Genomic DNA, 72,089 nt, shown 5'->3' on the forward strand with positions numbered 1-72,089 from the left:
TTACTACTGTGGCAACATGGTGGTCAAATTTTACATTGCTATCAACCTGTGTGCCCAAGTCTCTCACCACTGACACTAATGCTTAGGGCATTGCCATTGGTGTGGTATCTATCAGGAACATTATTCTTGCCAAAACAGGATTTGTTTGTGTCTTTTGGCTTTTCCCGGTTAAGGGTCGCCAAAGCGGAACTCCGGTCCACTAATGATTGGCAGTAGAGTTTTACATGCTGGCTTGCCGGGCCTAATGCACAACCTTCAACGAAGGAATGCCCATTCACACATGCCGCCACACAGAAGACGCTCTAACTGAGAATCGAACGGGCAACGTCTAACTGTGAGGCGGCAACGCTACCGCAGCACCACCACCGCAGAAAATACTTGCCAAAACAGGATAATGATACATTTTTAGCATTGAATTTGAGGCCATATTTCTGGCCCCACTCATTTGTTAGGGTGAGATCCTCTTGCAGGATGTTTACATCATTTGGGGAATCCAAGACAGACCCAAATTTGCAGTCATCTGCAAACTTTCTCAGCCACAGACCTTTAGTTTTTGTCTGCACCTCAGCAAAGTAGATTCCAAATAGCAGGGGTCCCAGGACTGATCCCTGTGGTACACCACTAGTTATGGGTCTACTGTTGGATTGTTATTATCCTACTTTGACTGTGTGGGTTCTATCAGTAAGCCAGTTTGCTACCCACCTAATGAGGTAAGGGTTGATGCCTAGCTGGCTAAGTTTGTCAATGACGCCTGAGTGGAGAATGGTGTCAAATGCCTTGGCTAAATCCGGGTAGGCAGTATGCAAAGATTTCCCCTCATCCAGGGCCTTAGTGACTGTTTCAAAGAAGCTCACCAGGTTCAGCAGTATGATTTCCCTTTGACAAATCCAAACTGGGTAGGGCCAAGTATTTGGAGACTGCCAGTGTCCTTGTTTATGAGGCCCATGGTGATATTTTCCATGGCCTTGTAGATTAGGCTAGTCAAGCTAATGGATCTATAGTTCCCGGGGTCTGTGGAGGCACTACCTTTGTGTAATGGCATAACAGTGGCTGGGACAAAGCCTGTGCTTAGAATATGATTGAATAGAGTACCCAGTGGTGTTGCTAGTTCATGCTGGAGCCCACATAGAATGCAGCCTGGGATGTTATCTGGTCCCATAGACACAGTCTTTTTGGCCTTAGCAAAGGTGCTTATGACCTGCTTGTTAGAGATATGGGTTGGAGACAGGTGTTTGGGATGTCCTGGTTAACTCTTGGGGGGGAGGGGGGGGGGTTTCACTGAACCTATCTGCCAGCAGGTTTGCTATGTCATCAGTGTTGGTGTGTGTGGTATCATTAACCACCAGTTTGGTACAAATCTCGGCTTTTCCTTTGAGGTTGCAGATGTAAGTAAAGAAGGCCTTATCGTTGGCTTTTGTTGAGGAAGCTAATTTGGACTCATAGTTTGCTTTGGAGGATTTCACAAGTAGTCTTATTTACTTGTTTATGCTGAGGAGGGATTATTTCCAGTTTGTGACCTACTTCTTCTTATTCCTAGACAGTAGTTTCTTCCTCTTATTGTAAAGTCTGTTAATTGCAAATGTGAATCAGACAGGTTTGTTCTTCCTAGAGGAGCTTGTTTTGTTCCTTTCTGGTATTGCCAAATCCATGCAGCTATACAGGTGCTTGTATAGAGCCTTACTGTCGAATTTCACATAGTTGGCTGTTCCATCAGATGAGGGAGGTGCTTTGAAGCTGTTTATTCCAGCCTGTAGGAAGTTATAATCTGCTTTAGAGACATTTCTCTGTCTAGTTACTGGTTAATAGGTTGGTACTAGGCTATCAGCCCTAGGTCCTATACAAGCCTAGCCATAACAATTCCCTGGCTATTTCTTCCCACACTATTGACTTCCCTGGACCCTTGTCTAGCAGGGCAACTGACGTGATCCCCGGGGTGAATTTCCTTTCTCCCATCCAATCATCAAGGTTCCTTTTGAAGAGGGCCAAAGAGGCACTCTGCATGACATATATGGGCAGTCTATTCCAGAGTCTGGGGAGTCTCTGGGTCAGGAACCTATCCCTCCAGCATGTTTTTTTTTATTGTGATGACAAGATTTAGATCCCTGGAGGGTGTGGCTCTGAGGGATTGGGATTTATTTAAGTGTAGCATGTCCAACAGCTCTGGGTTTGATATGGCTTGTATGTTAAGCAGAGATTGCCTCTGAGTAGATGATATGTGACAGAGTATAGCTGGAATTTTTTAAGGTGGTCAGCGTAGGGCATCTGCTTTAGGCTTGTGGTTCTTTTAGTGAGGTATTTTTGTGGCCTTTCCAGTTATTGCAGATGTCTTGAGAGGTACATACCAAACGGAGCATTGTATTCTATAATGGGTCTAATGAGGGATGAGTACAGTGGGACAATGACCTCCTTTTTTCTGGACAAAAAGTGGTTAGTGATGAGGTGTTCCACATAGAAGGATTTCCTGACTGTTGTGGTGATGTGGTTATCGAAGGTGAGACCACTGTCCACCTGTGTCCCTATGTCTCTTATCACACTTTCAGTGTTTAGTGTACTGCCACCTATGTGGTAATTCATGGGTACATGTTTTTCCCAAAGGGGATAACTATACATTTCTTGGCACTGAGCTTGAGCCCATGGCTCTGGCACCAAGCATCTGTTTCTGTAAGGCCCTTTTGTAGACTATCCACATCATTTGGGGATTCAATAATGGCTCCCAGTTTGCAGTCATCTGCGAATTTTGTTAGCCAGAGTCCCTTAGTGTTGGCCTGAACTTCAGAGAAGTAGATGCCAAACAAGAGCGGTCTCAGGACTGAACCCTGAGGAACTCCACTTGTCACTTGTCTGGAGCTGGATTTGGAGTCGGCTACTTTTACAGTGCAGGTTCTGTCAATAAGCCAGTTGGCAACCCATCGAGTGACATAGGGATCAATGCCCAGCTTAGTAAGTCTATCTATGATTCCAGAGTGGGGGATGGTGTCAAAGGCCTTGGTGAGGTCCAGATAGGCTGTGCGGACCACCTAACCCTCATCCATGGCTCTGGAGACTGATTTGAAGAAGTCAATCAGGTTCAGGAGACAAGATCGGCCCTTCACAAATCCAAACTGGGTGGTGTCCTCTGTTTGAAGGTTGCCAATGTCTTTGTTTATAAGTTCCATGATAATACGTTCCATGGCCTTGCAGATCAGGCTCATCAGACTGATGGGGCAGTAGTTCCCAGGATCCAAGGTGGATCCCCCTTGTGGAGTGGGATAACTGTAGTTATGTGCCACTCACTGGGCATGAAGGCTAAGGTGAGGGTATGATTAAGCATGACACTTAGGTGAGGTGCCAGTTCATTTTGTAGTTCATGTAGTGCACAGCCCGGGATGTCATCTGGTCCCATGGATGCTGTATTCTTAGCTTTGGAGAGTGCATCTTTTACATGTGTGGCCATTATTACTGGAATTTGGCAATCTTCCGGTATTGATATGGGCCGTTTAGGGTGTGAGATGGGGGTGAAGCTGACACTGAATTGATCTGCCAAGATATTGGCAATATCCTTGGGATCAGTATATCTAATGCCATTCTGTTGTAGCTCAGAGCAGATCTGAGCATTGCCATTTAGATTCTTGACATAGTTATAGAATGCCTTATGATTGTCTTTGGAATCTTTGGCAATTTTATTTTCATGGGGGGTGTGGAGTGATGGTAACTTCAAAAGAGACTGACTTGTGGTCAGATTTCACCATAGAGGATGACTCTACAGGGGTGCTGCCTCCCATGTTTGTAAGTACTATGTCCAGGATGTTTTCACCCCTTGTGGGGGTGCCAACCAGCTGATCTGAGGCGTTTGAGTTGACGAAGTCGAGGAATCTTTGGCCAAGTGTGTTTGAGCACAAGTAGTTTAACCAGTCTATGGTAGATTAGTTAAAGTCATCCAGTACCTAGGTGTGTGGTTATATCTTGATAGACTTGAGTAGATCCAAATAGGCAAAATGGGTATCCTGATTCATGGATGGGGACCTATAGTTGGCTATGAATTGAATAGCTGGCTTGTCAACAGTTAGTTGCAACTGAAGTCCCTCCTGTGCATCATATTTTTGATCATGCTGGAGGTTTGCTTATCTTTAATCTATATTGAAACACCACCTCCTTCCATCTTTGCAACTTCAATTGGAGGTCTGAACGTATGGAATGAGGTATAACCTGGTAAGACTGGGGTGATTTCCAGAGTTTTGAAACAGGTCTCTGTGACTGTACAAATGTCTGCATCTTCTAAGGTTAATTGTGCTTCTAATGAGTGTAGTTTCGTGTTGAGATTCCTAGCATTTAGCAGCATGACCATTAGTTTGCATTTTGATGAATTTTTTTACATTGGAAATTTTGTCATCATGATATTGCCTAAAAAAGGTACTATGGGGGTGGCAAGTGCCTTAGCCAGTAGCCAGAAACCCAGCGGGGACAGGTGAAGGCCATCTCTGGCAAATCATCAAGGCCTATCAATCATGTCATTCAAGGCTGTCAGGTACTGGATCCCCTAAGAATGACACTAGAAACTAAGCCAATTGTTGAAGTCAATCATTTTCTGTTTGTATTGAGGCATCATTCTAGGTGATGGGAGAGGCTGCTTAAGGCTGGGGACATACCTGCCTGAGACACATACTCAGTGAGCTTGATCATGTCTCTCTTCATATAGTCCAAGGAGATACATTTCAAGTCATTTACACCAACATGGACTATGAGTGAGTCATAACAGTACCTGCTGTTGAGAGACTTGAGTGCATATGTGATATGGCAGATTCTGGCACCTGACAGGCAACTCATCATGACTTTCTCCTTATCCAGCCTGGTGACGGTTCATAGGATGTTACTAGGCTATTGATCCAAGGGTCTTTACAAACCCAGCCATTAAATTCCAATATAATACTAAATGACAGATATCGTCTATGCCCAAGATTTTTCTAGCAAGGACTACCCGTGTCCAGGAGAGAAGCATGGGCAATCCCCAGCAGAAATTTAGTTTCCCATCCAGTTGTCCAGGTTGCTCTTAAACAAGATCATGGAGGTGCTCTGCTTGACATGGATTGGAAGCCTATTCCAGGGGAGTGGTAACCTCTGAGAGATGTATCTGTCTCCCCAGCAAGTCCTGTTTATGTTGCAGACTAGATTGAGGTCCCTGGAATGGGTGACTCTAGCCCCATTTGACTTATGGATGTGTAGCATTTTCATTAGATTTGGGTCAGAGATAGCCCTGTAAGCCAGACATAAGTCACTTCTAAGTAGTCTATACACTACTGAGTACAGTGACAGGGACTTCAGTCTGTCCATAAAAGGCATGTGCTGGAGACCCTAGTCAGAAATCTCTCAGGTTTCTCAAGTTGCTGCAGGTGTCTGGTACAGTACAATCTAAAGGGAGTATTATATTCAAAAATAGGTCTGATGAGGGATAAGTACAGGGGGGTTATAACCTCTTTTTCTCTTGAAGCAATGTCTTTGCTAATCAGGTGAGTGATGTAGAATGTTTTCCTCACCACAGTAGACACATGGTGGTCTGAGGTCACAGTCAATTTGTGTCAACAACCTCTCACTAGTGAATTGGTACTTAGAGTATTATTGTTTGTTTTATAATCAGCAGGGACATTGTTTTTACCAAAGAGAATGATGATGCATTTTTTAACATTTAGTTTAAGACCATGGCTTTGGCACCAGTCAATGGTCTGTGTAAGCCCCTTTTGAAGTATGCTGACATTGCTAGGGGATTCAATGATAGCAACTAATTTAAAGTCATCCGCAAACATGGTTAGCCACAGCCCCTCTGTTTTGGCCTGAATGTCTGAGAAGTATATGCCAAACAAGATGGAGCCCAGCACTGACCATTGTGGGACCCCACTGGCAATAGGTCTGCTGGTAGAAGTAAAGTCTCCCACTTTGACTGAGTGTTGTTGATCTGTGAGCCAGTTTGCAATCCACCTGACAACATAGGAGTTGATATTCAACTGTGTTAGTTTGTCAATGATGCCCGAAGATGGGATAGTGTCAAAGGCCTTGGCCAAGTCAAGATAAGCTGTGTGCAAGGTTATGCCCTCATCTATGGCTCTGCTCACATTCTTGAAGAAGTCCACTAGGTTTAGCAGGCATAACCTGCCTTTGACAAAACTGAACTAGGACAGAACCAGGGTTTGGAGGTCACCTATAGCCTCACAGATGTGGCTGGTTAAACTTATGGGTCTCCCCAATTCTGTTGCCAAGCCACGCTTGCGGAGGGGGATAACAGTCGCTGTCTTCCATTCAGTGGGGTCAAAGCCTATACTCAGGCTGTGGTTGAATAATGGAGTAGCTAGCTCTTATTTTAGAACATTAAGAATGCAGCCCGGAATGCCTTGGAGACAGCATTGATGGCTTGCTCTTTGGAGATGCAGGGAGGAGAAGATGAGACATGTTGTGGCATGCTTGGAAGGGAATAGGGGTGAAATTTTAACCAAACCTGTCTGCTAGCAGGTTTGCAATTTCTGCAGGGTCAGTGTGCATGATGCCATGCACAATGAATTCAGCACAAACCTGAGTCCTACATTTTAGGTTGTGGACTTAGCTGAAGAAAGCCTTATAGTTATCCTTGACTAAAGGTTGCTAAATTTTTCTCATTGTTGCTCTTTCAGGATTTTATGTGTTGTCTTACTTGCTTGTTTAGGCCAAGGAGGGTGCTCTTCCAGTTCTGGGATCTCACTTTTGTATTTTTAGACAGCAGCTTTTTTCACTTATTGTATAATTTATTAATTCTAGGCATCCACCTGGATGTTTTTTTTTTCTTGAGGATCTTGTTTTAATCCTATCAGGCACAGCTGTGTCTATACATTTGTGTAGATGTTTATACACGGCATCAGTGTATACCTTAGTATAGTCGTCAATGCCATCTGTGGAAACTGGAGCTTGGAAGTTGATTATACCTTCCCTTAGGATAGTATAGTTAGCTTTGCGAAGTTTTTTAGCCTGACTTCTCCTTTGGGGAATTCTGGTGCTATTGTAACTTCAAAAATGACTGATTTATGGTTGGATTTAACCAGTGCAGGCCCTACACTTGAGATATTGCATCAATCACTCATATTGGTGAGGACTATGTCTAGAATATTTGAGCCCCTTGTGGGGTGGTGCACTATTTGTTCCAGGGCATTTGAGTTAATAAAGTCCAGGAACATTTGTATGAGTGAGTTTGGGCTCATATAAGTTTCCCAATTAATGGAACAATAGTTAAAGTCACCCAATGCTAGGGTGTTAAGTTGTACTTTAATTGTCCCAGGTAGGTGCACTATCTCACATCACCACATCTCTCCCCACTTTGAAGACTCAAGCTAGTTTTCAATGACCCTGGAGGAACATTGCTTGAGAGGAATCAGCCTGTCTGGGAACACATTAATCCATATCCTGTCTTGACAGCCCATCTGCATTGGCATTGCTGAACTCACTACAGGATAGTGTCAAAGGCCTTGGCCAAGTCAAGATAAGCTGTGTGCAAGGTAAGTTGGCATTTTGCTGGCTGGCTTGATGTAGCTATGTTAAGGGATTGTGGTCTGCAACCACAGTGAATTTCTTTCACTACAGATAGGGCTGAAGCTTTTGCAGTGCCCATACTATGAATAGACATTCTTCTTCTACAGCTGCATAACATTCCTCCATGGGTTGTAGTTTAGAGCTAAGATATACAACAGGGTGTTCTTGTCCCTCTGAGGAAACCTGGATGAGAACAGCCTCCACCCCGTGGCTTGAAGCATCCAACTGCACAACAAATTATTTTCTGTAATCTGGACTTGCTAGCACAGGGGGTCCTCCCAAAGCCCCTTTAAGCTTTTGTAATGCCTGCTCTCAGGCTGGGGTCCACACAAAGTTATCTGGCCTGTTGTTCCTTGTCATGTCTGTGAGGGGAGCAGCTATTGTACTGTAATTGGGAAAAAACTTTCTGTAGTACCCCACTATCCCTAAGAATGCACTCACCTGCATTTTAGTAACAGGGGCAGGCTATGCCTGAATAGCTTCCACTTTGGAAGTTTCTGGCCTGATGTCACTCTATGTCCCAGGTAGGAGTTCTCTGCTATACCCACCTGACACTTACTGGGCTTAATGGTCACTCCCCCCTTTGCAGTCTGCCCAGGACTTCCCTGACATGCTGAATGTGCTCTTGATAGGAATTACTGTAGATGGCAATATCATCCAGGTAAATAAGGGCATAATCTCCTGCTCCTGCAAGGATACGGTCTACCAAGCTCTGGAGCATTGTTGGGGCATTTCTCATCCCAAAGGGTATCTTTGTGAACTCGTATAAACTGAAAGGAGTCACAAAGGCTGACCTCCCTCTAGTGGTGGGAGTCAAGGGCACCTGCCAGTAGCTGTTTCTCAGATCAATAGTAGTCAGATACTTAGCCCCACTCAGCTGCTCTAAGGCTTCATCTGTCTTAGGTATGGGTAAGCATCTGACTCTGTGTGATTGCTTAGTTTTCTGTAGTCCACACAGAACCTGGTGCTGCCATCCTTCTTTGATACCAGCACCACTGGGGAGGCCCAGGGACTGCTAGACTGTTGGATTAATCCCAATTCCAATATTTCCTGTATCTCCTCCTTCAGAGTCTGTCTGACTCACTCAGGCAACCGGTAAGAGGCCTGCTTGATAGGTCTTTGGGGTCCTGTATACACATGGTGCTGCACCAGGTGGGTGCAACCAAGTTTCCAAGTGAACATGTCCCCAAACTCCTGCAACACTGCTTAGATTTCTTGAACCTAGGTAGGGGATAGCAGCTGGGACATTGCTACCCCTTCCACTAAGGTATCAGTCCAAGCCCCACTGAGGAGATCAGTCACCAGATCCCCCTCAGACTCCTCCTGCCACCCACTGCAAATACTCTCACAAGGGTCTCACTATCATGGTAAGGCTTCATTATGTTAACATGGTTCAGTTTGTGCCCTGCCTCCTGCCTTGAAGTTTTACCATGTATTTAACATCACTAACCTTCCTTGCCACTTTGAAGGGTGCTTTCCAAGCTGTCTGTATTGTGTCTGACAGGAATGAGCACCATAACTGGCTGTCCCACAGCATACTCTCAGGCTCAAGCATTCCTATCATACCAGACCTTTTTCTGCTAATGGGCTCCTGCTAGGTTCTCCTGGGCCAAGCCCATGAGCTCCCAAAGCCTTGCCCTGAGGTTTAGGATATATGCCACAACAGACCCCTTGTGGGATCACACTCACCCTCCCACTCATTACAAATCAAAGTCAAGGGGCTCCTCACCCTATGCCTCTACAGCAACTCAAAGGGTAAAAACATGTGGATTCCTGGGGTACTTGTCTGTATGCAAACAGCAGATGTGGAAAATATTTGTCCCACTCTCTTAAACTGGTCTACAAATGCCCTTACCATGCTCTTCAATGTAGATTTTAACCTCTCCACAAGACCATTAGTCTGGGGGTGGGAGGGGGTGGTCTTTAGGTGCTTCATTCCACAATGCTCTGACAGACAAGCCAGCACATCTGACATGAAATTAGCATCTCTGTCAGTCAGTATTTTTCTCAGGAAACCTACCCTGCTGAAAATATCTAACAAGGTATTTGCCACCATCTCTGCCTCGATGGAGGATGAGCCACAGGCTCAGGGTATCTAGTAACATAATCTACTAGCACTAGGATATATTTCTTCCCTGTGGAACTTGGGGTACTCAGAAGCCCCACGGTATTCATAGCTACCTTCTGAAATGGCTCCTCAATCATAGACAAAGGCATCAAAGGAGCTTTGGCCTTGTCTCCTGCCCTGCCTACTTTTTGGCACTGCTCACAGGTCCTGCAGTACCCTGTTACATCCCTTGCAATCTCAGACCAATAAAGTTCTGCATAATATGTCTCTTGGTACACTTTATGTCCATATCACCTGCAAAAGGAATGTCATGGGCTATGGCTAGAAGTGCCAGATTACCTCACACTCTAGCCCTCCCTCAGGGGTCCACTCTCTATACAGTAGCCCTTTTTTCCAGTATACAGACTCCCATTTTCCTTGAGAATTAGGTGCCTCCTTAGCTACCTCTCTCAAGCCTTGTAATGTAGGGTCTGAGAGGTAAGCCTGTCTCATCTCTACCTTTGTGATCCTTCCCAGCTCTCCTTCCATAGGAAGTCTGGTGTCTTCTGATATCAGTTCCTCACTGTCAGCCTGGGTACTACTACTCAACTCTGGCCTTGCAGTCACCCTGTCCAAGGGAACATCAGTACCTATCAGCAGCTGTGGCTCACCTTCAGGCTCACTGTTACAGGGTATCTCCCTCCCTGAAATAGCCACATCATTAGCCCTGGCTTCAGGTGTGGGGTTTGTCTGGCTGTCCCCCAGGCTGCCAGACCCACATGCCTGTCTCCAAGCCTGACTGCAAGCAACTACAGTGCATGCATACAAGATGTCACACATCTGTTGTCTTCAACTAAGATGCTGAGGCACTGTGATGGGTTCAAGTTGTTTATTGTACATAAACACATCAGGGGTTGTAACTAGAACATATATTTAAGCCAACTGACTGGCTCATTACTTCAAACACACTCACATGTGCATCTCCATTCATGCCTGCATTCACTCTAAATGATGATACAAAATGGCACTGATCTTGCAGACATCCTGGGGCTGTAGGTATTGGCTTTTTTAGAATTGTCACTAGAGGCTGGTGATCAGTCTCTATTTGAATAAGTTTTCCATAAATATAATCACTGAACTTTGAACGTGCACACTACTGCCAAAAGCTCTTTTTCAATTTGTGCATATGGCATTTCAGTTTGGGTTAAAGTTCTGGATGCATAGGCTACTGGTATGCCTTCTTGAAGACATCCTGCACAATAACCATATTTTGAAGCATCACACGAAAGAGTTACAGGTTTGTGAACATCATAATATCTCAATGCAGGTGGGCTGGCAATTTTCTGTTTCAGAGCATCAAATGCTTTTTGATGTTGTTCCAACCAGGGCCAGTTTACATTTTTTTTTTGTGTTAACTCATGTAACAGTGCTGAAAGCTCACTCGGATCTGGGATGAACTTTCCTAAATAGTTGACCATACCAAGAAAGCATTGTAAAGATGTAACATTCTCTGGAACTGGCATCTCAAGAATTGTTGCTTACTTAGATGGATCTGATTGTAAGCCAGAACTGGTAAACAAATGACCCGCATAAGTAACTTTTTCAGTTTGAATTTACACTTCTGATGATTCAGTTTAAGACTGACTTCGCTGCCACGGTCTAGAACTTTCCTGAGATTTCTATCATGTTCGTCTTCACCATTGGCCCCTACAATAATGTCATCTACTATGATAGCACACAGATGACCAGAAAAAATTTGTTCCATCCACATTGAAATATTTCACTGGCAGAATTTATCCCAAATGACATTCTCAAGAATATGACTTGTAAACTATGCACCATTCTTCCAAATGGTGTACTAAAAGTGGTTAACGATGAAGATTTGTGATCTAGTGAAATGTGCTAAAATTAACTTTTTGCATCTAAGACTGAAAAAAACAGTGGTATTTGGCATAAGAGAGGTTATTTCTTCTACTGTGCAAATCAGATGATTGAGGACATTTAAGCACTTTGTTTAAGTCACTCGGATCAATTTTGAATATTATCTGAGCTTTTCTTATGAGCTACGACCATGGAGGATACCCATTCAGTTGGTTCTTTTACTGGAGTTATTACACCCAAATTCACCATTTTGTCATATTCTGCTTTTACTTTGCTCTGCGTTGCTACCAGAACCTTCCTTGCTGGTTTGACAACTGGGCCTACTTCATTATTTAACTTCATGGAATATGTGACTGGAAGTTTGCCAAGTTCGTCTTTGAAAATATCTGCATATTCAGTAAAAATATTCTGTGTAAAACTATCTCTGTTGTTGCTCAGACTTATATGGTGGACCCCTTTATTAAATGAAATCAATCCCATTCTCAAACCATCTTTAAGGCCTAACGATGACTGCACATGTCTTTTACTAGGTAAAACTGCAAGTCATAGCTGGTCCCAGCAGAATGGCATGTGAGAACTATTGCTCCATCAGTTTAAATCTCTTCACCACCATAAGCAACTAGTTTTGCGCACTTTGCCAAATCAAGTTTCTCACCAATTTTTACTTTGGCAAACATTTGTGCTGATATAACATTGTACTTGGATCCAGTGGCTACTTTAACCTCTACAGGTTTCCCATTAATCCGAACAGTACAAAATATTTCACTCTTTGCTATCAACTGATAATCTACTGTGTTAACTGTTTTATCAATCACTGAGACACCATCAACATAGAAAGTTTGCTGGCAGCTCTATATCTGATCTACTTGTTTCTTCAGATGCTCTCTTTTCATAAAAGTATGTGCCACTTTAGGCTTGCAAAGCCTATTGAAATGATTCCACTTTTTACATTTGTGACATTGCTAATCAAAAGCTAAGCACTTCTTCCATTTAGGTTCATGACTGCCTCCACAATTATGATAATTTAAAATAAGGTTATTTGTTGTGGCCCCATTCAGTTTGTAGTTAGGATTAGAAGCTGCCACACCCTTCGGTTTTTATTTCTGTTTCATCTTAGCTTTATGTTGTACACTATCAATATTCACACTGGCAGACACTGCATGCACATTTTTCTCATTCGTAAGCGTATTCATATGCTTTTCTGTAAGCTCATATATCTGACAAATCTCAATGGCTTTGCCCAACGTTAAATCACTGTCTGGAAGCAAAATCTTTCTCACTGCATCATTATTAACACCACACACAAGCATATATTTTTATCAACTCATCTCTTAGATCACTAAATCTGCACATTTTTGCTTTATTTCTTAAGTCTGTAATATATGCTGCTTTAGTTTCACCAGGCTTTTGATTTCTTGTGTAAAACATGTGCCTTTCCATTCTAATATTTGTTTGAGGGCCCCACATTTCTCTAAATTTACAGTTTAAGCACTCAGGGTCTTCCCACGGGTCAGACTGTATTACAATATGGCGGTTCTCCCCCTCCTCCTGTATATATGTCAGGTACATACACAAATGAACGTTCTCCCTCAATGGCTTCTGAGTCAGGTAAATTAAGAAGTATAAATGCTCTTGTATGTTCATCTTTATCAGAAAATGCAGCTTCTATGAAAATATCATATTCTTGCTCAAACACTCTCCAACTCACAGCAATATTATTATCAAACACCAATGGTTCAGGTCTGTGAAATCCCACTGACAAAACAACAAAATTCATTTAAATATAAGCATAAACTAGGTACTTGTAATTTTGCTCAGCTGCACAACAATCTCTCTGAAAAGGCTTTACTTTAACACTGTAAACACACCAGACACTTCGGATACCTCAAAAAGTTTCAGTAAATGTGAAAAAGTAGTCCATTGTGAACAAAATGCGTTTTTTAAATCTTTTCTCATATTTTAACAGTTTGGAAATTATTTTGAACACTTTTGTATTTATTTTTAATATTTTTATCAGTATGTCGCAATTTTGGATATCTCATTTATCTTGGTAATTATTTCAAATATTTTGAATGCGTCGCCAAATAAGTGGTGACTGAAATAAATACATTCAAGTAACCACTGACCTGTTTGCGACTTCGCTCCTATATATTCCTCCACTTTTAACTTTGTGCCTCATGGTTTGCAAATCGCTTCATTTCAGATCCCATTCTAACACCATGTTGCACGTCTCTTGTCTTCAAATGAGATGCTGATGCACTGTGATGGGTTCAAGTTGTTTATTGTACATAAGCTCATCAGGAGTTGAAACTGAAACAAATATTTAAGCTAAATGACTGACTCATTACTTCAAACACACTCTCATGTGCATCTCCATTCATGCCTGCATTCACTATGACTGACTATACAAAATGGCACTGATCTTGCACGTGCTCAGTAACTTATATGGACATGATATCTAGCTACAGTGGCTGACTAGGTACAATACACACAATGATCTACACAAGGTACTGCATTATAAAAATCATTCCCTATCAAGACATCTGCAGGGATATCCTCAAACACACCTACTTGCTTGCTTCCTTTTCCACCCTCCCAGTCAAGGTGAACCCTGGCCAAAGGCATTTGGAATGGGATCCCTCCTAAAGCTCTGACTGGAGTGGATTGCCCAGGCAAGTACTGCTCCCCTTTAACTGCTGCAGGTTTCACAATGGTTATGTCAGAGACTGTGTCTCTCTTGGCAGTGGCCTGTTTTCCTTCCAGTAAGATAAAATACAAACTCTGGAGATAGTTTGGTACCCCTGTTTTCTCCAGACAACTTACCACTGGCATGCTGTTATTCCCACTTGCTGGCTCCCTCATCTTTTGTTCCCCACCTTGCTTCGGTGGACACTTCTATGCTACACGGCCTCACTGGTTACATTGAAAACATCTAAAGCCTGATCCTGGCCGTGTACCTGAACTAGTGGCTTCCCCTTTTACTCATAGACTCTGCTGGGGTGGTTTAGGCTGCCCACCATGGGTTCCTTCCCGTATACCCATATGCAAGACTAGGTATTCCCTTCTTGTGCAGTGATGCACTGCTTGCCAAGTAGAGATCCCCATTTCTCCCCAGCTCATCTGCAGAGTTACACTCCTGGTCTGCCAACCAGATTCTCATGTCCTCAGGCAAAGTGCTAAGGGCTTGTTCCCTCAACAAAAGGTCTGCTAGCCTTTAAAAAGTGGTGACCTGACACCCACTCACTCATCTATGAAAATAAGTGCTTAGCCAAGCAATATAATTGCATACAGTTTCATCTGCCCTATGACTATGCTCACAAAATCTTTTTCTGTAAGCAGGTGTTAACTTAAAACATTCTAATAAACATTGTTTAATCTTGTCATAATTTAAACAATCAATATCAGACAATTTAGAAACAGCAGTTACAGCTTTACCATAGAGTAAGGGAATCAACAACCGTACCCAGAGCCCTTGGTCAACATCATACTGTTTACATACTCTTTCAAATATATGAATAAAGCTATCAAAATTATCACCTTCTGTATATTGTGGAGGAAATTTACAGATCTTTGTTGCTTCTGGGGTTCAGTTATTCCCTTCCTCATTACCTCAATGTTCCTGTTGAAGAGTCAGCATGCCCTTCTCATGTTGCCGCTGCTTCTCATTTTCGTCAATCTCCAAATGCCACAGTCACTCTGCTGATTCTAATTCCATAAGTTTTGCCTCCAGTTCAGGTCTCTTTAACTTCAGACAGGTTTTAAATTCTCTGAGGAAAAAGTGAAATGTCCTGTTTCTGAGGGCTACTCTTCCTCATCACCAAACTGGTTGTCTTCTTCTGCCTGGTTGCTGGTCTGTGCTGCAGCTGTGACTAAGGCTGAAATAATTTCTTCTTTAGTCAGGTTGGCATACAGCAGTCCTTTGGATATGCACACCTTGGCCAACTGGTTCACTGTCAGCTTGCCATAATCCTCTGCTGACATCTTTGCCTGCTTTCCCTGACTAAACTAAACTAAAAAAAAATAAAACTGTTGTGAAAAATGAAACTCTCAGTTCAGTTCAATTCAATTCCATTTATTCATCCCTGCAGATAAATTCTTTTTGCAGTCACAAGATTGAGCATTGGTCCAGACATAAAATTCAGCATTTGCTTAAATGCAATAATGAAGAAAAGAACATAACAATAAACATAACAACAAACATTTAAACATTAACACCCATTCAAAAAAAAAAATTGGTTTCCAATATATATTGCACATTCTTCAACATTCGACTATTTTTCCACTGACTTTAAACAAAAAAGTGCAAAAGTGCCAAGAAATTAAGGCTGTATTAAGATTTTAAAACATCTTTTAAGACACAATATTCTTATTATTCATACATGTAATTGCTGTTGGAACAAAACTGTTCTTATATGTTTTTGTTTTACATCTTGGAAAAATATACCTCTTTTCTAATAGAAGTAACCGAAATTCACAACATAATGGATGTGACATATCTTTTACAACTGAATTAGTTATACTTTCTAACCGTGTTAAATATAAAGATATAAGACACATTTGTTGTTTTCCAATCAATTTGCTAGACCACTTTACAATCTGATTCAAAGAATTGCTATTTTTCATAGACAAATATCTATACCAAGCTACTAGAGAAAAAGACAAAATCGATTCAATGAAAGCATGGTAAAACAAAACCATAATACTTTTCTCTATATGTAACTGTGAGTTTTCACAAACAGAACAATCGTTGAAGTCTTTTCTTACATAACATTATGCAATTTTCATCAAGATTCAACTTTGAATCGATAACAGTTCCTAAATACTTATAAGATTGCACACATTCTACTATCTGATTTGTAATAATTGTTGCACCAAGCCATGAACATGTTTCCAAAACTCTATTACCATATCTTTGGTCTTTGAAATATTTATCTGAAGATAAGAATTATCACACCACTCTACAAAATCTAATAATTGGACCATGACTCACCTCTTCATTTTTGAGCAAACTATGACAGTATAGCCTGCATATTTTAAAATTGGTCTATTTTTATATATACTTCTACATGTATTTGTGTACAAAATAAACAAAAGTTCAGGTAATACACACCCTTGTGATGATCCAGTCAAAGAATAAACCTAATCTAATAAGTTTTTATTTACCCTTACTCTCTGTGTTCTTTTAATTAAAAAAATCCAAAATCCAACCCATGAGGTTATGACCCAGGTCAAACTGTTCTTGTAACTTATGTACTAATACGTGTGGTTGAATAGCATTAAAAGCGGATGAAAAATCGAAAAACAAAAGTCTAATGTGTGATCCTTCACTTTCTAAATATTTAACAAACAAATTAAGTAAGGTAATTGTCACATCTTCCATACCACTTTGTATCCTATATGCAAGCTGCATAAGATCAAGCATATATTCAACTTTCTTTAAAATCTCTACTTTTGCCAGTTTTTTAAAACTTTCATAACTATTGAAGTAACAGCTACTGGTCTAAAATCATTTAAAATCTTTGGGCACTTAGATTTAGGAATTGGAGCTATTACAGCATCTTTCCATAATACAGGCATATCTGTAACAACTTCTCAAAAATACAATGAAATATGGAGCCTAACTCTCTAGCACAAGTTTTTAACACTCATCCACAGATGTTATCGGATCCACTAATCTTTCTTATTTTAAAAGAGAAAAATGCTTTTTCTACATCATTTTGATTTATTCGAAAATGCTTCTCATCTACAAGCTTCTGCCTCAACTTGTTTACCTCATTACTAAAATCATGAGAGGCAAAACAACTGAAAAAAAAATTGAGGCTATTAGCAAAATTAAGATCTGTATTCCATCCATTTAGCATAACCCGACTATTACTTTCTGAATTTTGAAGACTGACAAGGGCCTTCATACTAGGGCACACTGAGCCAAGATTATTTGCATTTTCTTTTCTAAATTAGCTTTATATGTTTGCTTTCCACTCAAAATTTCCATTTTCAGCTCTATATTAGTTTTATGTAAATCTAATACATCACCTTCTTTGAAGGCTTCTTTCTTCTTTTTTAAACAAGCTTAACATATTTATTTATCCACAGCCTGTTATATGGATAAAGTTTTACATTATTTCTTGGCACAATCATATTTCTACAAAAAGTAATATATCAACATATTACATCAGCAAGTTCATCTAAATTGTCACCACAAGACTGTTTAAACATATCCCAATTAGAACAGTCAAAACATTCCTGTAAACAGAAAGTCGACTCCTCATTCCAACACTTCACATTCTTCTTCTGTATCTTTGCCCTCTTCAATAAACATTTTATATACAGGTAAAAACTGCACACTTTCATGGTCTCCTGAACACAATGGAGGTAACAGAGATGACTTATAAGCACCTTTTATAGTCCCAAAACAGAGATCTAAAATCTTATCTCGCCTAGTCGGACACAATACATACTGATGAAAATTCACAAGTGCCTTTTCAAGTGAAACATGATTAAAATCACCTAAAATAAAATTTGGGGCTTCAAGTGAAATTGTCTGCAGCCTTTGTACTACTTCAGAAGTAATATCAACAGCAGAAGTTACATTCACCTTTGGATAAATATAACTAATGTTAAGAAACCTTGAGAAAACTCACATGGAAAATAAAATGGTCATACTGACACTGGTAAAAGTGTATATGTTTACACTGTGGCCACTGAAAGTACACACACCTTTAGTGACAACTGCTTACAGGCTATAGAAGTTCAATTAATATTCACAGTGCTGCTCACCAATATGGGATGTCCCTCCTCTGGGCAAGTGATCAAGGACCCTCAATCCTCACCTCAGACACTGGTGGGGAACATTCACTGTGAGAAAAATAGATACACACAGTATTTTCAAATACATTCCTCTGCACCAAGTAGAATTTCCCTTAAGAGCACACAGGAAATGCACACTCCAGTCCTGGTACTGGGCTTTCTCTCCAGGCCCCAAAATAAGAGTCCCCACTGACCACTATAGAGCTGAGTCCTTAGCTGGGTATTCCAAGCCGAGTCCTCCACCTCCCTCTTTGTAAAACCAGTGCTCTCAGTGTCCCTGTTCAAAGTAGCTGTCACACACACTCTCTTTGAGATTTCAATTTCACGCATACACATAGACACACACACACACACACACACACACACACACACATACACACACACACACACACACACACACACACACACACACACACACACACTGGGGAAAGGCTGGCACACTTACCTGCTCTGCCACCTCCACCTAGACTACAAGGTAGGCTTACTGCCACCGGAACACTAAAGCCAGCTACTTTAGGACTCTTACCAGAGTACCCAATTACACTTAGTAAAATTAATACTCATACAAATGGTAGTGTTTCACCAAGCAGCAAGACTTTCAAGAATGTGGAGCCACAGTGCCATTAAATAAATGCAAGTACTCTCAAAAGTTAAATATTTTCTAAAAGACCAGCCACAATGAAAGGTTTTAGATTTATTTTATAATAAATAAAAACATGGGAATACTGAATATCTATTTACAATAAACACCAGAGTTTCAATCACAGAAAATATAAAAAAACACAACAGATGGAAAGACTCAGACAAATACAGAAAAAAAACATTTAGCTAATCTCACTATATTTTTCTAACTGACTGAAGAATTACTGTTCCCTAGTTGCTTAGTATAGCAAAGCAAGATAAAAGTGGATGAGTGTTTTGTCAGCTCCAAAAATCAGAGTCCACACCTCACATCTCACACTAGTATTCAAAAACAATTTCACTGCTGGATACAGACTGACATCACATCTGGTCACCTGATTCTGTGGTTTCCACACTACCCTCTCACTAGAAACTGAGCCAGGATCTGGCACTGATGTGTCACAATACACACATATAACTTTAGCTAAGGTTTATTATAGCATCTGGAAACTGTAAAACAATTCCAACATGTCTACTCTTCCTAGAGAAATTAACAAGCCATTCTCTGGCACCCCAGGGTAGCAATTAGTTCACCACTAAGTACAACAGAACAGGAACCCAGCCCAGGCTTTTCACAGACATTGTGTCTCTCTGGCTGCATTCACACCTAGGAGATAAAATCCTTATGTCCTAAACCAAGTCATTTAATGTTAGGCTGTTTTTGTTAAGGTTAACCCCTTCCCTTCCCTTCAGTATCCTCTGTTAAAAAACATACATTTCATCAGCTACAGCAATATAGTCTGACATACATGTATCTTTCTTGTCTGTCCAGAAGAAGCCACTGTTGATACATTTTTAACACAAGCAACTTTACAAATACGATTTTAACACATGCATCTGCATAAATCAGTTTGATATTCAAATGGCATATAATTCTTTACAAAACTCCAGCTAGCTATGCTGGCATATGTTACACATGCACTGCCCTACTCCCTCTGGCACAGCTGGCACTACCTGACATCATCACATCCATAATGATTCTTTCCATGGCCTTACATATGACACTGGTAAGACCTATAGGGCTGTAGTTTCCTTCTTTGTGCAGGAGAATGATTGTAGTCATTTTCCATTCCTTGGGCAGAAAACCTGACTACAGGCTCCAGTTGAAAAGTGATTCAAGTGAACCAGAAATATCATGTTTAATGCTATTTATTAAAAATACCAGGATGTTATCAGGGCTCACTGATGCAGTATTTTTGGCCTTGGAAAGCCCATTCATGACCTGTTCCGTACTAATGGCTGTGGGAATTCTGGTATGCGGCATTTCCTTTGGACTATCAAGCACACCATTTCTCCACAGTGACTTTAGTTGTCTGTGAGTCTATTCACTCTCCTAAAAACTAACCAGGATTTATGTCATAGATGGCAAGCTAGCTTTAAGGGTTAAAGACATCAATGACGAGAAGACGCATCAAGCAAATGTGAACACAACTCTCAATATTAGTCATCCAAAGGCAGGCAGTCGCACTTACAGTCAAGTAGTATGCTGGAAAAAGCCTGTGTGATTTCCAGATTAGTAGTCCAGAGATAAATAATATGATGTTACTTGAGGTCTACTTGTGAAGTCTGGATTAAGAATAGCACTGATAGATGAAAAATGTAGCACCCCAAAAGCAAAAGTGTAGTGCAAAAGAAGAGCAAAACAGAGATGGACTGGCAATTGATCATCTGAAGCAATTCAGGGCTCCTGAAAGCATTTTAGCATCATAAACAGACTTTACAATGCTTGCCTTTTGTGAAAATGCTAGATATCTAATAAATTCTCAAGGCTTGGAACTGTGCTATATCTGCAAGCAAATATATATATTTTTTATACCACTCCAGCTCCAGCTTAGAAGAAATTCTTGATTACAGCAATAATGCAAGAAAGCTAAACATGAAGCTAGGGAATTATCTGGGAAAATAGGCATGGACTAAGCAGCTCACTATTTCAGAACAAAATAATAAGACATAAAAGCTGTTATTTTTAGCAATAATTTTTCAAGACAGCAAGCCATAATAATATTTGATTCAATTTATAATGCATAAAAGACAGAACCACTTATGAAAAATTAGAAGCAAAAGAGTGAGAAAGACAATAAGATAGATCAAAATGACAATAAGATAGATCAAAATGACAAATTAGCATGGTGGGAGAGTTTTAGTATGCAGAACATATTTCTGATTAATGAACTCAACAGTAGATCAATGGATGTATTTGTGACACAGAAACACACACAAAGTTACAACAAATGCAGAAAATGCACAGTTAAGAGGAAGAAAAAAAATGAAAAGCATTGTTTATTAGTAGTAGACGGCAAAAGTACATTGGGAACAAAAGAAAGAGTAGCCCTACAGGGGGATGCTGCATATTCTTACCCAAAGCACGTGAACCAGGAATCTCACAGGGCATTTCACAAGGATACCAAAACAGATCCAATGAGATCAAATGTTCACTCTCCATAGGCAGCCACAGAATGCATACTAAGTGGTTTATTTCTTTTGAGTTATCTAAATCTGTTATCTGTTTGAATGAAGAAAACCCCACAGAAGCTGTACTGCCTCAGACACAGCCTACAAAAAGAGAAGAAGAGGAGGCCACCCTAGAAGAAGTAAGAATAGCATTAAGGAAAATGAAGTCAGGGAAAGCAGCAGGCTCAGATGAGGTCACAGCAGATATGATAAAGAAGCTGGATGAGATAGGGGAGAAATGGCTCCTAAGGGTACTCATAGACATGTGGAGAGAAAGGCATATCCCAAATGGCTGGAAAATAAGTATACTCCGTGCCAGTGCACAAGAACAAAGGGGACATTCACAACTATGGGCATTACAGAGGCATCAAACTCCTGTCACACTGCATGAAAGTTCTGGAGGGAGTGATTGATAAATGGATACACAGAGCAGTAGAAAGTGAGATGGGAGATGAGCAGTTTAGATTCATATCAGGATGAAGTTAAAGATGAGGAAAGAGTCCAACTGGGCATTCCTAGACTTGGAGAAAGCATATGACAAGGTCCCAAGAAAGGTGATCTGGGCAGTACTATGGTGGTTCAAAGTCCCAGGAACATTGGTAGAATTAGTGTAGACTATGTAGAAAGACCCAGTGACTCAAGTACACACAGTATTCGGTCTCAAAGAGGGATTCCCAGTGGGAGTGGTTGTGCACCAGGGTTCAGCTTGCAGCCCACTGCTGTTCATACTGATGATGGACTACAGTAGCAAACAGGTTGGAGGGGTAGATCAACAAAGTTGCTGTATGCAGATGATATGATATTACAGGCAGACTCTGAACAAGAACTTCAACCAAGGATAGGGGAATGGAATGCAAAACTGAAGGCACATGGAATGAAATTAAGCACAAATAAGATAGTGGTAATGGCAGTAAAATGGAGAAATCAGAAGAAGTTGACAATTGAGATAGAAGGGAAGATAGTGGAACAAGTTAATAGCTTCAGGTATCCTAGAGGTGTGGTTGAGGAGAAGGGAAGTCTGAATGAAGAGGTCGAAGTTGCAATCAGAGAGGCTGCGGACAACTGTCATAGAGCATCAGGTGTAGTGAATGACAGAAGAATGCCAATGAAGCTGAAAAGTAAGGTGTACAAGACAGTGGTGTAACCAGTACTACTGTATGGTACAGAAACCTGGGCAGTAAAGGCAGAGCACATGAGGAAGCTAGAGGTGATGGAAATGAAGTGCCTGAGAAGGGTGTTAGGATGCACACTGTGGGATGGAAAAGAAATGAGGACATAAAAGCAGAAGCTAAAGTAGCTCTAATTGCAGAAAAAGTCAAAGAGAGCAGATTCCTTTGGTTCAGACACGTGCAGAAAAGCAGAAGACAATCTGGTGAAGAATAGTTGGGACAGACAGGAAGAAGGTAAGAAGAAACAGGGATGCTCAGGAAAGAGGTGGATGGATTGTGTGACTGAAGATCTGTGAAAGTCAGGCATGAATGTCAAAGTAGGCAGCAGTGTGGCATTGAATCAAGAGAGTTGGAGACAGTTAACACAACACTCCGACCCCATGTAGAAAGTAGGAAAAAGGGGGTTGATGATGATGATTGGAAAATGCTATTATTTTAGATATTTTAAATATTATGCTGACTGCACTGCAAAACATCTAGTCTATTCAATAGAATGCCAGGCTTGGTATGTTTTCGATGTTGGCAAGACCAGTCATTCCTTTAAAGTATACATGTCTTGGATATAAACAAAGGGAAGAGCACTTATGTACTACATGTACTAGAGACAGATGTAAATCATTCCTTTACATTTCAGGTTTTGCATTTAGTTAATATTAATATGAGAAGATAATTTATGAATTACACTGCATTGTTAGAATACAATTGGCTAATAGAATTAGAAGCTTATTGTAACTAACACAAGGTTATTTTATTTGCTAATTTTTCCAATGACAGCACGTTTTTAAGGATTGTGTGTTTTAACTATAGATTTTAGTGATTGTGATTTTTATAAAAAGTATGTTTTTGTGTGTGTTTTTCATTAGTACCTGATGAAACTATAAATGAAAACATATTTGTATGTGTGTTAATAAAGAACCTTTCTGTGCATGGTGTTTCAAAGAGGATTTTTGGTTTCTAGTACTTTTGTATGCATGACTCAAAGCTTTGTACTGTTAGCGCCCTCATTTTGTATAAAGCATATAACAGTAGCCTCTTGAAAGGTGCCATGTTTGTCATACTGTAAATGGCCCTGTCCAGTGAGGACCACTCCCTACTACTAGATCATGTGAGGCAGGTTGATATTTCACTCAGCACCTGTAAGTAGTTTGGTTACTAGATGTCCATGCAGACTAGCACTCAGGTAAGGGAGAGATATGTCCATATCTGGATTCAGTGCTGCTCTGACTTTGGAAGTTTTTTTATTTTCACTATTTATAAATGAGCTCAGCTTTGAAGGTAAAAGGGTTGGATCTAAAGTACATGCATATGGTCTTATGCTTACTAGGTCTGTCCCACATCTATAAATGATTTAGAAGCCTATAGGAGGATTCTAGCAATATTTACACCAAGTTCACCAGCAAACACCTTCAACTGAGCTAACAAAATGTGCATCTGTTCCACAGAAACAAAATAAACTGCTTCACGTATCTATTTTAGATCATGTACTATGCCCAGCTGTCAGAAACCAACTAACTACCAAAGTAAAATACAACAAGCATCTCCCGTAATTTAGAAAGTCAACAGCTGCATTTCTGTTCACACGTGCCAGCATTGGATTATCTTAAATATCAATGTTTGCCACTGCTTCTGACTTTAATATAACTCTTTCTTCACTAATCTAATTTTGTAAACAGTGGCTGGGCTCCATCTGCCTTCTATTCTTATATCCAGCAGGCAGTTTGCCTGTGTGGATATACTGTCTTATATTGACTGCGTCATGCCAGGTGTACTAAGTAGTGTGTTGTATATTAGACTTTGTTTCATTGTAAGTGACTTTCATTTCATTATGCTTTGTCAGTTGCTCAGTTAATGACCAAAAAGTGTCCATCCGATAATCCCACTTACCTGATAAACACAGTTCTGCAAGGTGAGAAACCCTCAACTTCCACTTTTTACTGATGCAGTAATTTTAGTTATCTCTAAACAGGAAAAGAATCCTCATATGCATAGTGTTGCAGACAAATGCATTAAGCCTTTAGTTATTTGTTTATCTATTTTTACAGTTTGATAATCAGGTAGGTAGGCTGGTCTGTTAACCTTTTCCAGCCATGACCCAAGTATAAGAATACCATACGTCCATCCTGAAGCCCTTTTCCCATTTTGCACATCGGGTCAGGGTGTCACTTCCACAGTGACAATCATCTTGAGCCAAGCTTTACACTGCTGGGTGGCTAGCCCTGCCAGAGAAGTTCATTCACACCACTCACTCATGTACACATTCTCACCTACTGCCAATTTAGAGTGCCCAGTCCACCTACTGCATGTCTTTGGAATGTGGGAGAAAACCGGAGCACCCATGAGGAAATCTACATAACCACAGGGAGGACATGGAGACTCCACACAGAAGGCACTCCAGCCAAGAATCGAACTGGAGAACCTCTTGCTGTGAAGCAATAACACTAACCCCTGCACCACCATGGCCACCTTAGATTAAAGTTTATTGACAAGAATCACAATTCATTAGTAGAGGATAAAATACATCATGCTGATCTCAGCATTTTGGAGATTAAATGATATTTTCATCTACTTCACAAGCGCAAAGTTTCAAAACTTTAAACTGCAAATGGTCTAGACTATACAATCTAAGTTTTGAAATTTCAAAAGTGTAATAAAAATTTTTTTTTTACATTTTTCTGCACCCCCCCCACACCCCCTGCTAAATAAATATACCAACTCCAAGATCGCACTACAATGAGAAAAATGATAAATTTCCCATTCCGCGCTGTATGACAATGTTTATTCTAAACATTTGAAATTTCAAAACTTTGATCTTATGGTCTCGACCATTTGCAGGTCAAAGTTTTGAAACTTCGAGCTTCTGAAGGGAATCCAGAAATATACAGCTGCAAACAATAATGCGTACAAAGTACAGGTGGAAACATTCTTACAAACTGTGGGATAAAATAAAGTTCAGATATGTGCAAAATATACAGGTAGAACCATTTTACCTGAATACTAGATGGTATCTTGAAACCAGGTGAATAACTGTTTTTGTTAGCTGCAGTGCTAGCCATTGTCAAGAAAGTAGATGCATTTTGATTCATTCTGCAATGATGTAACATGGATTACAAACATTTATGTCTGCTTTAATGGAAAGAGAACTACAGCACTTTTGTAAAGTTGGCTATAATGGACTAAGCTGGTCTCAGTCATGTTATCAGACAATAGATGATGTCTGAAGAGCAGCTTTTCTGATAAAAGGCGCTCATGCTCAATAGTGATGCCAAAAAAGGGCTCTGACAGCAAATTCTTTGTCACTTCCAAAAGCAGCATTTGGTGACATTTGGATTTTCTGACCTTATAAAGAGAAGGTATACAACATTAATATGAAAGCCAGCAGACATGCTCTTAGCCCACATATCACAAAGCCAGGTAAGACTGCCCTCAGCTCCCTCTCATGACCCCCCACCCCCACAACTCTACAATGTGCAATGAGTTCCTGACAGAAGCTACTATGAAGACATACAAAACACTGGAAATGAAGCTGGGTGATGGGTATAAAACTTTGATTTAAAACTTATTTTGCACTTTTACAGTGACACCATTTTATCCGACTAAAATTATGGAATTATTCTTGCTGACACTAATGAGATTCTTCAATAGATTTTTCAGAGTTCTGGGTTAAAAATATCTAACAACAAGTCTGAACTACAGACATATTAGTGCATTGTGTAATATTCATGTATCCATCGCAGTATTTAGTTCTGCACAAGATTGGGGATAGATAGAGTGAATATTAGGGTATGCATTTATTGTACAAATGTCAAAGCGGTTTGAAAATATTAGTTAACATGGATAAAGAAGGACAAAAAAGGTGACCAACATTGCTTGTACTAGTGTATTCCAGAAGAATAATTTAATTAAGTTAAAATGTCTTCCTGTGTATTTTACTTTCAGAATATACTCTCTGTCTTGCAAGTTATCATTTAAATGCATAAGTGCAAATACTTTATAGATACATAAGGAACAATTAATTCCCAAAATGTTGAAATATAACACTAATACTAATAAGAAAGGAATGGTTTCTATCTCCCTTTTCTGTGGAAATACTAATAGTCTATATATTTCCTTGTACAGAACAGTCTGAAGCTGTTTATTTCCCAGGTATAAGTGTAGTGTGGGAACACAAGATGGGGAAGCAGGGAAGTTTATATCACATCCCCAGTGGGGAATGCTGTTTGCTCATCAGGGTACAGTCCAGGTAACAAAACTAGATTTCCCCACTAATTGCTTGCCAGTAAATACTGCTGACAAAGACTCTACCTAAGTGTGTTGCCATTATGCAGTGACATTGTTATTAAAATAAACATATTACGTTTTGTTAAAATAATACTGTTGTATAAGTCACACTCCATTTCATTTCCATCACTGTGAGCTAATGTAAGTCACTGGGGGTAACTTATGCCGATCAACATGAAGATGGACTCCTAGTACATAGGTACTTAGACTATGATAGCTAATGTCAGTAAATAAATAAATATATGCCACTGAAACAGTGGCAGCCACATGTAAAGATGCAGAGTTGTAATATGCAGGAGTTTTATACAATAAAACAAAGTAGCTTGTCAAAATATACATTTTGAAAAGTGATCTCTGTGTAGATAATACTATTGACTGTATTGCATGGATGATTAGCAAGGAAAATGGCAGCCATTTTTAAATGATTTAGTAGCAGGACTGATCTGTGTTACAGTGTGATACACAACTTGTTGCAAACATATATCACATGGAGTGTAATGCACTTCAGTGGGCCCCAGCCATTGTGTAATTAAGCAATAACCGATAGTTGTGACATAGTTTGTAGAGGATTTTCCTACAAGTGCTTGAGTTAAACCATGAGGGTGAAACTCAAGAGGTCTAAAACAGCACAAGTATATAATAGTACGGCTGCTTTTTATGTAGCGTTTCAGAAAAATTTGTTTTACATTGTTTGTATGGCTGAAGCAAGGACATATTAAAAAAAACATTCTATATTATATCTCTTTTTTAGTCATAAAATACTTGAAGCATATCCGGAATATATCTAAGAATCAATATTTTATTATTTATCCTTTGTTAACCAGGTTTGTCCCCCTAGGCTAGTAACCTCTTTTCAGGAAAGACCCAAGGTGGTACTGATACTACTAAGGGAAATTTGGCCAGGGCATTAAGGAACTTTCCCTGCTCTTTTTGATAGGTGCTATGGGATCTTTTACATTTACCTGAGCAATGGGGACTCAGTTTAATGTATCATTCAAAGGACAGCACACCTCTTATGCTGAACTGCAACGTTAGCAATTGGTCTACCGGGTATAAGAATAAAATGCACAGCCTTCAACACCAAAGAAGAGTGTGGTACCTGTTGCACCACTGACAATGCTAATTAAAAAAATGCCCCATTTATGGCCTTGTCACAAACAAATGGATCTCCTGTATAATCCCAATAGTAGGTTACAGAATGATACAAGGTGATTAACCTGAGACACAATCTAAGAAATGCTATCCGCAGGAAAGAGGTATCAAACGCTTATGTCTGACACATTAGGACAGAGATGGTGGGTTTTCCCCTCTTCATCTTTTAGTTGATAGATAGCTGCTCAGTCTCTGAACTAAGATCATTAATCATCACTAGCATTATTTAAATATTGAAATTCAGTGCACAAAAATGTAACTACTCATGTACAATAATGAAACAGACACTACTAAAACACATTTATATCTAAGTCCATGTTTCATAAAGCAGCTATGCATACATTATTTCAAAAACAGCAAACAAAAAAGCTTGAGATGATTTGAGTATACACAGATAAAATTCTAGCTGATCTCAGACAGATAAAGGCTATGGACAGCTGACACAAAGAGCTGTAAATCCATCAGTGAATTTTTAGTGTGGAATGATTGACTGATTACTAATAAAACTTCAGGAAACTATCAAAATAAGGGCATTACCTTCTCTCACACATCATTATAACAAATGCTAAAAGATCTGGCAAGATGTTAATTTCAGAACAATCCAGGAAATGCCCACTAAGCTAAAGCACTGCATCAAAAATTTGGCAATGCTAAACAAAATTGTAAGACACAGACATATGCTAAACTGAATTCTTGAAATTACTTTTTCGGCATGTTCAGCAAGTCAAAAGAGTTTAAAACAAATACATTTTCAATATGAACTGAAAGCCATAGAATGCTGTCTGCTGGGTACAAGATTTTTTTCCTTTACTTTTATTATATTGCTATTTCATGTCTGTATAAACTTTGAGAGATCATTTTTCTTTTGATTCAGTGGCCAGGTTTTATTACAGAAGAACTAGAAGAAATGGTATCATTACAAGATCCACCTGCTGATTAGCTGACTGATGAGATCTGTGATATAATATGGCAACAAGCCACAGCCGGTAACAATAAGTCATACTTTGCTACCAGTAGGATTTGCCATTTGATCCATCTGTCTCCCCACAGTGGGCAAAAATGTGAATCATCTGTGACCCTGCCACCAATGACCTTTTTAAAATAATGACATTGTATAATAAGAACTCCCTTCCTACTGTTTTTCTCTGGAAAAGAGATGTACTGTGTATGCATTCAGCTTGAATGCAGTGGCACTTTTTCAATACAACAAACAAATGCAGTGGGTGACACTGTAAATTTAGTAAGTGCAAAGTTTGCTCATTTAGTATTTTGTGGATTAAAATAGGGAGGAATTATTTAAACAAAGAAAAATGTCAGGTCTATAAAGTTATTTTTATTTGAGGGTTTTTCAATCTATATTTCCATTCCACATTATGAAAAGGGTAGGTGTTTTAATTTTGTTTTCATTAGCTGTGCAGATTTATGTTTCATTGTGGTTGCCATATTAAATGCTGTATGTAATACATTATGGAACTTGATAAGAGGTTGTTTGCATCCCAATTACTAAAGCTTTACTGCTTGGATGGCATTGTTTTTTATGTTCTTTGAGATTTCAGTTGACTAGAGAAAGAATAAAACACTTTTTCTTTGTTTTTGTGTTACTGATCTTGGCTTCCCTAAGATGTAATGACCACGGAGTGAGAATAATAAACCAAGTGAGGTGTGGGGGACACCTCCCCAAACACACACAGAATGTGTATTTCCAGTGCTTTACAATGTTGCTGAGTTTGTACAGGCTCAAATACAAGTGTTTCAAGTATATATATTTGTGAACTGCCAATTACACACAATATTTAAGGGAAGTGTGATAGCTCTTTAGTTCTTTAGGTTCATAGTAGAGTCATACATTTTTCTCTATATATACTAATAGTTTTGCCTACATAAAAACATGAACAAGAATCACAAGTAGCTAAATAAACCACAAATGTCAAGTAGCAGGTAAATCTATCTTTTTCTCATAATTGTATTCCATTATACCTAAGGACAACTTTAGATTCTTCCTTAATATATCTACACTGCTTCTAACCATTACAATGAAACATAACCCATTTGCCAATGTTGTCAGCAACAGGGATATGTTCAAATAACTTCTCGAGATCCAAATTCTTCTTATAACTAAACCTAGGTGCCAAACCAAGTACAACATTAGGGTCCTTATTACCTAAAATAATGTTCTAATTCATACTTAAAATAGTTCTAATATTATAGGCATCAGATAAAACTGATAAAAGATAACCCCTCAACATCAGTTCATCACTGCTATTGTCAAAACACTGATTACTAGAACTATTAGAATAATAAAAAACATTAAGCAAAATAGGAGAATATCTTGTCTTTCTTAAACTTCTAACCTCACCGATAATATTATCCGATAAGGGTTCAGTATAACCTCTGTCAATTAACAATTGTTTTAAATACACTACTTCATTTTCAGACTTGGTATCTACCCTAACAAGATGACTAATTCTAATAAACCAACCCCTAATAACATTCTTCTTCATGAATTCTAGCTGTTGACAGAAGCAAGATAATTATTAACAAAAGTTGATTTCCTGAAAATATTATTTTGAAAAGTGCCCAGAACTAAATCCATAGTGATTTTAATATCTAAAAAGTTGACTACCATTCCTAGGCATCCTTTAGTAAAACTCAAAAAGTGCATACTAGCATTAAGATCACTGACTAATGCATCAGCTTCTTCCAACTCACCATCCCAAACAAAAACAAATCATCTATATATCTCCTATAAAAAGCAAATTTGTGAAATTAACCATGCGCACAAAGAAGTTCCTGTTCCCACCAACACATTACTAGGTTGGCATAAAAGGGTGCCATTCTTGTACACATAGCCACACCTCTTTTCTGCTTAAAATAATTCCCATTGAACACAAAGAAATTATCTAAGATAAGCTCAACAACAGTACAAAGAGTACTGACAAAAATATCATCTAACTTCGTAAAATTAGTTAAATAATTTCTAATAAATTCTAGTGCCATATCCTGTGGTATACAAGAATACAATGGAACTATGTCTAGGGTAAACATACATTTTTCATGACCAGAAGAAGTGTAGTGATGTAATAAATCTAACAGTGCTCAAAAGTCCCTCAAATAAAACTGGGTGCTCTGGACCAAAGGATTGATAACAGAATCCAAAAAAATGGAAATAAATTCTGTTTTTGTTCAACCTGTTGCAATAATAAGTCTCAAAGAGGGAAAGTCTCCATCAGCAATAATTTTATGAGTTTTTGGAATACCGAAATATTGATCCATTTTGGGAAACTCAACTTGTAAGAACTCATAAAGCTTGACATCAATTTGCCCATTGTGTAAAAGATTTAATAAAACGGTATCAATCTGATGAAAATGATAATTAATTGTGTTAAGTGATATAGGCTCATAAAGATTACTATCAGATAACATGGCACAGATGCTATCTATATAATCAGCATAATTCATCAATACAACCCTATTGCCTTTATCAGACTTCATAATTCTGCTCCCTTTAGCATTCCTTAGCTCCGATGAAGCTTGTCTTTCAGACCTAGTCATACTGAAAAATTTCCTAGGCAATGAAGCACCAAAAAGATCTTTAATCTCTTTTGCACATGTGTCCAAAAAGACTTGTACAGTATGATGAAGTGAGAGATTAAATATGCTCTTTTTTCCTGAGTTTTTCATTCCCCCTTAATATCAAAGCATCTATATCATGTAAATTAAAGTGTAAATTAAGCTTGCATACATATAATTTAATTTCTTTGACTATTATCCAAATTTGCCCTACATGATGGAAAAAAATAACAAAATCTTTATTCAAAATAGCCAAATGTCTTTATTGAACAAGAAAGTCACTACAATTCAAAACAGAAAAAAACATGTGCCGAACTCTGTGCTGAACTCTCAAATTTAGTTAAGTTCACTTTCCTCTGCCTCTCCCCTTTGCCCTTACCTTCAAACACTTCTCCCGAATTAGTTGATCAAGCCTGCATCATACCTTGACACAACCAGCATGTACCTTCCACTCCTTCCTTCACACCTTGAGAGCAAACGTATCATTATTCCATTTAAATACATTGAAATTTTTATTTATTTATTTTATTTAACATTTGTTGACCGGGAATGTCTGCTGAAATGAGAATCTGTTTGCAAATGCCATTTAAATAAATATAAATCGGAATCTGTATACAAACTGGCAGGTAAAATTGCTAACCCAAATGGAAGTGGCCTGATCTCTGCAATGTGGCAGGTTCCCCCTGGAACTGCTGTCAGGGCATCTTACCTTCTTAAGCAGTGATGTCATAAAAGGACAGGATGAGACCACACATTAAATAAACTTAATGGTTTCCTGAGGCATTACACTATTGATTGCCTCTATTTTTCTTTCTCCTGATTGAAGGAATAAGACAAAATGAAGCACATGTCTGAAAATCTTTAGAGCAATGGGCATTGCATGCAAATAAGACCCCCAACCTGGAATATATCTTGTCTGTTCTGAATGCTGCACACACCTCCTCTATAAGGGAAGCAGACCATCTCTAGATGCCACACAGCTTGCCTACAATGACCCAGTTTCATTTTCTTATGTATTCTGCTGGTATTGCATAGAGAACTCCAACCACCATGAAAGCAGAAATCTGATTTGGGTCTCTATCTTGACTGTTATCTTGCTACAGATTCTGATTTTTTTTTATAATTTTCAAAACACAGTCTCACCTCCTTTTCAGTTTCTTCATAAAAAGCATCCAAAGAGTATATCCAGAATTCAAAGGTACAATAAAATTATCCTCTTGCCTACACCACTACAAATAAAAAAGATGCCCAGACACCCTCCTCTAATACAGGAAGTTACAGTCCCTAACATATATAGTTTTCTATATTCAGTTTTATGGTCTAGATGTTTGTAAATTGATGTAAGCCAATGTGGCGATACTAGATCACCATCACATAGCTCTCAACTGTCCAGAGTTTGCAGAAAGTCCAGATTTTTGCCTCATATTTTTGGTCTGCTCCTCATAAAATTTGTGGATTTTGGGCAAATCTCTGATGATTAAAGTCACTAAATAATGACACACATTTGACTTTCAGACTTTATATCCTTCAGAAAATGTATGCTAACACAAAACCAGTTATTCTAGCACCTTTCCATGTTTATAAGTGTAAAGTTTAAAATCTGTTCCTATTTATGGCCCTTTGTCCGGATTTCTTCAGCTAAGAGGTTGAAGGGTATGCACCATTACAATCAGTGTGATCATTGTTAGAATGACCACGCATGTGTAAACCTAAAAGCAATTTCCCATAATGCATGGGAAAGCACTGAGGAGTTTTGAGTTGACTGTAATCATGACAAGATGTGTGCAACTGGTATGTAAACATACTACAATTTAATGCCCACTGCTGCTGGTCTGCTTAGTATCGGGCACTTTAAACAGAAGAAAGCATAACATGGTACAATAATGAGACTGGATGGGGTACTTTTAACTATAGGCTGAAACAAAATGCCAGCAATGCTATCAGGAAACTTGCAAATGCTCAGACTGGTAAAAAACTTGCAGTAGCACCACAAAAAGCCCCACCAATGATTTTATCACCATTTTTGCATTGTACTGACTCAAGTGAGTAGGTAATCAGCAAAAAAAGAATGTAAATATGAAAGAAATATTAAAAGTGACAAATGTTAGTCCATCCTTGCCGTTTGACTTTGCACAATCATCAGCATGGCCGATATATAAGTAAATGTCAACATGTTTCAAACAGTAGCAAAGGTGGACACAGACGTCCATGATGTTTCAAGTAAAGTCCCTGCTTTGTAATGTGGCTAGAGATGTTTTTGGTGCTTTCACATTTTGCAGAGGGGCAGTGATAGAAAAACTCAATGAACACTTTGTTCCTAAAAGAGGTTCCACTATGAGTGGATGAAAGCGAATGCACCAAGGATTGGAATCTCCGAAATAAATTTACAGAAAATATCTTGCTAAAAAACACCTTTTTAAAGTGTTTTTGGAGGGTGGGAAGCTTCCCACACTACCCAAACTTATATATATATATATATATATATATATATATATATATATATATGTGTATATATATATATATATATATATATACACATATATATATATATATATATATATACACACATATATATATATATATATATATATATATATATATATATATATATATATATACACACATATATATATATATATATATATATACACACATATATATATATATATATATATATATATATATCAACTCCAAGGTTGCAGCAACTCAAAGAAGGGGGAATCCCCCCCACCAAAGGGAATTACTTCTTGTACAACTTGCCTTCAATGATTTCCTACTGAGTAACTCCAATTGCTGGCAAGATGAAACTTGAGCAGTCGAAGCTCAAGAATTCAAGCTTCATCCACCAGTAGAATAACTCTAAAAGAAAAGTAATGCATGGAAGAGCATACTTTCATGGATGTGTCAAAACGGTGGGGGAGGGGTCTGAAGAAGCATTTGTGAGACATTTGTATGAACTGGCAGAATATTGTGAGCTTGGTGGCATTAAAGATGAACAGATAAAAGGTAGGCTTGCCATAGGCATTGCAAATCACAAAGTTTTGCAGAAGTTACAGTTGGAGACAAATTTAACATATGAGAATGTTATACAAGTTGTTCATCAGTAAACAAATTAAAAGGCAAAGTGCATATTTGAGAATGGTGAGAAATGTGAGAGAAATGAATCAAACACATGCAATAAGCAGAGAAGGAAGTACAAAGGAAGTCAGTGTAAACACTGAAGTTAAAAATGATGGAGGTAAAAAGGAAAAGTGTACTAGATACACCCATGAGCAAAGTCAGAGCTGTGTTTTCTGCAAAGTAAAGGTGCCAAAAATGTAACATAATGGGACATTCTGCTGTTGCACATGAGACTAAAGAGGTCTAAGGTTTAGCCACAGAAGATAAAAAGAGAGGGGAAATGCAAAAGAAATTGTCTTTCTGGGCTTTGTGATTAAATGGTCTCAGAAAAAGTGGCATGTCAGACTTCCAATTCATGGCACTACAGAAAGCATTAAGATAGGCATTGGGCAGACATAAATAATGTCACATGGTGCATATAGAAGCATCTTAAAATGTCAGTAGGTTGTTGAAGCAGAAATGGAAGTCCACAGCACAGGTGGGAAGTGTAGATGTCTGTGAAGATTCCTGTCTATAACTAAGTAGGAAGAGAACAAGTATGAGTCTTAAATCTATGTGCTGCCGGATCCTTCTGTAAACAATCTGTTCAGTAGAGCCACTGATTACAAATTAGTTTTAACTGACAAAACTGAGGAAATAATTGATGATGAAGTCCTTAAATCAGCATTTGCATCAACTCCCTTTTTCCCATCTTATAAATGGGATCAATATGTCTTATCAACAGTGACCATCTGCAGCACCAGGATAATATGCAATCTAAACTGATGATAAAGGTATAGCAAGGAGAACTCAAAGTCACATACAGGAAAAAAAATCTTCAGTTACCACCATGGCTTAATCGAAATAAAGATAAAAATAAAAGTAGACTTTAATTTCAGGTAAAAACAGCAATATGCAGAGCACAAAATTATGTTGATAAGCACTTTCAGTTTAGTTAGCCTTCATCGATCTGATGAAGTGAGAGACCCTGAGTCAGTATTTCCATAGGATCATGACCAGGCTAGACAAGATGTACTTAAAACAGATGTGTTACCAGACCCCAGAATTATAGCTAGGACATCAGGTACCCTGTGTAGGATGCTGAAATGATGATTCCCTCAACTCAAAGGTGAGCAGAAAAAACTTTTCTCCAAGATAAAGACCAGTAGCAAACTGCTTGCTAATCAGTGCACAGTGAGTACTTCAGATCTCCAGCCATGGTTGCAAATATGTTATCAGCATTCATTGACGAATCCAGCCTTGCACTCCAACACCATTGTCATCTGCCAATCATGTCCCCTGACAATGTGCTCCTGGGGCCCTTCATTCCACCCTAGCTACAGCTCTGCCAGATACAAACACCTTAATCAATATGGACTTGTCACAAAAGAAAAGCCCTTGAAATCCATATCCTGTGAGTGTTATTTCACAAAGGTGTAAGATTATGTTTCCATTGAGATACTGAGACGTGTGATGATTCCAAAAGTAGATAACTAATAAAATGACTGATAACACCAAAGTATACTAAAGCCTATTTGTATTGGTGAAAAATGAAAATTATTATAAAATAATGTCAATTGCTTTTGATACTGCAAGTTTTCAAAATGAAAAGTATGTGTATGCAAATGTTTCGAGGTATAAATGTGAATAATGTTTTAATCTCAAAAGAGAATTATTATCTTCACAAAGGAGGGGAATCAAAGTGATCACTGTTAGACTGATCAACAAGGCATGGGGCAGTAATGAGGAGTTATGAACTGTCTTGTGAGCCTGACAAGATTCGTGTGTGTGTGTGTGTGTGTGTGTGTGTGTGTGTGTGTGTGTGTGTGTGTGTGTGTGTGTGTGTGTGTGTGTGTGCGCATATACACTGGTGTGGAAAGTACATGCAACAAGCTAATATACATGACTTGTGGTATCTTACATATAGTATAGAACATGACAACAACTTCACATTGGGCTTCAAGTCATCAGGGGAAGTTTGCTTGGGTTTGAACTTCTTGTTTAAGATTCCCTGATACTACTACTGAATTTCCTCAAAACAGTTTACTATTTTATGTAAGTAGTGCAGGATTGCTGATTGTGTGAGACATTCATGCACTGTTTGGAGGATTTTCTCCTTTCTTGACTGTTCTGTGACCATGTTATTAGCATAAGTAAGTAGGAGGGATAGGGTGCTTTCTCTTTCTTGAAAAACAGAAAATGGGGTGATGTTACAGGGATTTGCATCCTTGATCATTTGTAGATAAGTAACTGTTTCATGATAGATTATGTCTTAATCCATGTGGGATGCTTAAAAGTGATTTTTATATACTTTTTCTTTTTTACAATGAAAAAGCAATCAAAAAAAGAAGAAAAAAATTGATACAAAAGAGAGATAACAACAGAAAACTAAGGCTTAACACTAAATGTCTTACACTTAACTGCTTCACAGAGACACATAAACTGGTAGCCAACAAGTATTGTTACGCACATGCATTTATTCATTTCTCTGACCTATTACAAGATTGAGAGGTGCAGCTACATCTTCTGATGTCCAGGACTATTCCCCGATCCGGTGCACTGTCAACAACTAAGCTGAGGTCCAAAAAAGCTTTCTCTACTTTATACTGTATGCAGGTAATGAAGATCACACATCTTGCTCTTGGATTGGCTACCCCCTTTGCCCCACCCTATGTGTACCTTGACAAAATCTGTAACTTGATGTACACATTTGTACTCCCATCACTACTAGAAGCTTTCTGTTCACATTTACTATATTTATTAAGAAAGAGCATTCAGTGCCCTCCCGACTGCAGCTTTTCAAACGCTGTCAAGTTCCTTTATTCACACATCATTCCTGAAAGATGCTATTTTCAAGAATCTTACTCATTTTCTTATGTTTCTGCCTTCTTACTTTGTTTCTGTATCACAACCTTCCTACAGAATATATGTACAACTCGCAGTTTTCCTTCATCTCTCTCTGATCCAAATTTGTTGCCTCATGTTTTATTCATTTATTTTATTTATTTATTTTCTTGAAGAAAGGATTCCCAAGCCCCAGCCCCATGCCAATTAGAAACCACCCATCCATGAAAATCCTTTTGCAGATACTTTCTCTTACATCTCTAAGTTATGATAATCACATGCCCATGAACAGTGTTGACAAAGCACTACCAAGATACAGGAAAGGCAGGAAGGATCCACAGTTCTCAGTCTACAATTACTCTCCTATCTAATCACGTTTACTTATATATTAAGTAACTGTCTCTTAATTATGCACTGCCACTCTTCTGTACATTACTGTCTCTTATTTGCAATCTGTGAATGCGTTGTCATTTGATAAACTACATGCATACTTTTTTTGTACTTCATTTTCTTACTGCTAGAGTTTTAAACTGTAAGTAAAATCTTTTGTTGTATTACTTACTGCTGAAACTGTTTGTGTTTTCGTTCTGGCCCTCTGCTGAAAACAAACAGCATATACAATCTTTCCCATTTGACAAATGCTATAAATAAATGCATTCATACATACATACACACATATATAAATAGACATGCATACACACATACATACACATACATGCATACATAAATTCATACATAGGTACATATTTACATCCATAAATGGATTGGGTTTATCTACGTAGATAAGAATATTGCAAAATATAAATGACTGCTAAATTTTCATCCACACTGTTGTAGGTCAAGGGTTTGTAATAGAACCATCTGTATGCTTCTGTACTGCCGTCATACATCAATTCATGAGATACCCTGTCTCTGCCAAAATCTCCAAGGGCTGTCCAAACCTTTCTCAAAGGAAAGAAGAGTTTTTAATGGACATTGAATTATTGCCCTTCCTATATGGCCTTATCTTCAGGCTTGTGCCTTTTAAAACCATGTAGCATTATCTATAATATATATATATATATATATATATATATATATATATATATATATATATATATATATAAATATATATAGGCAACAAAGCAACCTTATTCTTTGTATGTTATCCAGTAAAGTAGGATTAGGTAGTAATTCCTTGTCTGCTGTGTAAACACCTGCAAACAATGAAAAAAGCACCCCTATCACCCTTATTTAGAACACAGAACAAACAGCATACTTTTGTATTATTTTTGAGTCATATACCGTGAAAGCATCTGTTTATTGTTTGCCTGCTTGCTACTTACGCATCTGTTATTTCCCAAAGTAGGACAATGAAAATGCTTTGCAAAGAAAAAAGCCCAGCTAAATGCTAATATTGAGATCCAAGAACAGGTGAGGATAAAGAAGTAGTGCTGGCTGGAGGAAAAGGTAGAGCAGCCAGTAAGTTGTTCATTTCACAGGTTCATAAGTGTCTAGTAGGCTTGCAACATTATGGCCTTTATAAGCCTAGCCATGCAACCCAAAGGTCCATCAGAGCGAGATTCAAGGATGCCTTGTATGCCAGGTATAGATCACATCTCAGCAGTTTGTAGGAAACAGGGAATGGAGATATTGCTTTGAGTTCAACTGTATGGGACATTGTGTTTACACATTGCATTTTTTTTGTAAGAAACCTCTGTGGGCATTCCAGTTGTTCCTTGTGAATGGTCAGATGCAAACCAAAGGGGGCATTATACTCAATGATGGGTCTGATGAAGGCCAAATACAGAGGCATGATGTCCTTCCTGGAACAAGATGCCACACCCTTACTTATAAGTTGAACAATGCTGGTTGATGGCCAGGTTACTACCTACTGCATCCCCAAATCCCTGACTACTTACAGTTTTTCTTTCAATGACATAGCTTCCCAGAGTGGCTGACTTCCCAAACGGTACTATTATTCATTTATTTATTCCCTCTCCCCCCTTCTCCCAGTAACAGTAGGTGTACCACAGGGATCCATACTGGGACCCCTACTATTTAATATCTTTACAAACACCCTCCACACCGCTATCCAGCAATATACAATAGTCCAACATGAAGATGATACTACACTGATCTGATCAGCCCCCACACTCCAGACACTCCAGACTAAAATCTAAGAGGCCTTCTCCAATATCAAAAACTGGTTAAAAAAACTCACAACTAATACTTAACCCCAAAAAGATTCAACTTATACTTTTCCACCCTACCAAAACTATTGACTCCTCTGCTCTTTTCTCTGTCAATTCTTTTAATAACACCCAAATCTCCCCAGTATCACAAGCTAACCTTCTTGGTGTAATACTTGACCAAAACCTAAAGTTTGAAAAGCATATAGCACAAACCACATTCAAAGTCCATAAAAAACCTGGAACCCTATACCGCTGCAAAAACTATTTAACCAAAAACACCAACATTACTATATCCAGAACTCACCTTCTCTCTACATTGCTTTATGCATCTCTTGTATTAACAAACCTTAACAAGACAGAGCTACACAAATTGTCCATGTGCTATAATAAAATAGCTAGATTCACAACTAACTCTAATTTCTGCTCCCACCACTGTCACTCACTAAAATAATTAGGTTGGCTAGAACTCTCCAACTTACTGAACTATAACCAACTGACCATGGCTCATTACTTGCTGTACCACCCAAACAAGATTCCTGATCTCTCAGGCTTACTCAACTTCCACAATTCTGCTTGCCAACTAAGATCCACAAACAAAGCCCTTCTTGAAGTAGATAAGCGTAGACACAGTGCTGGTGAATCCCTCTACTCCTACGCAGTTGCTAAAATCTGGAATTCTCTTCCACCAGATATCAGATTGCAAAACAGCAGTCCCATTTTTAAAACTCAATTAAAAGCCCACCTCAATCTCATCTGACAATGTACCTGTACTGACCATGGCTAGCCCTGCTATCACCATTCAGATAAATCTTCCTCTGGCACTACTCAAATGTCAAACACATAGGGAAAAAAACTACCATAACAAATTGTATTTTTAAATGTATGTATATAACTGTATATAGGTTCATAGGTTCATAGGTTTATACTAGGCTATCTGCCCTAAGGCATTTATAAGCCTAGCCCAAATTTTTGTGGCTTACGCCACCCCTTATATGAAAAAATACTGTGCCCATTAGTTTGTTGTGCCTCTGTCCAGCAGTGACACAGAGATGATTCCCGGGGTAAACCTACGATCTCCCACCCACAGGTCAAGATTTCTCTTGAACAGAGCCAGCGAGGTGCTCTGCCTCACATGGACCGGGATTTTATTCCACAGCATAGGGAGTCTCTGAGTGATAAATCTATCCCTCCAGCACGTCCTATTTATATCCATGCTAAGGTTTAAGTCGCTTGCTCTAGTGATTTTGGTGGATTTGGATTTTTTGAGGTGGAGCATGTCCATTAATTCCGGGTTGGACATGGCCTTGTATGTCAGGCACATGTCACCTCTGAGCAGACGGTATGCAACTGAATAGAGCTGGCGTTTCTTCAATCTGGCAGCATATGACAGATTTTGGAGTCCCTTTATCCTTTTGGTGAGGAACATTTGGGGTCTCTCCAATTGCTGCAGATGTCGGGTGAGATACATCCCGAATGGGGCATTGTACTCGATCATTGGTCTGATAAGTGAAGAGTACAGAGAACAATGACCTCACTAGATCTGGATGTGAATCCCTTCATGATCAGGTGGGCAATGTAGAAGGTCTTTCTAACCACTTTAGCAACGTGAGTGTCAAAAGAAAGGCCACTGTCAACCTGGGTCCCCAGGTCCCTGATAACCTCTTCTGTGCTTAGTGGATTGCCACCTATATGGTAGCTTGGGGTTACCTTGTTTTTCCCGAAGGGTATGACTATACATTTTTTGGCGTTTAACTTCAGGTCATGGCTCTGGCACCAGCTATCTGTTTCCGTGAGTCCCTTCTGAAGGATATCCGTGTCCGATGCACTTTCCACTATGGCGCCCAGTTTGCAGTCGTCTGCAAACTTTGTCAGCCAAAGTCCTCCCATGTTGGCCTGTACTTCTGATAAGTAGATGCCGAACAATAGGGGGCCAAGGACCGAGCCCTGTGGGACACCACTTGTGACTGGCTTGGAGTCTGACATAGCGTCAGCAACTCTAACCCTGTGGGTTCTGTCCTTAAGCCAGTTTGCAACCCATCTTGTGACATATGGGTTTACATTTAAGCTGGTAAGTTTTTCTACAATACCCGAGTGGAGTATTGTGTCGAAAGCCTTTGCAAGGTCAAGGTAGGCTGCATGGACTGCCTTTCTCTCATCAATGGCCTTGGTGACTGTTTCGAAGAAGTCGACCAAGTTCAAAAGGCAGGATCTGCCCTTGACGAAGCCAAACTGGGTCGGGTCCAATGTCTGCAAGTCCCCTATACCTTTGTTTATGAGCTCCATTATGATCCTCTCCATAGCTTTGCAGACTAGACTTGTTAAGCTTATGGGGCGGTAATTACCAGGGTCCGTTGAGGCACCGCCTTTGTGGAGTGGGACCACAGTTGCCGTACGCCACTCCTTGGGCACGTATCCTGTGGTAAGGCTGAGATTAAACAGCTGCCTTATGTGTGGGTTTAATTCCTCATTTAGCTCGTGTAGCACACAGCCGGGGACACCATCCGGTCCCATTGATGCTGTGTTTTTAGCTTTAGAGAGAGCAGCTTTCACTTGCGCATTTGAGATGTCTGGGAGGCTACATTCCGCTGGGATAGTTATCTCTCCTTTAGGGGAGAGGGGTGAGTTTGCACTGAACCTGTCTGCCAGTATGTTGGCAATGTCTGTGGGTTCAGTGATTTTTCTATAATTTTGGACTAATTCTGAGCATATCTGGGAGTTTCCACCCAGGTTCCTAACATAGCTGAAAAAGGCCTTATGATTGTCCTTTGAATCCATGGCAATTTTTCTCTCAAAATTGGCCTTAGTTGATTTTATGAGTGCTCGTATTTTTTACTAATAATGATCAGGGGTGACTTCCCTTTTATGGATTTTGTTCTATCATGTAATAGCTTTCTCCTCTTATTGTAAAGTTTGTTAATGGCTGGGGTCCACCAGACTGGACGTTTGCCCTTTGTGGAAAGAGTCTTGGTTTTATTTGGGATTGCCTGATCCATGCAGTCCTGGAGGTGTTCATAGAAGGCATTTGTAAGGGCTTCCGCAGCTTGGGTTGTGGTTTCCACTGGCTCAGGGGCCTTGAAGGATACCACACCAGTCTTGAGTAGTGTGAAGTTTGCTTTAAAGAAGTTCTTCACTGTGGTCTTTTTTGTTTGGGGTGGGGCGGATGTGGATTTCCAGTGAGATTAGTTTATGATCAGATCTCACCAATGAGGGATATACTTCCGGTGTGGAGCATTTTGTCCCCATGTTTGTGATAATGAGATCTAGTATATTTTCTCATCTCATGGGAACAGTGACTAGCTGTTCCATGGCATTTGAATTTATGAACTCCAGGAACCGTTGGGCTAGAAAGTTAGGGCTTGAGTAATGTTCCCAGTCTATATTCGGGTAGTTGAAGTCACCCAATATGATGGTGTTTGGAGATACATTTATACCCTCCAGTGTCTTCAGGAAGGCTGTGTGGGGTTCCTGAGTTTGAGAAGGTGGCCTGTAGCATGCTACAATTTGTAGAGCAGTTTTGCCTATAAGTTAGTTGCACCTGGATGGTTTCCGAAGCTTCATGCATTGCCACCAACCTGGAGGTGTGGGTATCCTTTATGAATATGGATACACCCCCTCCTTTTGTGGTGTGGTCCGGGTTTTGGGGCCGGAACGCATGATATGAGGTAAAACCTAATAGTGCCAGGGTGCTCTCAGGAGCCTTGAACCAGGTTTCAGTTACAGCACAGACATCGATGTTCTCCATACTGAGAAGGGCCTCGAGTGCGTGCATTTTGAGATTTAGACTTCTGGCATTGAGCAGCATTACCCTCAGTTTCTTTCCATTTTTGTTTTCTAGGGTGGTATGTTTAGAATTTGAGCCTTGCCTAAAAAAGGCACTATGGGGGTGGCAAGAGCCTTAGCCAATATCCGGAATCCCAGGGGTGACAGGTGCAAGCCGTTCCTTGCGAAGCAGCGTGGCTTGTCAAGCATGTCATCCTAGGCAGACAGACACTGGATCCCCTTTGAATGACACCAGACATTAAGCCAATTGTTAAAGCTGATCATCTTGTCTCTATATTGTGGCATCATTCTTGGTGAAGGAAGGATGCTGCTCAGGGTCAAGGTCATACCTGCCTGGGCTACATAATCAGAGAGCTCCTCTATGTCTCTTTTCATGTAGTCCAGGGAGGTACATCTCAGGTCGTTCACACCAGCATGGACAATGACTGTGTCATATTTGTACTTGCCGGGTGACCCGAGTGCTTGTGTTATGTGGTGGATTCTAGCGCCCGATAGGCAGCTTACTGTGACCCTCTCCTTGTTCAGCCTGGTGAGTGGGACGTCAGTGTGTCTGACTATGGAGTCACCTATTATATATTACTTCACTTTCTTACTCAAATACAATATATTTTCTGTTTTACTACTGTACATTCTATATATTGTACATGTCTGTAACTTCTCATCATACTATGCTATGATATACTATTGTTTGCTCTGTTAATTTGTACTCATCTCTGATTTTTGTATTTTTATCATATATGCGGAGCTTTTGTATTTTTTATGATTGTCATGTATGTGGAGCTTTTCCCACTGGGTCTCTGCTGAAAACGGGCACCTGATTGCCCAGTCAGACCAACCCGGTAATCAAACATAAAATATAAAATTTATTGGAATTGAGTTTTAAGCCATGGCTTTGACACAAGTCATTTGTTTGCTTAAGACCTTCCTGTAAGATGTTAGTAATCTGAGGGGATTCTACGACTGTTCCTAGTCTGCTAACATGTACACATTTTATCAGCCAGAGGTGTTTGATGTTGGCCTTGACTTCTAAGAAGTAGATGCCAAAGGAAAGCAGACCCACCACAGAGGTCTGAGGGACTGTACTAGTAGCCAGCCTTTTTGTGGAGGTGGTCTCTCTCATCCTAACCTCCTAGGTCCTATGTATCAGCTGACTATCCAGGATGTTAGTAGAGGTTTATGCCTAATTCTATGAGTTTGTTTACAATATCCGAGTGGGGTTATTGTACCAAATTCCTTAGGATGGTCAAGGTAGGCAGCATGCACCATTCTACTCTTGTCCGTTGCCTTGGTTACCTTCTCAAAGACGTCCACCAGGTTTAGTAGACATGATCTGCCTTTGACAAACAAACTAAGTGGGGTCTAGTCTGAAGGTTTCCTATGCGATTGTTAATCATTTCCATGACTTCATATGAAATGAGTCAGACTAATGGGTCTGTAGTTCCTAGGATCTGTTGACGGTCTGCCCTTGTGAAGAGGGATGAATGGTGCAGTCCTCCATTCACATGGCACACAGCCTGTTCAGAGGCTATAGTGGAATAGTTACCAGTAGCCATAAAAGGTCATATTTCAGGCTATTTAGAAGGCATCTTGAGATATTATTGGGGCCCACTGAGGCTGTATTCTTGGCCTTAGGGAGTGCAGCTATGACCTGCCCATTATCAATAGTTGGAGCGGTTATGTTAGATGGCATTTCCTGGGAGGTGGCTGGGGTGAGTGGAGGGGGGTAAAGTTGAGCTGAATTTGTTAGACAGTTGATTTGTTATATTGCCCAACTCCATGAACATGGATCCATTTACAATCAATTCGATAAACTGTTGTGTGCTGCCTTTGAGATTTCTGACATAAGTAAAGAAGATCTTATGGGGGGTTTTGGCCTAGAAAGTTATCTTTACCTCAGAATTGACTTTCTTGGACTTAATTTGCCCTCTCAGTTGTGTATTTGGTTTGACAATAGTTTTTTTCTTTTTGTTTGTTACTTCCACCAGGGTGGTTTGTTTTTAGAGTTTGTTTTGGGCTTACTTCTGGTAGGTACAGCAGCCTCTATACTACCATTAACGTGGTTGTACAGAGTTGCTGTGAACAGTTCTGCATCGGCTGCTGTGTTATCTGGGTTTGGAGGTGCTTAGAATTTTGAAAGGTTATCACTTAATAAAAGGTGATTTGCCTTGAAATAGTTCCTAACTGTAATTACAGAGTTTACTTTGGTTGCAGAACTGATTTTTATTTTAAAGGAGACTCTCTGTGATCTGACCTTATCAGAGAGGACATAACACAGGGTGGGATGCAGAGTTCTCCCATATTTGTAAGTACCTCTAGTGGGCTTATGCACTATCTGACCAAGGATGCTTGTGTTTACAAAGTCCAAGAATCTTTGTGCCTGTGAATTTGGGTTAATTTGATGGAGATCTTACTCACCAAGGGCATTATTAGTCTCAACAGGGGAAATGGAGGAGGCTATTTTATAGCAAAACCTGCTTTAAAGCTTAGAATTAGCAAAGCATCGAAACAGGTGGCAAACATGGACACCAAGTGAGAAGACAACATGAATATTAAGTGTATATTGTGGTGGACCAAAAACTTGCCAGATGAGATGGCTAGCTGGTAGCCACTAGTGAGAGGCCACTGTCATGGTGCTTTTGTAGTAAGATCATTGTCTCACAGCTTCAGTCGCCAACTCTAGAATTGTGCATATTCTTCCCATGTCTGTATAAGTTTTCTCTGAGTGCTCTGGTTTCTTTCCTACTTTCAAAATTATGTTAGTTCACTGAATACACTAAATTGCCTATATATATATATATATATATATATATATATATATATATATATATATATATATATATATATGTTGTGCTTACCCTTGCCTTTGGAGCCATTGATGTGGCTGAAAAGGGTCTGAAAAAGACCATTGAATTTACCTGTTTACCAAATAAATTAAATTAAATTCAATGCCAAGTAGGGATTGCAGGTAGTATTTTAACAACTGTTACCTATTTCAACACCTGACAAGCTGAGTATAAAGTATATTATTGAATATAACTAGCCGCTGTAATGATCATGAGAGAAGAGCTTTGGACATTTACTGGCAGACAGACCAACTCGGTGGCAAAGACAGATTCATATGTACACATGTTCATAGGTGTTTACTAGGCTAATGACCACAAGGGCCTTTTAAGCTTAGCCATGCATCCCAAATCTCTGACAAATTCTAATACCCTTGATAAGTATAAGCAGGGGCTTGGGAGATAAACCATTTACAGGCTACCTGTGTCCATTAAAGACATAGGAGCTAAACCAGGGATGAATTTCCAGTTCCCCATCCAATTGTCCAGGTTGCACTTGAACTGGGTTAAGGAGGAACTATGTTTCACATAGATGGGGAGCCTGTTCCAGAGATGGCATAGTCTCTGGGATACATACCTGTCTTTCCAACAGGTCCTATTTATATCACAGGCAAGGTTTAAGTCTTTAGAATGGGTAATTCTGGTACTTTTTGTTTTGCAGATATGCAGGAGGTCCATCAGCGTGGGGTCTGACAATGCCCTGCATGTCAGGCATAGATCTCCCCTCAAAAGTCTGTAGGAGACAGAATACAGGGATAGAGCCTTGAAGTGGTCTGCATAGGACATTTTACTTAAGACCTGTATTCTTTTAGTGAGGAACCTCTGTGGACATTCCAGTTGTTGTATATGCCTGTTGAGGTACATACCAAAGGGAGCAGTGTACTCAATGATAGGTCTGATGAATGCTGAATACAGTGGAACAATGACTTCCTTGGAATTAGATGCCATACCTTTGTTTATAAGTTGCACAAGATAGAAAGATTTCCTCACCACTGCAGACACGTGATGGTGAAAGGCTAGATTACTATCTATGTGTGTCCCTAAGTCCCTGACTACTGGGTCAGCTCTAAGGGGTGTGTTGTCAATATGATAGTATCAGGGGTGGATGAATTTCTGAAGGATGCTATTATGCATTTTTTGGCATTTAGTTTTAGTCCATGGCTCTGACACCATTGGTTTGTCTGTGTCAGCCCCTGCTGGAGAATCCTGCAGTGGTGTCAATGGGACCAATGTTTGAGGACAAGGCAGAAGGGATAGTTTTATGCATAACTGAATGGAAAAGCTCATCTTTACAATTGTTCCTTCAAGCACAGATGAATGGGAAAAGGTGACACTGATGTAGAAAGGGAGAACAGACAACTGACAGAGAGAGCGAGAGAGAAAACTGATGCTGAACAAAGCAGAAGAACACATGTGTCTCCTAGTACCCCTGGCTGGAATTTTTATGCATTATAAGGCATGACAGCAGAAAGCATTAATAGTTCAGAGGACAAGGGAACATTGTTGGTGTCACCAAAACATGAGCCAGTGACAAGAGTGACTGGGACATGACAGTGACAAGATATAGTTCTTTACAGCAATAGGAGTCTCTATAAAGGGGGGTGTCAAATGGTGCCTCCTTTCATGAAGGGGGACAAATGAAATGGCAGGGTCAGAACCTAGGTCAGGCACCAGAGCAATTAAGGTAGAGGAAGGGGTGAGGTGTAGTATATCAGCCTCTAGACATGTTAAGGGAAGAGGGTGAGATACTGGCTAAGAGAATAAATAAGTAGGGTAGGAGAAACAGTGCTATACTAAAGGAGAAATCTATCTGCATCTGCCAAGAACAAACTGAGAAATCCCAAGATCCAGGAAAGAAGGTGCCCTAAGTTTTACATCACGAGGGTTAAGCAACCTGGGTCAGAGCTAAAATTCTGCATGTGGTTTAAGTAAAGCAGGAAGAGGCAGAGTATCAGTGTCATCCAGCTAAAAGCAGCCACAAGGGATCATGTCACTGTGTAATTGAGAGTGGTGAGGAACAGTAAGGAGCCAAAGGTAAAGATGACAGTGTGAGATTCCAAAATTAAGAATGGAATGGAATCAAGGGTCAGTGATGACATATGAGTTTGGAGACAAAATGGAGGATCAATCAGTTGTGAGAGTGGATCAGTAATGGAGTACTCAGGGCTTTTGTTGAGTTTTTGAGGAAGAAACAAAAAGGAAAAAGGAAAAGGAGAGTTCTTTTAGGAAAAGACAAAAAGGAAAAAGAAGGCCAATGAGGCTACAAAGAATGTGAAGATAGTGATAACAAACAGATGACATAGAGATTATTGTGTGTTGTGAGGAGGGGAAGGCACAGTACAGGATAGGCAGAACAACAACAAGGAAAATGACAGCAGCGAAGCTGCAAACCAAAGGCACATGGTGGAAATGGTTAGGAAAGTGAACAAAGGCTTTTAAATATATAGCAGGGGCTAGTCCTGGGTCCAGTACCCTTCAGTATATTTGTTTAGACATACTTATGGGAATAGAGAACAAAATGTATATCTTTGCTAACGCTATGCAGCAGTGGAGGAGTTTTGAGCAGGAATGCAGAAAGATCGTATTTCAAGGTCATTGCATACAAATGTAAGAACTGCACCTGGATTCCAACAATCCTATGTAAAAGGCTAGGGGAGTACAACTGATGTTAATGGAGGTAAGGGATCAGGAGTTACTCAAAGCATGCCAAGAGCCAGAATGGAAGATATTTTTGGAACACAATGATCTGTTTGGCATTTGTTACCATGGTTTTAAAAGAAGCAAATCCTCTCATACAAATTGGATACACTTCTAAGACTATGTTAATAAAGGTTTCCCTGTGTCTGTTTTCATGTAGCTCCTAACAAGGCTTTTGATACTATGCTTCTTGAGAGATTTTGATGAAGATGCAAGAGTTGTTAGTAAGGTGGAAGTTAACAGTATGGATAAAGGTTTGGAGGACTGATGACATATAGACATTGATGGGAGGAGGTAGTGAACAGTGAGAAAGCAGTCACTTGTGAGGCTTTTCAGGGATCGGTTATGGACCTGATACTTTTATTCCATATCAGTGTGTAGTACAAGTCATGGCTGCCAGAACAGGTAAATATTTTCAATTGTAGCACCAAAACTGTAGCAATGGCACTGGATAAGCAATTCTAGATTACAAGCGAACTTGATAAACTTACTGAGATTCGTGGAGAAGTAGAAGAGATCAAGGGCAATAAGTAAAAAGATATGCATCCAGCAAAATAACAAAATAAGGCACAGCATAGGAAAAGGTCTTGGGATTTTAACACCACAAAAACTGTATTTAGTGTGAAATGGTAGTTGCCATGACAACCAAGATCCTGTGATGTATTACTAGTGGTACTTACTGGAATGTCAGCATACATGACTCTGGTGTGGCTAACATTGTATATTGTAGTGGGGGGAGCGCATTATGGGGAAACTGCTTTCAAGAGAAAGGTACAATTAGGTAGCAGTTAAGAGTATTGCAAAGGTGGCAAAAAGATTAAACTATGGAGGCAGGTATGTGAAATGAAATGCTCTCTCTCTCTCTCTCTCTCTCTCTCTCTCTTTCTCTGCAGCGCAGAGTAGGTAGCTGGAATATTACTTGGATACATACAATAATTTTGAGTGAGAGATGGCATGCCAAACAAGAACACACATTTTATGTCTGACTATAGGAAAAAGTTACTAAATGAGAAGTTGGATGAACCATAAAAGATTTGTCAGAGTCAGCAGAAAATTTAACAAGAGAGGGGGTTTTCGAGCATGTATTACATAGAGTTTAGCAAGAAGGAGAATGTTAGTGGAGGGAGGTGCAGCTTCCAGGGCTAGCTGCAGCACATGGGTGAGCCAAATGCCTGGATTTAGTGCCTTTGTTTATTGGACCACTTGTGTGATTACAAGCTTATTGAAAGAATGAACTACAGTGGGAAAGTGTTTATTTTACCTCAGACAAGTGCAATCAATGGCAGGAAAAAGTCCTTATTGTGATGGGGCCACCCACTTATTTGCAAAGGTAAATGGAACTCACTGTGAATCGTCCCTGGCTAACAATGGTCTGTGTACTACTCTAGAACTGACGCCGACATGTCAATCCATCGGTAATTGGAGCAGAAAACCTCAAAGATTGTTCAAAACTGTTCAGAACATGATCAAAACACCAAAGCATAAAGATGAATCAAATATCTGCACTAGCAAAATGATGTATAAAAAAATGCACCGAAATTTTTGACTATCAGATATAAACAAGAAACACTTGAGAATTTTACTAAAAACTTAATTTTATCCATCTCCTACAAGTTCTAAAAAAATAACAAACATTTTTAAACATAAGAGCTAACCTGTCCTCAGAAACAGCAAATGTAAGAATTATGGACCGTATACAGAGAAATGCAAATGTGAATCTCTTCTGTGTAACAAATTATGCTGTACATTCAGTACATAAAACTCAGGCATCAAGCAAATAACTGTGGTTATATTTTAATTTGGTTTATTAGATTTAGCAGTCCATACAAGTTAAACAAGCTGATCCATTCTCCTCTGCTAAATGTTTATTTTATTGTGAGTTATATCCACTGCCAAACTATAGTCAACACTGAAGATTGTTTTAGCATCACACAGATCTTTAGAGGAAGTATTTTGTAACAGCTTACAGTCACGTTTTTTAGAAGAAATCACACTTCAGTACTGATTTTGCTTTTAATATCAACACGATTCATTAACTGGCAGCACCTTTGTACATGGTTGTGTGTAATATTTCCCTGTGTAGAAAGTACCCAGGATGATTACTTAGTTTCAGCACATCATATGTTATTGTTTCTTGTTAAATTTCGAATGAGTTACTTTTGTCAGCTTTCCCACAGCATGATTAGAAATTGTTCTGCCTGGGTTTACTTTTATCTATAGTATGTTTAAAATGAAAAGCCATGTCTAACCCATTGGCTACAGAAAGTATGTTTTCTGAATGGAAGACAGATAACTATGGCAACTTGATTAGCCCCCGAGAAAGTAGAAAACTAACAAAGGTCTATCCCTGCTTAATGCATTCTTTCTGCACTCAAGAATAGTGCCACTATCCTGGGTTCTGCTCTAAACTCTTCCTACAAGCTTGTGTGTCTGTATATGCGGGAGTAGAGACCGCTGATGTATTTGTTACACTGGCTTGAATTATATGTCAGTAAACAACAGGCAGATGCAGTGGCATTTTTTTGATTTTTTTTCCAAAAAAAAGATGTTTTAATGCAGCCATACAAATTCAGTACTCCTTCCATACATCAGTAGCACCAATATCTATGCCAGTGATCTAATAAAAAGGAAACTGGTCCTCTGTCAGACCTAAACGTGGTGAACCTGACAACAATTTTCCCATTAAAAAAAAAACATTGAGGCATTTTTTGAGCCATTAATGACGTGGATGGCACAGAAGCATTGTGATTTCTGTTTCCATATAATAATGAAACTGAAGTCCAATGAAGAATAAATAATATGGACTATAACACAGGAGAAAATTAATCAGTACAATAAATAACATATTTTTTTTTATCTAATAAGTGTTGTGCAGTCTGATTTACAGAAAGCAAAGTATATCAGTCAGTTAAGTGGTTTGTTGTCGGATAGTCTTCCTGTGTTTCTGAGAGCTGATCAACTTGAAAAATAACATACATTCCAGCATAACAAAAATGGCATTAATATTCAAGAAGCATGCTCCCTATGAATCAGTCTCCCAAGCCTTTTCGTACAGGCCTAGAATCTTCTTAAAGAAACACTCAGGTGCCTAAATATGTTGCTATAAGCAGGTTTACAGTCTTCTGTTACACTTTGGGGATTCCCTGTACAAAGGTAATGTAGGGTATGAACAGCTAACACTATTCTAGATAAATTCAAATGTGTAGCCTTCAAATAGATCATACATTGCTATTGCTGGACCCCCTCCCCAGTCCAGAATAGTTTGAATCTACAGTAGCAAAGCCACTGAACATCTTTTAAGCACAATACAAAGTGTTTTTTTTTAAATAGGAGCAACTGTAGCAGCCAAGCAAAGAACAGCCACAAGAGTTTATTTCTGAAGATGTTGTAAGAGAAGCTTTCAAAAATGTACCAGCTTCAGTCTCATTGCAGAATGATAAGATTATCTGAAATCCCAGGAGCTAAAACAGATCTGTCATGAACTAAAATGGAAAGTAAAAAGTTTGCAGTGCAAGGGGAGAGAGAGGATACCAATGATAAAGTATGCCACTCAGCAATTTTGCTTTACAGGAAGATCTGAAAGAGTTGCACATAGCAGAGTGCAGATTCAAACTTGGCACCTTATGCTTTCAGCTCACAGGGGTCGCCTTCAGTTTCTGAATGAAGAATGTTCTCATTGAAGAAACTCTCTATCACAGAAGAGGAACATCTTAGAAGAAACATCCTTAATAAAGTTATTCATTTGATCTAATTCCAGCAATGCAGTCATGGAATGTGGACAGGCTGGCAGGTTAATTGTTCTCAAACTCTGGGTTAGCAGACTAATTACCCTGGAAGTTTGGCTTAGGAGATGTTTATATAAAGATGAGACAAAGTGACAAAATAAGGTCATTAATCTGATATATCAAAAGGCACCAACAGGGATTCCATTGCTATAACCTGGATAACTGGCAGGATATCATCAAGATGTTATACCAGCTCAGTGCACAAAATAAACTAGTTACTATGGAACTTTGGGGATGATGAAAAGCATCTTCATGTTTTAACATTTCATTTTTTTGCATCTTTTTTTCCGAATATTCATTTAATTTTTTATAGTATAAGCTCAGAATAGTAAAGGGCAGAAAAAAATGTATATTGTCTGTTAATATGCATTTTGCTTTTCGCCTGCTTTGTAAATTCTGTCATGTTATTTTAGTCCAGCTTTAAAGTTTACCACAATCATACCATGATACAATCTTATAATAACTGTAAGTTTCTGGGTTGACAACTCAGGTGCATTTCTGTGACAAACAGAAATGGGTTGAAGACATCTGTGAATCAAAATTAAAATATAATCTAAATGAAACATAAAAAAGTTAGCTTTTTGCTGTCCAGCTCAGCAATCTCCATCAAACAGTTAATCTTTCAAATTATAGCATACCAGCTATAAATGAAATAATAATAAGGAAACTGACATCACTGAAATGCAATGACAAAATATGACAACCTTTGGCTCACAGATAATGTGGTTATATTTTTCGTTTGTGAAGCAGACATTCCAGGTTCAAGACCAAACTCAGGCTGTCTGATTACAAGTTCAGTAACAAGTGACTTAAGTACCTCAGAGATGGTCCTTCCCCTTGTGAACTGGGATGGTGTGCTCATTACAAACAGGAGACTCAGGTCAAAGCTTGAACTCTCCCCGAGCTACGCAGCTGTTCTTACTATGTATATGTAGGCTCCACTCATTCCACTGATTTTTTTATACTGAATAGTGGCAAAGCCAGGACAGTTGATAGAAAATCAGCTTATTGAGATGTGCTGGCTTTTTTAGTGAGATTGCAGTACAGTGGGGTTTGGAAAATTTGCCCCTACCCGACTGTAATGTCATCTTGGAGTCGGTATACAAAAATTGTAGGGGGGTATGGGGTGGTGCAGCCTGCAAAAAAAAAATGCATTTTTGGGGAGTTGTTGATATTTTTAATTTTGAATATTAGATGTTCGATTACTAGAGGTTTAATTCTATCAGATTTTGATAAAATTTGATAAACCCCTGTCATTGTAGTTGGTTTTTGGAAGGCAGCTGTGTGTGAAGTAGAAACAAAGACAATCGCACTGCAGACAGGGATGACTGTGAAGCTGAACAGAGAATATAACAAGAAAAATGAAAATAGAAAAAATATCACGGAAAATATTTAGTGTACAATGAGAGATCAAAGCATAAAATCCCAGGTTCTGATCAATCACAATTCTATAGTAGTTCTCACATTTGAAACTTTACCAAAAACGTTGTTCACAAACTGGTCACCAACATATGCTAGGTGCAGCTAAAGCATTATTGTGGTGCCTACTTCCTGAGCATGACCAGAAAAGTAATTTAGGGACAAAAAGATCACCCACCTAGGTTAGGTTCTGCTTCGGAAAACATTTTAGCATCATAAATAGACTTTAAAATGCTTGCCTTGGGTGGAAATGCTAGATACCTAATAAATTCTCAAGGCCTGGAACTGTGCTATATCTGCAAGTAAATATGTTTTTATGATACAGCCACAGTTCTTCTTCCATACCACTCCAGCTCCAGCTTAGATAATCAGAAGTAATTCTTGATTACAGCAATAATGCAAGAAAGCTAAAACATGAAGCTAGGGAATTATCTGGAAAAATAAGCAGAAATGGACTAAGGACCTCAATATTTCAGAACGAAATAATAAGACCTAAAAACTGTTATTATTAGCAATAATGTTTCAGGATAGCAACCCATAATAATATTTGATTCAATTTATTATACGTAACAGACAGAAGCCACTTATGAAAAATTAGAAGCAAAAGAGTGAGAAAGACAATAAGATAGATCAAAATGACAAATTAGCATGGTGGTCTGAGTTTTAGTATGCAGAACATATTTCTGATTAATGAACTCAACAGTAGATCAATGGATGTATTTGCGACACAGAAACACATACACAATTGCTATGAAAGAATGTGTTACTGTTAAAAGTTACAACAAATGCAGAAAATACACAGTTAAGATAAAGAGAAAGAAACAAAAGCGTGTTTTTATTAGTAGCAGAAAGAAAAAGTACAGTGGGAACAAAAGAAAGAGTAGCCCTACAGGGGAATGCAGCAGATTCTTACCCAAGGCACGTGAACCAGGCATCTCACAGGGCATTTCACAAGGATAACAAAACAGATCCAATGAGATCAAAGGCCCACTCTCCATAGGCAGCCAGAGAATGTTTATTTCTTTTATGTTATCTAAATGCAGTACACAAGCAAGGGTAGATGTAATTTGGACTCCCATAACCTAATACTGTCGAAGGCAACAACTTGAACATGTGATATTTTTTGCAACACTGTAGGCCAAATGGAAACTATCTGACTTCAGAAGAATAAAAGCAATGATTTCAATGGCTTACACATGGAGGCATAACAGGAAAATAAACACATCATATCACATTCAGAATATTAAACAAAATGGAAATAAAATTACAATAATCTCAGTTATAGTACAACTCAAACAGCTTCCATTTGAGATGCCAGCTAATTAAATTCAGCTAACAATATAGCTGATGGAAGTTTAGTTACCAATGACCGCTTTCATTTCTTACAAACAGTAAAGAAATGCACACTGCCTACTTAAAAACAATAAAGAAATATTCGTTGTATGGCATTGTTTAGTTAGTACATATAATAAACCTCTCTTTCTGGTCCTGGTACTGTCGATAATTTTATTCCTAAAATGTGACATTCCAAAAGGCTTGCAACACTTCAGGGGCTTACTAGCCAGAAATTTCAAGTTAAGGGCTATCTAGGATTTTTTCAGGTAGCTAAGCTGTCTCCTCTTTATTTTTAATTATAGTAAACATTAAGAGATATGTTCATAGGTGTATACCAGGTTAATAACCACTAGGGCCTTTGTATGCCTAACCGTGCAACACAAATGTGACTCACAAATTAGATTTATGTTGTTGTAGTTGTTGTTTGTCTTTTGGCTTTTCCCGGTTAGGGGTCGCCACAGTGGAACTCCGGACCGCTAATGATTGGCAGTAGATTTTCACGAACGTCGAGGTGCCAGCTCGATGTTCAACCTTCAACGCCCATTTACGCATGTCTTTCGAATGCCCACCCAACTGCAGGAGTGATTTACTGACTATCTCTGTCCATCACAGACACAGGCACCAGATTAGGGGCACATTTTATATTACCCATCCATTGGTCCAAGTTGTGCTTAAAAAGGAATAGGGAGGAACTCTGCTTCAAATGGATAGGGAGCCTGTTCCAGAGAATGGGAATTCTCTGAGAAACATATCTTCCTCTTCAACATGTCCTATTTATGTCTCAAGCAAAATTTAGGTAATTTAAATTAGTAGTCCTGATGCTGTTTGTTTTGCAGATGTGAAAAATGGTTCATCAAAATAGGGTCCAGGGTTGTACCTCTCAGAAGTCTGCATGATACAGAGTAAAGACTCAGGTCTTTGTGGTGATCAGCGTAGGACATTGTGTTTACTCCCTGAATTATTTTTGTTAGTAACCTTTGTGGATGTTCCATTTGCTGCATTGGTCTGGTCAGGTACATACTGAAGGGGGCATTATACTCTATGATGGGCCTGATGAGGGCCAAGTATAATGGTATGATGACCTTTCTGGACCTAGATGCCATGCCCTTCCTTATAAGTTGAGCAATATAGGAGGATTTTATTACTACCTTGGACACATGTTTGTCAAAGGCTAGGTTACTATCTACATGAGTTCCCAGATCCCTGACTAATGAATCAACTTTTAAGAGGTGTTCTATTGATGCTGTCATTACCCGGGTAGCTGACTTCCCAAAAGGTATGCATACACGTAACTTTAGCAAAGCAATTTTATGTATATTCTGCAAAATTTACTAGGTACCATCTCTAACTTTTTGTATTTAATTCACTGTATCTGCTATACACACACATACATACATATATATATATATATATATATATATATATATATATATATATCCTCTTCCACCTTACTTTGTTGAATACAATACCTTATTTTTATACTATACGTGCAATAATACTGTGGAAATTTGCCACTTTCTATTGAAGTGCAGTTCGCTCCTTTTGCAAGATGAAACTAAATGCATCCACCTTAAAGTTTTGTAGTAACACTTTATGGAGACTCAGTGCATCTACTGAGAAGCACATGCCATTCACTATCATTTTAATTTGCCACGAAGCAACAAAATAAATCTTAATTTTTTTTTATGGAAAACAATGCCACTTCTAATAAAAAATGTGTATTTAAAAAAATCAATCTGTTATTACTCTGCTTGAATAAAAGAACTACCCTTCACCAATTTAAAAGGGTACATTCATGCAAACTGCTGCAGAAAGGGTAGCACTGCCAAAAATCTGCATCTTATGAATGTACTACAAATGTGACAACGTATTCACAGATGTGCACATGCTCAGTATATCCTGAAACTGTTCGACTGACTTAGGTGAGTGCAGACAGATGACACCATTACCAAGTGCAAATTGTACAGTGGCATTATTAAATAAAAATAATGAAAAGACTCTTCTTTTAAATGATGTCATTGTTTAACTGCTAATATACCATGTAAGGGTCTGATGTAATGTGAATACAAATTCATTCTTATTAAGATGATTGACCCAAACACCACAACAATAAAAAAAAATATACACACTTACACATGCACATATACCACATGCAAATATTTAAGGATAAAAGATATATAAACTATTAATCATAAATCTCTCCACAAGAAGACTGTTTTCTTTGTGTGATACCACTCAGTTGTACATTTTTTTCATGGCAGATACCAATTTTTAATGTTGTATTCAGACACCTATCTCTTTCTGGTTTCAATCCCTCTTAACACAATTTGTTTGGCTGACTACTCATCTACAGTCTGTTCTACTTATGATCCAGCCATCCATCTGGTGAATAAAAACCACAAGAAATAGAAAGCCCATGAATTTTAAAAATAAATAAATGGGTGATGCAGTGTTACAGCAGTTAACATTGTTGCCTCACAGCAAGAGGTTATCCGGCTTGATTTGCAGCTCAGGTGCTTTACGTGTGGAGTCTGCATGTCCTCCTTGCATTTGTATGGGTTTCCTCTGAATACTCCAGTTTCCTCCCACATTTCAAAGACATGAGTCTGGAGCATTTCTCCCCGGGCATCTGCTGAAAATGGGCACTGTCTCAGTCGGACTTTCTTGGTAAACAAATGTTAAAAATAAATAAAATAAATAAATGGAAGGTGCAGCACTAGCTGATAAAGAAGAAAAGATGTGGTCTTTCGTGGCTGTGGCAGCAGTGAAAGCAGCAGAGAGCATGGGGAGACATGGGAATGGGACGGTCATGGCAGTACAAAAAGTTAAGAAAATAGCAGAAGAAGGCAGTAACTTAGGACTGAGATGACTCTGATGAGAGAGGGCAACAAAAAAGCAGTAACAGCAGAGCAACACAGCCGACTTAACATCTTGTTAAACTCTTACGTTAGATAAACCTCTTTCGTGTATGCATGTTCGTTTTTTTTTAATCCTGGCAGACAACCAATTATTCCCAAAAATAAAACAAAAAACACACCGCCTTGTGTTTACAGATATCTTTTTTTCCATTGGAAGAAATGCAGAGTATTCATTAATTAACTGAAATGAGCATTAATAATTAATGTTTTGCAATGGGAATGCAATGGGAAAATACGAAAAACTGATGGAAAGTAAAGAAATGTATGTTTGGTTAGCCTGACATTAAATATAATGCTCTCTGGCTAAGGGTTCAGTATTTATTTTATACAAAGCTGGTGAGATGAGAGCAGTAAAGTATTCCACAATGAAGTGAATCCATGCTGATGGCTGTCTGATCACATTATAGCATTAAAGATGTCCGGTAAGGAAGAAAACAGATAGAACATAAGTCTGAAAAGTAGCCCTCACCCCACTGTGTAGATTGGTGTAATGGTTAGCACTTTCTGAAGTGCATCTGTTCAGAAGTAAGGAAGAAGATGAAAATGCATCATTATGAAGTAAAAATGAGAGAGTAGCGAACTTTTGGAAAGGGAGGAAAGCGGCCATATGTAGCCAGCCAAACAAATTCTCAACTTTGTTTTAGATCATTCATGGTGGACATATTGACTTGTTTAAACCTGAAGGAGCAGCTTATTCTGGAGGAGTGTGCAGTATAAGAGGTAGCTGATTTGGCACAGGATGCAGATGAATCAAAAGCAAACCCTGGAGCTTCACATTAGGTCGACAAATGACCCAGTAGAATGTTGTGGTCCACTGTATCGGATGTTAATGTGAGATCAGTGAAGACTGTAACTGAGTAATAACATTGATCTCTTGCTGCTCGCAGATCATTCACAATCTCTGAGCCATCTCAATACAATGGCTAATATAGAATCTGGATTAGAATGAATCCTGATCTATGTACTCTTGTGATTCAAGCTGTGAATGCACAATCTTCTCAGCAATCTTTCTGATTAATAGAAGGTTAGACATGAATTGGTATTTACCAAGATCATCTGGATCACAAGAAGACATCTTCAAGATAGGGAGCCACTAAGGACTCCTTTAATAAAGATGGAAAAACCCCATTGCTCACAGAAGAGGCCTGATCTGAGAAATCACATTGGCTAGTATATCAAGACAGCCATGGGTATGAATCACAGGTAACAGACTTCATACATGAAACTACAGAGATAAATTATGAGCAATGTAAATGCTGAAGCTCTGCCAAGATCAATATAGAGTATCCTCAACAACATTATACTCTCTGCCGAAGATTCTCATGAAAGAAGAATCTACTCTCAGTAATTCCAGCTTAGCTGCAAAGTGTGTGCAGTTCACAACTTTTGGAAGAAAGCACTCTACTGTTAAAAAGATAAATTGCTTATCCTATCAACTAGCAGAATGTGATTGGCCAAATACGCTATTAATAAAGCAGAGAAACATTGAAATGCATCCTTTACATGACAAATCCTTATGTTTAAATGTCCCCTTACTGATAAAAATAAGGGAACCTATGGTAGAAACAGTCACTCTGTTTCATTTTATAAGTAATAGTCCTATGTATGTTGCTATGTGGGAGAGAAAACTATGAAACTATATTTGGGTTCATTTGAAACATCTTCATCATCTCTAAATGTGTTATACAATAATCCATTAAATCCTTTCCACAAAAATAAATATTGCTACAAATAATATGTTTTCCTGGTTTTCAACTTCACATTTCTTTTGTTTTCCATAACTTTCATACAAAATCATATCCATATTTATATCTCTAAATCCTTCCCATATATACTTGTCTTTAAATGTTTTCCAGAGGATTTCATTTTTACTTTCCAAAAAAGAAATTGCCTTGTGGTCTCTTCCTCTTTGCATTCATTACATTTTCTTTCTTCTATTACTTTATATTTCATATTACCTTTAAATGGTAGTTTATCCATTAAAATTTTCTATAAAATCCCCTGTTCCATAAAAATCTCAAATATTTTTTCTTCTATTACCTATTGAGTTCTTTCCTATTTATTTAACTCTTTCCATGGCTATACTGAATAGTATTTTCCAGAATTTTGTCATACCATTCTTCCTACCCACCTTAACATCATTAACCTTTACATTGCATAACTTGACTTTATTTACATATTCTCTCCTCTCTCACTTTTCTTCCCTATTTCCTCTTTCTCCGTTCATAATTCCATACATTTTCATTTACATATAATAAGTTCCTGACCATGTATTTATTTTTTTCTTTTACATTCTTTAATCCTCAGAAATATGTGTTGATGACAAGAATACAATTTTCTTCTTCTTCTTTTGGCTTTTCCCAGTTAGGGGTCACCACAGCGGATCACCCATCCGCTCATAATTGGCAGTGGAGTTTTATGGTGCCAGCCTGGTGCCCAACCTTCCACAGAAGGCACACGCACACACTCACACCTAGGGCCAATTTAGAGTGTCCAATCCACCTACAGCATGTCTTTGGGATGTGGGAGGAAAGTGGAGCACCCAGTGGAAACCCACGCGACCACAGGCAGGACATGCAGACTCCACACAGAAGACATCCCAGCCGAGGATTGAACCGGAGAACCTCTTGCTGTGAGGCAGCAATGCTAACCACTTTACCACCATGGCTGCCCTGATGCCAAGAATACAATAAGATTTTTTAATCCAGTCTCCCTTCTCCTTCATTATATAATACCTCCTTCTTACTTGATTCAGTCTTGCCCCCCCCCCCCCAAAAAAAAGAAAAAAATCTCTAATAACTCTTTCTCCATTCTTACTGGAAGGATATACACCCCCCAAATACATTACTTTTCCTAAAACATATGTTTTTAATGGTTTACTATCATATTTGTGAACATCATTTAGACGAACACAACGATTTCAGACAAATATTGTCGGAAATCAAAACACCGAGCAGCCGAAATATCGAACGGAGCATTTCAGCAATGTCAAATATTGACTTTGCTGAAATGCTCACATCTGCCCACAACTAACAATAATGTTTGCAGGGGGGCAAGCCTGCCTACACCCCCCGCACCCCTCCTACTTATATATACAAAATTCCAAGATCGCACTAGAGTGAGGGTAAGGGTACATTTCCCGATCCCCGCTATAGTGCGATCTGCACTGCAATGTTGAAGCTAACAATAGCGGCTGTTCACTCATGTCAGCTTTGACATTGTGGTGATCGAACTCTCAGTTCAAGAAAATGATTTTCGCACTTATACGATCGTCTAAATGACAATCGAATATGTGATAGTAAACCATTTTTAACTTATATAATTTTTTCCTATATTAACTAAAAAGTTTTCACCAACACAATAATTTTTTATACCTTAAATTATTTCCTTCCATTGTCCTACTACTCTACCATACTCTCCCAACCTTATTCCTATTACTTGCTTCCTTTCTGTTATACTATAGTTAATCTGTTTTCTTATCTCTCTCAAATCTCTTACACTTCAACTTAACTGTAAACTACCCGTTTTAATTTTTTTTTCCAGTTCTTATCGCTAACTTCCTCATCCATCACTTGTTCTTACTAATAACTTAATCATTAGCAGACGGTCAACAAATGTAAAATAAAAAATAAAATAAAATAAATAAATATGTATTACAGGTGGATACACATAAATATATAATTTATATATACATATATAATTTTTAAATAAAATGTATGGCTGTATAAAGAATATTTTTATATTGAAATTGTGGGGGGAATTGTGATTGATTTTTGATAGAACAATTGAGGTTTGATTGTTTAATTAATCAGCTTGTACTATGGGTTGATTGTTTACCAAAGATGTTTTGGTATTTAAGGTACTTTGAGCATTTTTTTATCACTGATGAAGCCTTGATGTATTTTAGCTGAAAGTGCTTAATTGTTTAACAAATCAAACTGAACATATGTTCTTTGTGTAATATTTTAAGTGTTGGTGTTCATAAGAATATGTGAAGTAGATTAGCATTAGTATTCCTTTCTACCTTCCCATCTGTTTTTTCACTCCTTATGCACATTTCCATTATTGTATTCATAACTGATACAAATAAACACATACTCCATGGGTATCCATGCTTTACCCCTTTACTAATCCTAATATTCTCTCCCATCCATCCATCCATCCATCCATCCATCCATCCATCCATCCATCCATCCATCACCCAGACCTACACCCATACATTTACATAACATATTTTATTACATTAATATTTTTTCTTATATAATATGCATCTAAGAATTTGTACATTGTCACATGACACCATATGAAATGTTTTTTTCTGTATCAAAAGTTGAAAGTCTTACTTCTTTAGTTGTCTTAAAATCAAATCTACCACATATTTCATAATTCTTAACACTTCTTTTACATCTCTTCCTTTTATAATATAAATCCACACTAAAGTACAACTTTATCCAACACCTTCTACATTATTTTTGCAATATTTTCATAAAAAATTATAGTCTGCATTTTCTAAGGTTATCAGTCTTCAATATGAATATCCTTTTGTTCCTTTTTTATACTGAAAGAAAAGAATAAGTATGATGTTTGGGGGTTACATTTAAACTTTCAATAAACTTTTTTAATTTCATTTATTACTTTATAATATCCATAACTTACCAATCTTGCTGCAGATTCCTCCCTTTCTTGTTTTATTACATATTTCTTCCATGTTAATTTCATTTTCTAAATATTTTATGCATCTTCCAAGATTTGTTTCACATTTTCTTCTTCAACATCTACATTTTCTTACATTTTACCAACAAACTTTTCTTCCACTTCTATAATATCTTCTTATCTATATCTTATATTAACTTTTTATCTGCTATTACATCATCTTTCCTTCTCTTGTTTTTAGAGATTACCCTAGAAAAGTTGGCATTTCTTCTTTTTACTTTAAGAAGCATATTTGTTAATATATCACATTCTTTATCTTTTCTCTGTTTTTCATATAATTCTTTTTATATTTCTCTTATCCTTTTATTCATTGTCTTGATCTACTCCTTTTTCATATTTTATCACAAATTCCCAATATTACCTATTATTCCTTTTTCTTATTTGTCTTCAAATTTTTTTCTTGTACACATTCCACCAACATTAATGTTTTTATTCCTTTTTCTTCCTTTAATATTGCTTTGTGATCCACTGTTATAGCCCACACTACTTTCTGATCAGAAAATTCAGCCATTTCAACCTCCCTGTTACCTCTTTCATGTCTTTTGAAAATTTTTTTGATTTAAAAACTCCCCTTCTACAAGTCCATTCCCCTCTGCTGCTCTAATGTTTAGTCTCATTTTTCCACCTCTTTCATCCTCCTAAAATCTTGTGTTATATTTCCACTGTCTCTTTCTTTAAGTCACAATTAAAGTTATTATTTTTATTACGGACATATTTGCCAAAATAAAACTTTTTAATTCTGCAAACATTTTTTATTTCAGTAATATTTGCATAAGTATATATCAGTATTAACCTTATGCATGTTTCTCTTGTTTAATATTGTGTATCACCACCCTTCCTGGTACTATTACAAAGATAAATACATCTGATATCTTTTTTCCACACTTTTTATCAGAACACATACTCTTCAACACATCTCATTTCCTAATGATCAAGTAACACTCTTTCACAACATTGCTCTAACTCCTTTCCTTTTGTCCTCTTTCAGATATCTCATATTTATTACACATATTACTGCCATGTCTAACTTTTTCCAACGTTCAATTACAAAAAAACTCTGTCATTTCCTATCCTAGTCACGTTTGATGCTAGTATACTTCCATCATGCTTTTCACTTTTTTAAATCTTTATTTCCAGTTTTTACTTTCTATCCCCTCATCCTTCCCCATTTGATTTTCATCAGTCTGTTCCTGTTCTTCACCTAAATCCAACTTTTCTGTTCCATTTCTTCACTTTTTCCAACTTCTCCTCTTTTCCATCATCATTCACAAAAAACATCGTACCTATTTATTCTTTTCTTGCAGTTGACAACTTTCTGTCTATATCTAACTCAACATTGCCATTTTCCATTTCTTCCTCAGTATTCCTCTTCTCATATTTCTATGCTAATATTTTCATCTGGGATCCTTTCTTCAAAATTATTTTCTTCTTCATGTGTACTTTCTCTAATAACTGGCAATCAATCCATAAATGCCCATACACATGAAATTTCCTACAAAAAGGCTTACAATTCTTGGCAGTATTTCCTTTTTCCCCGTATTTCCCACATATCGTGTTATTCTAAGTTTGTGCTAAATGGGTTTTTTTCTAAAAAAAAAAAAGTTTTGGGTCGTCCTCAATACCTATCATTTCAATTTTCCCAATTTACATTTACTATATTTGAAACATATTGTATTTTTCTGTCATGCACTACCACTCACAGGTCCCACACCTGTCCATACTTTTCTTTCAGCATACATTACATCATGCAATAGTCTGCAAAAGGAAAAGAAAATGGTTTTAGATTCAAATCATCAATGTCTGAAATTCTGAATTACACAAAAATCTACATTTTAAATCCATGCCTAAAATTTCAAAGATGTAGTTATTCCAAGACATTTCAGAGCCATTTTTTCTCAGCTACAATTATAAACCTGTCCAGCAATATATATGTATGTTTCAAAAGTCACTTCAGAAAAATCCTCTGTACCTGGATGAATTAATGCAGTTATGTCATCTAACTAAAAACTTCATGGCAATATTATATTGTCCTTAATATCATATCTGTTAATGTTGTCATTATTTTTAACTTTAATCCTTATCACTGATGATTTTGGTTGATTTTGGCTTCCATCTGCTATTTTCTGACTTTTTTCTTCTCTTTACTTTGTAAACCACCCTGTTGCAGGGGTATGTCATTAAAACTAGTTTCTCCAGTGGCTGGATATGCCCGTGGACCCCTTTCCTTACATACTGGCAAACTATGTTCTTTCTTAATCCAGCACTGTACTTTCTGACTGCTTTTCCAACACCCTGTCTAACTTATCAGCTAATCTCCTTGCCATCCTTCAGTTCTTCATGACTATTTAGCTGCATCAAAACAAGGGTTTCCAAAACTCCACCTTCTAATTCAATCAAGACTGATTCATCTCCATCCTTCTTGCCTAGTCCACATCTCCCCTCTCATCCTTGTCCTACTGAGTGCTCCTTCCTCCATGTTTGCTGCTCTTCAAATGCAGGTAGCAGCCATCTGACACTACCTTGTGTCTGAAAAGAGTATGGAAAATTCTCCCTGGCCGCATTTAACATAGTCAGTATGAATTTTATCTGAGGTCTCACCTAAAAAGAGGCCATTGGCCTAGTGGGGCTAACTCAGTCAACAAAGTTTACGTAAATAAATTAAACCAGAAATGAACATGATTTTCTTTTATGTGACAGTCATCAAGAAAACCTATTAACTATGAGAGAAAAGAAAAACAATTAAACACGAAATGTTAGATTCTGAAAAATTTACTTACATGACTAATGTGAAACAATAGCCTCAGAAGATAACTTGTTTAATAATGGATTGAACAAAATGAGTATATCAGCCATTTTTTTAAAATAACTAACAACATTGTGCACATCAGAAAGATTAGCAGGAAAGCAGCAGACTTTGCTGGAGGATAGAATCAAATATGAATAGGCCAACATGTGGAAATGAGTTCAGTGAAAGAAGGAGAATAGTGTGTTAAGTACTGAAGGACATTTTATAAAGGGTCTATATTACAGGATCGAATGTTTAGGTGATCAAACACCTAAACATCGAACTTGTAATATCGAAAGCAAAAAACGGTGAACGGCCAATTTAACGCAGGGAAAGATTTCCCTTGGCTGTTTGGTGGATTTTGCCATTTTGTATACTATAGAGTGATCTCGTAGTCGGTATATTTAGTTAGAGGGATGTGGGGGGCACAGACCCCCACGTAGGGGGGTGTGGGAGGGCAAAGCCCCCCACTTAGTTTAGGTGTTAGTTATTTTTTTTATTTTAGCAGCCAATGGACGTGTTTCCCTGAGACGTTCAACGTTTTTAGGTTCGATATTACAAGTTTGATGTTTAGGTGTTCGATCACCTAAACATTCTATCTTTAAATATAGACCCTTTTATAAACAGGGAGGCAGGGAAGCTTACAAAAATAACTACAGGGGAAAATTTTATACATTTGTTTTAATCTTTCTAGTATTGGCTTCAAGTCATTCCAGCTGTAGATCTAATCTAGTGGACATTTTAATGGACTTACATTTGTATGTATGAAAATTTATGTTACTTGTTTCATCCCAAAGAGGTAAGTGCTGTGTTACTAGATAAACTAAGAAAGTAAAGTGTTTTAATCCCCAAATTCTGCATTTTTATTTTGTGATGATAAAATTCATAATTTATTATCTCAGCCAAACATCCCTATTTTAATTATTTTTTTTTAAAGGAACACTCTGTCAGAAACCAAACCACATGACAGATATTTATTTTCCTAATGCTGATAAAGGGGGGTATAGTGTTAATAAGGCAAACTAATTATGACTATAATAAATATTTACTGTTGGCAGATGACACTAGTAATAAGAAAGTGAACTATTTGGACATTAGTAAACTTATAAAATTTTGAATTTATTGGCTGAAAATGTTATTTCTTTAGATGAACATACTTTTTACATATTCCTTTTCCAAGACTCTGTGTTGAATATACCACAACTAGCATTACTGTTAGATCATAAACTTAAAAGCATTGTGGAAAAAAGTTGACACCTTTTTTAGAGATTCTTGGCATTTTTTGTTTTATTGTCAAAATGTGACCTCACAGTTGTAGCCTATTAACAACTACTGATGTGGAATCTCTTTATAACTGTACATTCAGGAGGTAAGGTAGATTTTGTTTGGTTATATTACTCCAAATATTTGAATTTGTTGCATTGTTTGATGCATACAATTTGCACATTGGCAGATTTCATTTTAGGTAACATCTTTTTTCTTCTTTTTAAAGACAAACATCTTAAAGAAAGCAAAGGAATAGCTATGGAAGCTAGTATAGCTCTTTTTTTACTAATTTAGTCATGCCATGATGAGAAATGGAAACTATATAAAATGTACTTTTTTAAATATGGGTACAACTGTGCCTAATTGCAGACAAGAAATATTATTGATCATGAATTTGGAATGTTAATTGTATACTTTCACTATCTGGATTCATCTGGTAGTGCCTTGTAGTATGACCATATCACATGTGCAAAAATACTGTCTATGTGTGCAATGTTGCACAATATTTTACTTAGGAAGCAGGTAGAGTACAGTGAGTACTTGCAGGGGCAACAGTTCCAGACACATCAGGCAGCAGAGGTTGAATCAGACAAGGAGTCATTGGAGAAGCCAATAGCAGAGGATGATCATGCCAGAAAGAAGTTGGCACAGTTTGCCATGGCAATAGCAAAAAGGCAGCATCTTGCACATAGCTTCAGCACATAGTATTTAAGTCTAAACTAAATACACTACAATAAAAATGATCATGGATAGCACAGTGGTGCAGTGGTAGCATTGTTGCCTCACAGCAACAGGTTCTCCAGTTCAATTCTTAGCTGGAGTGCCTTCTGTGCAGAGTCTACATGTCCTCCCTGCATTTGTGTGGGTTTCCTCTGGGTGCTCCAGTTTCCTCCCACATTCAAAGACATGCGTTTGGAACATTTCTCCCAGGCCGTTTGTTCCAAGTCAGACTTTCCCAGTTAACAAATGTAAAACAAATCAATAAAAATCAGAATCCAAACAGTGAAAATGTGTACTAGTCCTGTTAATTAAAAATTAAAAGTTGGGACAGAGACACACTTTCAACGTTTGAATTCTGTACATTTGTTTACCACATACAATAAAAATGATACATGCAAAACCAGTGCCAGGTTCTCCATACCCATATATAAGCTGGACACACTCTGTATCAGACATAGGCAACCAAAGTAACAATGTACAAAGGGTAGGGCATGGTTATCATCATTTACACAGGTGAGGAAGACAGTACAGAAGTAGATGTCTTTCCCAGGGAAGTATGAAAGTAAAGCATGTATTTTTGTGAAATCTCAGTATGGGGGGGTGGAGCCTTTGACGTAGCATTTGTTGAGAAGGGACAGTGTCAGTAGAAGTGTGTGATGTTCTGGGGGCTGTGGTGGTCTGAGTGTGGGTCTACAGTGACAAGCAATAGTTGCAAGAGTCAGGTTTGGTCTACTTGACAGTTCCAGGGCGTGCATGGCAGAGATTTCAGCATCCCATGCATACACCCCCATTATGGTTGGCTTTACCAGGAGTTGCACTGGATGTGCCATGATCTGGCAGTATGCTGGTGTGCTGCATGACCTTATGCTATGAGATATGTCACCAGGAATGACCATGACATTGGGGAAGGCCTCCCTTGGAAGTAGATACCTCCACAATATATGTCACTGTGAAAGTGCTGGCACTGCAGCAGCAGGATCTTGGTTCCCCATGGCTGTACTAGCTACTATCTGTTGATGCAGCAGTTGACTGGCTCCTTGGATGGCCTCTCCCCATGGCAAATGAGCTAGGAAAGGCATTGCATGTTTGAGTGTGTGACTAAACATATCCAAGCAATCACACATATGAAACATACACTCCCATAGACCATCATGCACACCCTCACTATCTCCACTTTGTGGTAGTACTAGTCTGTGCCTCCACGATTATGCTGCACATCCTTTCCTTTGCAGTGACTGACATTACAACCTCAGGAAGAGGCTGCTTTCACAATCCACTTGTCTCCTGGTTTGCTCAAGCACAGCCTCACTTATCCACTCATAAACCCTTTTAACCCCAACTTCTGTGCTGGATACATCCCCATGGCCTGGAAAAAAGCCAATAGTAGTGCTAATATGCAAAGATGACCCTGCCACTTGCTAGCCTTACCAATCCTATTTGCAAGGTAACAAAGTGTATTATAGTCTCATAAATATTAATAAAGGTAGTATGCTGTCCCTCAGTCCCAAGAAATTTGGTTTGTGAAGGAAAAGCCCTGATTATTGAACCTTGGTGGACTTCTTTAAGAAGGAAAAAAACACTGAATAATGGTTATTCAGTGTCAGCTGCATTGGTTTGACAAAGGTCTTTGACATTAGCCCATACTCTGTTATCATAAATAAGCTTACGCACTTAAATATCTATACCTATATAACTACCAACTGCCTCACAGACACTACCCACAGACTTAGGGCTGGTGACATGCTTTCTCCTAAAAGGCTTGTCACCAGTGGCTTACCACAGGATTCCATAGCATCAAGGGACTCTGGATGATAAATTTTGTAGATGTCTGCAAATTCAGATCTATCATAAACTCCCCAACTGATGGCTATAAATTGTATAAACCAAGTTAATTCCTAATGTTCAAAGGTCTAAAGTTCAAAGCAAAAAGGACAATATAGTACTATTTGGGAAAGAGGAACATTTCTGCACCTACTATACTCACCTCAAAACTGATTCCTCTAGCAGAGATCTGGGCAGATTCATAGCAATAGGGTTTTGTTTGTTCCAACATGTATCAGCTATGATTAGAAAATTGTTCTAGTACAAATAATTGCAAAATGCATACCTTCCAGATCCAAGGAAATTATTGCCTCTCTCTTCTCCACCCTAATCAGGCCCACAATTAAATACAATGCCCACTTCAGTATGTACCATATCCAAGTGTATTGTCCAACTTGAAAAAAATGCAATGATTCCTAACAACGTAAATATTTGGCATGTCCTACTTAAGTTAATCTGCCTGACTAAAAGTCCTTTCATGCTTCTCTTATCTCTTATAGACACCTCTGGTGCGACTTCTGCTTGGCCTTTAAGACGATGAAGGGCATGATCTTGCTTGACCTATTTCATATCTAAAAATGGATAATACCATCAATGACTGCTCCAAGGACCTAAATCTACTTCCATAAAGACAGAAGAGTTGCTATTCCAAACAACTAATGTATCGATGTCCCTGATGACTGTGTCACATTTAAGTGGTACATTATCTATATGGTAAGTGGAAGGAATAAGCTAGCTACCTGTGTATTAACTTTACTGTCTTTGTGTAATATTTCAGTACAGCAGTGTTCTCTTTTTCTTTATTTTCAGAGCTTGTAGACATTACACTGAGTCCTGTCCCGTACATAGCAGATGCTCTGCCACAAGGCGCACATCTCCGAACTTTTGTACTAGATTGTCATTGTGCAGTGTAAGTAAGTGTAATTTAATGATCCTTGCTGTATATTAACATTGACTACTCAGATACATTCCTTCCCTGGGATGGAATGTGACAGTGACATTCCCTTCAAAGGAGCAGTCCTTGTACTCTAAGAACCATTTACCAAATTGGCACCATCCATTTACTTCACCATTAGATTAAACTGTGTAAGCCAGTTATTTAATTTCCTGTTTCCTACAGGTTGCTGCAACACTGAGGGTACAAGTTATCTGGATACTTGGATTGCATCAGATGACAAGAGTCTTAGTTTAAGAATTTACAGAAAACCCACATTTAGTAATTTCTACCTACATTTTAATATTTTCCACCCAGTGAATTATAAGAAAAGCTTAATTATAGGGCAATGTATTAGAGTAGCCTAGATGGTTTCTAATAAAGAGGATGTGCAAGAAGAATTTGAAAATTGGACCACATAGGTTTCTCACCAAGAAATTATAGGGTACAAAAACACAAGTCTTACTTACCTGGAAAGACCGAAATTCCTATCAGTGGAGTCTGTCTCCTACAGGTTGCTAAGGAGTGACCTGTGACCGGCTTACAGGACAGTCTGTGACCCAGCCCTGATGGAAATGCTACACATTCATAAATCAAACTGCAGGAGGGTCACTTACTCCAGGGATCTTAACCTAGCCTCTGACATGAACAGGTTCGGTCATGATGAAGACATAGCTACATCTACCAGGGACTGCCCATTCTCTGGAACAAGCTTCCAATTCACTTAAAACAGAGCTCCTCACTGACCCTTTTCAAATGCAATAGATGAGTGAGCACAAATTCACTCATAGGGTGATGCCCATGCCCACAGAGAAAGTCAGTATCAACTACCATAGACTCTTACCTCTGCAAACATCACAAACCTAACCAACAACAATTGGGGCAACTCAGGCTAAATATGGCTAGGCTTGTAAGGGCTCTAGGGCCATTAGCCTAACAACCTCCAATGTACCTATGAACCTAGCTTCTTGGTGTCTGCATTCAACAAATGAAAGAAAACCTGTTCTACTTTGTGCTTCCTTGCTAATTGCTGAACATCAGCTATATAAGTTTACTGCATCTGTAATAAGTGGCCTGAGGGTGGAAGGCTCACTATGCTCCTTACCCTACCCAAGCTTCTTGGGGTCTGTATTCAATAAATGAAAGAAAGCCTGTTTTATGTTGCATCACCATGCTAGCTGCTGAGTATCAACTATAAACTGATTGGTTTCTGTACTAATGGCTTAAGGGTGGAAAGCTCACTATATTCTCCTATCTCACTCCCAATTCCCTAGCTTCTTGGTGTCCAAATTCACTAAATGAAAGGAAACCTGTTCTACTTTTTGTTTCCCTGCTAAATGATGAGCACCAGCTATAAACTGATTGCTTTCCATAATAAATGACCTGAGAGTGGAAACCT

The sequence above is a fragment of the Protopterus annectens genome, chromosome 3.part1, assembly GCF_019279795.1.
Source record: "Protopterus annectens isolate FY-2018-M chromosome 3.part1, PAN1.0, whole genome shotgun sequence".
In the NCBI taxonomy this organism is placed as follows: domain Eukaryota; kingdom Metazoa; phylum Chordata; order Ceratodontiformes; family Protopteridae; genus Protopterus; species Protopterus annectens.